The sequence below is a fragment of the Neolamprologus brichardi genome, chromosome 6 (assembly GCF_056152115.1).
Source record: "Neolamprologus brichardi isolate AB-2024 chromosome 6, ASM5615211v1, whole genome shotgun sequence".
Taxonomy (NCBI): Eukaryota; Metazoa; Chordata; class Actinopteri; order Cichliformes; family Cichlidae; genus Neolamprologus; species Neolamprologus brichardi.
Genome location: NC_142109.1, coordinates 8,847,771 through 8,918,637, shown reverse-complemented (window position 1 = coordinate 8,918,637; position 70,867 = coordinate 8,847,771). Strand labels below are relative to the sequence as shown.

Below are 70,867 nucleotides of genomic sequence, written 5' to 3'. Positions count from 1 at the left end.
GCGCTTTATCTGAGAAGAGAAAGAGAAAAACCTTGCTAGACTTGTGCAGTTCAAATTGGATTTGTGGGAATAAGCTGAGGGAAGTACAACCAAAAGGATAATTTAAACAGAGAATTTCAGAGCTTACAGAACATCTTATTTCCATTGACTAACCCCAATAATATTGAGGTTGATCCGAGAACAAAACGCTATTCCATACCGACAGTGTGCATATCACTTTGATTTAGCCTAATTTAAAGACAAAAGAATAGCAAATAGCACAATAGCATCTAACATGTCAGCGGCGGGCGGACGTTCTTACCTGTTGTGACGATAAAAAGCAACAGACAGGCGTGGAGCTGCATTTCCAATGGTGAGACATTTCAGTGTAGGACACCCTTTTAATCCAAAACACATGCAGTTTTTTTTACACTGACAACATGTACATGTTACGAGGAGGACGAGCAAACTGCGCAAATGATTAATGAGCTCCAGTCTTTCCTGTGGACTGCCCCTGAGAGGGAGAGAGAGAGAGAGAAGGCAGAGAGGCGTCAGAAACTTTCCTCCTCCATCATTTCCTTGTAACGGAAACCGCTGCGCTGTCAGGGGCACAGCGCAGCACACTCACCTAAATTAGACACACGTGTGTGTGAGAGGCAGCCTGTCCTGTACCGCAGAATGGACAGAGGCTTGCGGATGGGAAGGTTTTACGCCGCCTCCAGGCTTTTCCACACGACATTTCAGAGAGGAAGGAATCCAGTGCGTAAAGTCTACACAGGAAAATGACCGCAGGCGGCATGGAGACATGAGAGGGAGCAGTTCATTAGAGCTTTTATACTTACGCCCCACTAGGAGTGCTCGAAAGACTAAAAATGAATGCTATGAACACGTAAACAGGTTTTACGTCTATAGGTTCAAAAAAGTTTAGGAAATGCGGAACAAATGAAAATATACCGGGAAAGCGGATGACACCATTTCTCAAACATGTGGGAGAAAATGAACTTTGGAGGTGACTTTGTAATTAGAACGTGTAAGATCTGTAATTAAACACATTAGCTTCCTCCCCTATTTTATAACCCCATGACACCCACCGTGGACTGACTTGTTAAGAAACGGTTGCTTTCTACAAGATAGTGACCCGAAACACAGCACCACATTATACAGGAGAAATTTCCACACATTTAAAAACAAACAATCAAAAACAACAACAATCACACAGGACACAGTTTTGTTTTATTCATATAATGCCAACAACAATAATCATGTCAAAGCACTTTAAAGTGTAAGGTAAAGAAATACAGTTTTATAGAGAGAATCCCAGTAAGCACGTGATATCACTGGAGAGAAATAATAATAATAAAAAAACCAGAAACATCTCGTTTAAATCAGTCAGACCATCTGAATGAAAGTCTGCAGGCTGTGACTGCTTCCAGTAAAGGATTGGCCAGCTTATTATCCCAGCACGGTACCTGATCACAGGCAGTGTGTAGGTATTCATAGCCTGGATCTTGTTCTTACCATTCAACTGACTCCTCAGGACTTGCCTGACCCTCTGCAGGTACTTGGTGGTTGCAGCTTTTCTAGCGGCCTCTTCATGGTTCCCATTTGCCTGTGGGATCCCCAGGTACTTGTAACTGTGCTCTATGTCTGAAATGTTGCCTTCAGGTTGTTCGATCCCCTCAGTTCTGACTACCTTCCCTCACTTGGTTACCCGACTACACTTCTCCAGTCCGAACAACATTCCAGTGTCATTGCTGTATATCCTGGTGGTGTGGATCAGTGAATTGATGTCTCGTTCATTCTTGGCATAGCGCTTGATGTCATCCATGTACAGGAGGTGGCTATGTCTACCATTCTGTAGTTGGTAGCCATAGCCAGTCTTATTGATGATCTCACTGAGGGGGTTAAGGCCTAGAACAGCAGTGGGGACAGAGCATCTCCTTGGTAGATCCTGCACTTGATGGTGACTTGTGCTATGGGCTTGAAGTTAGCCTCTAATGTTGTCTGCCACATCCCCACTGAGTTTCTGATACACAAAAGATCCAAAAAGAAGTTTACCTTTAATGCTCTGCACTACGAATGCATTTAATAGTGGTAACACATCACCTAGAAGTCAGAAGTTTAAAATTGATGCACAGTCTATGGTTTTGATAAGATAGTCGCTTGTTAACACTCCCTACACAGCTTCTAATTATTGCAAAGTAAAATGGAAACCCCTGTTTGATGGTGCATGGAACAAACTGATCCCAACTAAAATGATGTGATGCAGGCTTTGCAGCTTTGTTTACTGCAGTGGTGTGTGCCATTAAACAAAACTGCAGGGTTGACTGGGTTAGACTTTGTATGTGTGCTTGATGATGGAAAAGGAAAGTACAACATGTGGAGTCTTCTTGACAACCCGTGCGTAGGATCATGCGGACTCCAGAGTCAGTAAAAACAGGACCGCTCATGTTTCCCACTTTGAGAGCAAAGGAGGCATCTTCAAAAGCCTTCTGCACCTGAGTTAAAGCAGAAAACACACACTAAGCCATTATCCAAATAAAACTCATACATCATCAGCACATGTGACATGCATTCACAGAAAGTGAAATCAAAAATATTTAATTAATTCCATTTTTTAGAAAGCTTGTTAGTGCTTAGTTATAGCTTGGCTGTATGTGCATATTTTCTGCTGCTCTCTTGCCACAAGAGGTCGCCACAAGACAGCACTGATTTGCAGAAGTGTGTATGATGTGTAATGAAAGAGCCTCTGATGCTTTTGTTGTGAGGGTAGCTCATACACATGCTGTCATTGTGTCTCGTGAGTGTTTATTTTTCATTCAAGAGATCAGCATCAGTTTGATTTTGTGACGACAAACTTCATGTGAAGTTCGCAACATTGTTCAAGAGATTTGAACACACCAGTTTAGGGAGACATGGGTGCATAGAGTCGGGTCGGGTGCACAGGAGAGGTGAATAGGAGAGTGTCAGGGGAGATGTGCAACAGAACGAGAGAAAACATTTTTACAAGATGGTAAATTGGGACACTGGAAAGTTAATTACAATGACCATTGTGGCCTCTGGCAGCGGACTCTGTGCTTGTCCTGCTAGACCTCAGTGCAGCAATCGATGCTGTTGACCATAATATTTTATTACAGTCATTATTATTTATTAAATGGAGAGTTATCTTTACACACTGAGTTTAATTATGGAGTTCCACAGGGTTCTGTGCTATGACCAGTTCTATTTACCTCATACATGCTTCCTTTATCATTAGAAAGGATAGAAAATATGGACCAAATATGGTTGTTTCATGGTTGCCTGCTCTATCACGCTGTGTTTTTTGAACACCATGACACAAATGCGAGATCAAATTTTTTTTATGTGAGTACACAATCCCATTGCATAACATCAGCATTTTTTATATACACTATCAGTTAAATATTTGAACATACCTTCTCATTTAATAGTTTTTCTTTTTTTCATGACTATTTACATTGTAGATTCTCACCAAAGCTTCAGAACTATGAATGAACACATTGGAATTGAATGTAAACAAAAAATATATATTTTAGAATCTTCAAAATACACACACTTTGCTTTGATCACTGCTTTGCACACTGTTGGCATTCTCTTTTTTGGAGAGAGGTAGTCAGTCTGTAGATGAGGTAGGCACCAGAAATGGTTTTTCAACAAGTTCCCACTCCATCAGTCCTTCTTGGTCAAACAGCCCTTACACAGTCTGGAGCTGTATTTAGGTGGTGAAAAATAAATGATGGTTCAACTAAACGTAAACCGAATGAGATGGTATGTCACTGCAGGATGCTATGGTACCCATGCTGGTTCAGTGTGCTACTGTTCAACTCCCCAACAGTGTCACCAGGAAAGCACCCCCACACAGTCACACCTCCTCCATGCTTCACGGTGGGAACCATGCATGTAGAGTTCACCTTTTCTTTGTCATACAAAGAGAAGGGGTGGAACCAAAGATATCTCAGATTTGGACTCATAAGAACAAAGCACAGTTTTCCAGTGGTCTAATGTCCATTCCTTGTATTTCTTGACCCAAACAAATCTCTTCTACTTGTTGTTTTTCCTTAGTAGTAGTTTCTTAGCAACTATTTGACCATAACACCTGATTTGTGTTATCGCGAGTCTCCTCTAAACAGTGGATGTAGAGATGTGTCTGTTACTGGAACCCTGTGTGGCATTTATCTGGGCTCTAATCTGATGTCTTGCTACCATTCAATCTCTGAGACTCGCATGAATTTATCCTGTCCAGCAGAGGTGACTCTTGGTCTTCCTTTCCTTGGGTAGTCCTTATGTGATCCAGTTTTGTCATAGCACTTGATGGGTTTTGCGACTGCACTTGGGGACACATTGAAAATTTTTAGAATTTTCCAGATTAACTGACCTTTAGTTCTTCAAGAAATGATGGACTGTCACTTTTATTCACTTAGCTGATTGGTTCTTGACATAATATTAAGTCTAACATTTGTCAAATAGGGCCGTCAGCTGTGTACCGCCAGGCACACCTGTGAAAGTGAAAACCAGTTCAGGTGGCTACATCATAATGCTCATTGACAAAAGACCAAGGGTTTGCAGCGCTGTCAACAAAGCAAAGTGTGGCTACTTTGAGGAATCTAAAATATAAGACATATGTAGAGTTATTTATCTTTTTTCTCTTTGCTACATAATCCCCCATATCTTGCTTCATATATTTGATGTTTTCAGTATAATGTAGAAAGCAGTAAAAATAAAGAAAAAGAATTCAATTCAAGTCTAAAAAGAAAAATGTTTTTACTTACCTGAGAGAGCAGAGTCAGGTGGAAAGCTAAGCAGTCTCAAAAACACTGGTGCCAAACTGAAAACCTTGTGTGCTTTGAATAAAGCACTCAAAAAATAAAATTGGGTGGTTGTTACATTTATAACTTGTAATTTAAACAAAACAACTGTTTATATGGTGAACATCATTATATTGTGTAGGATCTGCATGAAGTTCAGCCACTTTAATATGAGATGATATAATCTAGAAAGAGTGGTTAGTAGCCTGGACTTGCAAAATTCACAAACCACATAAGATTTCAAACCACAGGAAAATCACTCGTGTTATAAAATGCAAAAAAGGAAAGAAAAAGTATTGCTACTTATATTGGTTTGACATATCAAGGACAAAAATATAAATAAAAATCTGTATCAAGCCTTGTAATCAGTTATTATGTTAACCAGACTAGACTTTGTTTAATGACTCCAAAAAATATCTCTTTAAATTAATTTTAAAAAATCATGGAAAGGATTTCCATGTTAATAAATGGCTTTCTAGGATTAAATATTTTTGTTGGACTAAAATAATTTGAATGGGTTGGATCAACTCAATTAAATAAAGTTGGACTTAACTGCAAAAAAAAAGGGTTATTCATCATTAAATAATTAAGTTGGTCCAACTCAAGTACATTAAGTTGGAATAGCAGAATTGTGTAATGCTAGAATAAAGCAATGTAATCATGTCGGAATTCTATAAACTCTACAAAAGAAACCTATGGGCTCAAATTGTGGTCATAAATATTTTGTACTTGTAAATCAGGATTTGTATGTGTAAAAAGAAATTGTGTGTGTGTAAAAAAGATTTGTATGTGTAAAAAGAATTTGTGTGTCTTTAAAAAAGATTTGTGTGTGGACTTAGCCAAAAAATACATGTGAAACTCTGCACTCAAGCTTCAAGTTACAAGTACGAATTTTGACCCTATTTTTATTCCTTTCATCTGATTGGGCACCCTGGTGTGCCCATCAAAACAAACTCCAACACTGTATAGATTTTCAGCAGGGATAAAGATTTGGCTCCCACGTACCACGAGCCATTAATAATTGACATAAGAAATTGTCTCATGGGCCAAATATAATTGTATAAAACACCCTTGGTATAGAACCTGTTTCTACCCAATAAACCATTACACAGACCTACTGTATGCTTCACATATATGTTTTTTAAGTTTATCTGTTCGCAATTACCTGGAGGGTCAGAAGCTATTTATTCTTCCTTCAAACTTGTTCCACTCTGTCTTCATCGCTGTGTTTTGGACAATGGTTGCTCACCTCATCATGTGAATGTTCTCTAACCCTAACCCCTAAGAAAAAGGCACTTGGGGCACACATCAAGAAAGGGGCAGGTGCTCAAGCCCCTTTCGCCCCCTCTTCACGTGCCTGGCCTCGAGCAGCCTCGGCCTAATGCAGTGTAACAAGGGAGGAGCAGCTAATGCAGCCCCAACTGTAAGCCTAATCTTAAAAACTGGGAGGTGGTTCCCCAGAAACAAACCTGAAAGCTGAAAGTTATGAAAAAACTACACTGCATTGTTTGCAGTGGTTTACAGAACATCTGATGTGGCGTGCACATTTAAACATAGGATCCAGAATGCTATTCCAAAAGGTTTGATATGACAATGTTGATTTAGTAAATTTAACAGATAGAGGGTATGTTGATGGATTAATGGATGGATAGATTGATTGATGGATGATTTTTTCCCCTATACATTCAAATTAAAGTTAATAATACGGGTATCTGGTGTAACACAACGTTTGGCTGAGAAAATATCTGTTTAATAACTTAAAAGTTATAAATAAATAATAAAGATCAATCAAGTGGACCAGCATGGGAAAGCTACAATGATCCCCTTGGGCACTTGGGAAATGTATTTAGTTTTAGTTTGTGGCAATGATTTTAAATTGCTTTTTGCTTTTTTAAGAGTAATGAAAATTTAAAACATTATCCAAGCCTTTGCTTGATTTGCAAATCAATTAAGCTATGTTACTCAGTAAAAAAAACAACAACAAAAAACTAGTAGGTTTATAGTGTAATATTTTACAATTTGGGGAGAAGACACAAACTCCTCAGGGGGTGCATCAGGAAAAGAATCTGGTGGAAACATTTGCCAAATCAAACATCTGCCACACGCTGTATTAACCCCTTGTGAGTAAGGGAGCAGCCACAAGAAGCTACTAAGTGTGAAAACCTATTCTGAGTATGTTGGGTAGATAGCTTGGACTGGGAGGACTGTAAGGTGCTAGTTCCGATTTGCCGCTACCACTCCCCGGAGTGTCGGCCAGAACACTGCTCAAGGCCCGGATGAATGTTCGGAAGGGAGACAATGAAGACACCGAGGATAGTGCAGACTCTTGTATTGACATCACACAGTTGAAGGTAACAGGGATTGTCAGAGGAGCAGGTTTTGCATACAGGCTTAGGTGTGTGGGTATGTGTGTGGTGTGTGTGTGTGTGTGTGTGTGGTCTCTGAAAGGAACAGAAAGAAAATACTACATTACTAAAGTGTTCACATCAATAACTCCAGAGTACATCAACATAAACACAGGTGGGAAATAAACTAACATCCCCTTTAATACCATAGGCCATATATTACCCACGACTCAAGTATAGACCCACTGAGAGTACACAGTTATACCCAACTACACGGAGTTAGCTTAGCTATCTTAGCTTAGCTATCTGCAGGCCAAACACAACTTGTGTTTGGCCTACCTACACTTAGACATGAAGTATAATATTCTTTATTTGTTTAACAAATATTACAATGTAAAATTTTTTGTTGTGTTAGGACATTTATTTATTTTTTAAAATTTAGCATTACTGTGCTTTTTTATTTTTTTGAAAAGGTAAACAAAATGGTTACATGTATTTGACAAATTGAAATAAAGTATAATCTGCAAAAAAATCAATTGATTATAGAAGAAAGAATGCAGCCCCAAAATGCATTTCTCATTATGGAGATGGTGTATATTGGTGACACCAGTCTCCTGTGAGATGTGAGTCGCAGGTCAGAATGGTCTTGAACTCATAGCTGCCACTGTTAGCTGAACAGGAAAATATACGTGTCCCCTGAGTTGGACGCCGGGAACATGATCCCAGGAGATCATCATGGAACAGATCCTTGTCCCATAATTCAACATACACATTACTGTGTGTGTCCACCTTTATGAGAAAATATCATTAAAAATAGGATTTAATTGAAGTCAGTACATCAAACCTGCAGTATTAAAATTCCTTCAATATGGTCCTTGACTTTATATGTTGTCAGGTTTCACTGACCTGTCCAAGATTAAAATAAGCATTCCACTGGGGATAATCTGATTCGATCATGCCAGTCTGATGATGGATGGAACTGTACCAGAGTTTAGCATAGCTGTGAGTAGGAGAAAGACACAAAGATGAGTAATATTGCAGATTTCTAAATCTCTAAATTCTAGAGATTTAGAAATCTTTAGAAATCTCTAAATCCTAATCCCTAACCATGCTCGTCTCACCTGTCAGTTGGGCCAAGATGATCTCCTTTCAGATTCCAGGCCCGGATGATTTCCACAGTTAGCTTCCCCCTCCAGGCTTGTCGAGGACAACAGTTGAAATCTAGATTAGGATTGCCCCGCCAACAATTTCGTTGGCTGTGTGATTGACTCACATCACTGTCTGTTATGTACTGCTCTATGGCAGCCTTCATCCCTGACTTCTTTGTGCCTTTCGGTATCAGCTGATACATTGGGCGAATGAAGTAGGAAGCAACATCTGGATGATCCTTCAGGCTGTTCAGCCAGTTTTTAAAACCCAGGGAGTCATCATATGCAAGTGAAAACTCTCCCAACCACCCATTACCTCCTACCACATCCGCAAAGTGTTGGTGGAGACCAGAGTTGTACTTAGTGGCAACATCCCGGTTTTCCAGGATGTTTTTGCAAGAACCTTGGACAGCAGATGGATTCAACTTTCCCAAGCCAATGGAGATACCCATCGACAGGCAGGAGTGTAACTAGAAGGCAGGAGAAGACATAAGATGCAGGATTTCCATTAAATAGGAACATATGCCATGAGAAGCACTTGTGATGTTAGACCTACATGTCATGGAACTAAATGTGTTACTCAAGGGTTATTGAAAATGTCCTAAAAATATCCTAGGGTGTAGAGCCAATTTAAAATATAATAAGAAACCTTTGTTTAAACAAAGAAAGGTATTCATGTCTCATTGTTCTGGTTCTCTCTGTATTACCGAAGGTTCTTTACCTTACAATAAACACAGTTCCTTGAGACAACTTTTGCTGTGCTATATAAATCAAACTGAACTGAGCTTCAGTCACTGGACCTTTGTGCAGTATTGGCCAGTTGTGGCTTTCCTCCCAGAGGGTACACAGTGTGGTCAATTTCCCTGTGCCTGGTATGGTAACTTATTTTTCTTTGTCTTTGTCTTTTTGTATTTTCTGTTTGGTAATGCACTTTATTGATATTTGTTAATATGCAGATTAAACAAATTACTTATACATACATTCAGTGTTGAAAATTGTAAAAGGTTTTGGCAATGCTAACCATCACATGATTTCTTGTAAATGATGTGTACAGATACAGATACTGATCCATACCCTTCATATTATTCCAAAAGAAGTAAAGCATAAGCAATTTGTAATTCATTAAGTCTTTAAAAGGTCATCAGGTGTTTCTCTCTCTCTCTCTCTCTCTCTTTTTACCTGATCCTGATGCCTGTTTCGGCTAGGAGGAGGCAAGAGTGAAATCACCATTCACCTGATTTACACTATTCATGCCCACTGGCAGTTGAGAAATTTGAAAACCAAACTTGGAAAAAAAGAGAAAGGAGAGATAACAATGAAGAAAATGTCAAATGTAAGTAAATTCAGCAATTTTCAAACAGCAGTCGGTTGGATGTGGGTTCCAAAGTCTTTGCCACAAGGTGGAACTAGTCAGGCAAGTTCTTGTCACAGACAGTGGGGAGCTGACTGTGTGTAGAGAGAACACTGGATCCAAATGCAGACTAAAACGGAGCGTGAAATGTGACTTGGACAAAAAGTGAGCCGTTTCTTGTGGCTGATAAGAACAGTACACAAACAAAACAAAGGCGAGTGGGGCGAAAACTAAACTAGAACCTAAACTGGAGAAATTAAACTATGATTACTATGACAAAAACATGAATCAGAACAGATGCATGCAGGAAAATATGAATATAAACATGAATCATGAACTACCTGAAACTTGACATGACATAAAAGAAAGAACACAGAACAACCTGAAAAAGACTGAAGGAAACATACAGACTAAATACACACTGGAGGTGATCAGGGAAAGTGGAAACACATGGGGAAACAGCTGACACAAAGGAACATAACGACATCACAGGGGAAGAGTAAAACTAAGCACATTGAACAAAGAAACACGAGACTTTCAGAATAAAAAAAAGGAAACATAGCGAGACGTACACATGACAACCCAGGCTTTACAACATGAAACACGTGGACAAGAAATACAAAACAACTAGCACAGAAGGCCTGGGTAAAACAGACTAAACTAGAATTCACAGCCAATTAATAATAATCCCAACCTCCACATTATCTTCAAAATATAACAAAAGAGATGAAAACCAAATGAAACTGCTGGGTCACAGAACCAGCTGCTGACAGTTCTCATGCAGAAGTGGCTAAAATACACTACATTTCCAAAAGTATTCACTAATCCATCCAAATCATTGAATTCAGGTGTTCCAATAACTTCCGTGATCATAGGTGTATAAAATCAAGCACCTAGGAATGCTACAAACATTTGTGAAAGACATGAAAGTTTGGTGGAGGGAGGATTATGGTGTGGGGTTGTTTTTCAGAAGTTGGGCTCGGCCCCTTAGTCCCAGTGAAAGGAACTCTTGATGCTTCAGTACACTAAGGTATTTTGGACATTCTCCCAACTTTGTGGGAACAGTTTGGGAATGGTCCCTTGCTGTTTCAAAATAACTGAGTACCAGTGCAGACAGCAAGATCCATAAAGACATGGATGAGTGAGTTTGGTGTGGAGGAACTTGACAGGCTCACACAGAGTCCTGACCTCAACCTGACAGAACCTTTGCAATGAATTAAAGCATAGAGTTCTCATCTAATACCAGTGTCTGACCTCACAAATGTGCTTCTTGAAGAATGATCAAAAATTCCCATGAACACACTCCTAAAACTTATGGAAAGCCTTACCTGGAGAGTTCAAGCTATTATAGCTGACATCATAATGAACCCTATGGATTAAGTATGGGGTGTTACTCAGGTTGATATGCATGTAAAGGCAGACAAGCAAACACTTTTGGCAAAATAAGTGTTAAAAGCTGTCGTGTTTATGGTTGTTGTTGATGTTGAAAATGGCAGTGACAGAAGCTAAAGGTTTTTCAGGACAGCAGAGAGAGCTCCTGATGGACTGTGAGCCAATTATAGAGATAAGGTACAATGGTTTCTTTCACTTTGGTCAGTAGAACAACTGAGAGAATATCTTTTGGAAGGGAATAAGCTCCTTGCATTCATATACAAATGTAATAAGAATGATGTCACTATTCAGTTGTTGCCAAAAAACCAAACAAAACACAACTATTTAGCATCCCTTATGTTCTTATTCATATGGAGCAGAAATATGCAGTCTGGTGACTGTGTGCAGGCAAATGTTTTTCATGTACCTCATTTGAGGAGAATCCGTTTAGTCTGGACAAACAGGTTCGTACAGCTGTGACTCGTCTAAGACGGCCACCAAGACGAACCTGTAATGTAGCACAAAGTTTTAATAAAAAAGTGTTTTTACTCCTGTTTTTACTCCTGAAATAATCTAATTAGCAGTGTTTCTGTGTTTTAACCTTGCGAATGTAATGTGTGCCGTAGGTATCTATGACCTCGTTGTACTGATCTCTGGTGGAGGAGTTATAGCGACTTGGCAAACTGGCCACATCCCTGCTGAACTCAGAGCTAAGAGTCGGTCTGCTTGATACCCGGTAACTAGACAGAAAGAAACTGATTAGTAAATTATTAAAAACTGAAATTATATATTGTTAATCTAAACTTGTGGTATATGTGGTAATGCCAGGATTTTCACAGCTAACCGATAATGAGTACAGGTGACCGTGTGTGTGCTGAAGGAGTAGTGGTCCTCTTTGGTCTTTTTTGTAGCAAATGCATATGCCATGGAGTGTGTTCCTCCAATCCCCACGCTGGTAGATATGGCCTTTATATTTAGTCCAGCCTGATAAATCGAAATGTAATTTCATTACCATTTTTTGTTTTTTATAATAGTCAATGTAATTTAAAAGTAATAGATAAAAGTATTAGATATAATAAATACTGTCTTATTATTCATTCACTCAATTAGTTTTTTTCTGTGGATCAAAAATATTAAATCGGAAATATTAAATTAAATAATGAGACAAGGAATTCATATTTGTATCACCTTTACACAGCTCAGAGAGCCAAAATCTAATCAAATCAGCCCTTTTGATGAGAACTCGCACACTAAGGTTTTTATGTTATTGCAAACTGTTTGATTCAGTGCACAATTTCACTTGTAAAAGAAAAAACAAAGTAACGAATCAGCATGCAATGTTGCTTACAAATTTTGCATTTCTATTAGTTTTAATAACAAGTAATTACAATAACAGTATTTTCTAGTTTCAAACAGTAATTTTGAAACAAACGGTAAGTGCAAGATGTTTCCTACCTTCCAGTCGTGGATGTCCTGATCAGTATAAGAGTGAAGTAGTGAACTGTGGACACAATTTGAAGAAGAAGAATTACTTTTTATTTACTTGTTTCATTTCTTTAAACATTTTTACAGTCAAGCACGGAGGGGAACCATTATGTTTTGGTGCTGTTTTGTTGCTAAATGGTGACTTCACCAAATTTAGGGGCCAATGTATTTTATTTACCATAAAATCTCAGTCGAGAACCCTTTTCTGTCAGCCACAACACTTAATGCTTGTCATGGATGGGTCTTCCAACATGCAAAAGAAGCATTAAGGTGATGGCCAAGCCAATCTCCAGACCTCAGTCCTGTAGAAAATGTGGAGGGAGCTGAATCTTGGAGTTGCCAAATGACAGCCAAGAAACCTAAAGGATTTAGAGAGTTTCTGTAGTGTGCCCCAGCAAATAAATATAAATTCAGTGTATGTAGTGAGATGCTGTTTCTATTCGATCAGACTGTTGTTGCCAGTATCCCCTATTTTACTGCCCTCCCCTTTTTACACTGTGATGGGAATGCAGTATGGTGAGCAAGAATAGTATGTGGCTGCACATATTACTGAAGGAGGCTGGCTTATTAATGGGCAGGACTGTGGATTCACTGGGAATCTGTCCAGTAGAACAGAACACATTAGAAGTTATTTTGTTTCTACTGCTATGAGATTTCAAAATGTTGATGTCAACACAAGAACAAGAATTCACCCATCTTTATTGTTTTATTCTACAGTGGAGGACATATCATTTGATCCTTTTTTGAATATTAAAGTTTACTCACAAAGAAGTTAATAGTCTTTCATTTTGTTGGTGTTTCCTTTTAATGGAGAGAGACAAAGTGCCAACCAGGCATCTAAGAAAAATATGTGTCTGTCATGGCTAACTGGTATTGTGACAGGCTAGGTGAAGTAATGAGATGAAAATGATCTCTGTGATGAAGTCCTTTCAGCAATGAATATACTACACTATACTGTACCTAACAGTGGTGTGTGCACTGCTGGAGATATCGGTTTTGCATTGGCTGATTGCACGCCAGTCGACAACAGAGGCCGGCAGCTGAAGATAAAAAAAACATAAAAAAAACATGATTAAGATGTGCACATAACCTGTCTACTATAGTTTGATGGTAATCACTGTTTATTTATTTACTTTTTGTAGAGTTTTGTTTTGATTGCGGTTGGTGCAGAGAGTACAGGTACCATCTGGTTTGCGGTAAGTAGCTACATCAATCAAGTAGGCTCCTTTTCGGCGCAGGGTGATGACATCAAATCCCTCCCCAATCAGGTTGTGGCCTGGTACAAATGGAGCAGACTCACACTTGCTGTTGTTTACAGCCTTGCAGGAAAGAACCGGGGAGTTCCATGAGAGAAAGAGAAGGAGGCTCAGGTAAAGAGGAGGTGGGGTTGGACTGGAGCGCATGGCTGAAGTCAAAGACAAAACAGACAAAATGTAGTAGATAAGGATATAATTGAGTTTCAGTCAATCAGTTTAACTGTAGGCCAAAAAGTGTTACATAGCAAAAGTAACAAGAGCTGCAAAGTTTTGCAAACAGGTTTTGTCTGGGTATCACAACAGCGGTTATCAATTCTCTTTATTTTACCTGTCACTGATCTGACTGAGTCTTGCATACCTCAGTCAAAAGGAACAAAAAAATATTGGTACCACTTTCTATTACAGCTCGGTAATAATGTGGTATTGGTGAGGTCCTTTGTCAGTGACCAAGCACTCTGTGCTTACTCTGCTAGACCTCAGTGCAGTGTTGAACACTGTTGAGCTTAATATTTTATTACAGTGACTGAATTACAAAAATATTCAACTACAATATTCAAATACTACCAAAGTAGTTCTTCTACATCAACAGAGGTTATAGCTAACAGCTAAGAAATATTACACGGAACTTTATGCAGCTGACCAGAAACTGGAGACGATAATGTGGAAAAAAAATCTTGCCTATGAAGCAAAACCCATTACTAATAGTTTAGCAATATATAGGCGACAATATGACAACCAGATTTTACCAAAATGGTCAAATCTGTGCATTAGAACTTTTGTATACTGACTTATGGTAGTAGCCCACAATAATAAGGTAATATTGGTTTATACTTACATTAGGATACTATTAACATATTATAATGCCGGCCGGCATTCTTTTTTGTTTGAAGCTAGCAATGTAAATATTATGTTTAATGTTGTGGCTAATTGTCTAAATATGTGTGTGTGGTTATTCTGTGCAATAACCAGCAAACAGGGCTAAAAATTGCACAAACTTTTATTTGTGTAATGAAACAAAAATTATATACAGTGGGGCAAAAAAGTATTTAGTCAGCCACCGATTGTGCAAGTTCCCCCACTTAAAATGATGACAGAGGTCAGTAATTTGCACCAGAGGTACACTTCGACTGTGAGAGACAGAATGTGAAAAAAAAATCCATGAATTCACATGGTAGGATTTGTAAAGAATTTATTCGTAAATCAGGGTGGAAAATAAGTATTTGGTCACCTCAAACAAGGAAAATCCCTGGCTCTCACAGACCTGTAACATCTTCTGTAAGAAGCTTTTCTGTCCCCCACTCGTTACCTGTATGAATGGCACCTGTTTGACCTCATCATCTGTATAAAAGACACCTGTCCACAGCCTCAACCAGTCAGACTCCAAACTCCGCCATGGCCAAGACCAAAGAGCTTTCGAAGGACACCAGGAAAAGAATTGTAGACCTGCACCAGACTGGGAAGAGTGAATCTACAATAGGCAAGCAGCTTGGTGTGAAAAAATCAACTGTGGGAGCAATCATCAGAAAATGGAAGACATACAAGACCACTGATTATCTCCCTCGAACTGGTGCTCCACGCAAGATCTCATCCCGTGGGGTCAAAATGATCATGAGAACGGTGAGCAAAGATCCCAGAACCACACGGGGGGACCTGGTGAATTACCTGCAGAGAGCTGGGACCAAAGTAACAAAGGTCACCATCAGTAACACACTACAACGGCAGGGAATCAAATCCCGCAGTGCCAGACGTGTTCCGCTGCTGAAGCCAGTGCATGTCCAGGCCCGTCTGAAGTTTGCCAGAGAGCACATGGATGATACAGCAGAGGATTGGGAGAATGTCATGTGGTCAGATGAAACCAAAGTAGAACTTTTTGCTATAAACTCAACTCGTCGTGTTTGGAGGAAGAAGAATACTGAGTTGCATCCCAAGAACACCATACCTACTGTGAAGCATGGGGGTGGAAACATCATGCTATGGGGCTGTTTTTCTGCCAAGGGGACAGGACGACTGATCCGTGTTAAGGACAGAATGAATGGGGCCAAGTATCGTGAGATTTTGAGCCAAAACCTCCTTCCATCAGTGAGAACTTTGAAGATGAAACGAGGCTGGGTCTTCCAACATGACAATGATCCAAAACACACTGCCCGGGCAACAAAGGAGTGGCTCCGTAAGAAGCATTTGAAAGTCCTGGAGTGGCCTAGCCAGTCTCCAGACCTCAACCCCATAGAAAATCTGTGGCGGGAGTTGAAAGTCCGTGTTGCTCGGCGACAGCCCCAAAACATCACTGCTCTTGAGAAGATCTGCATGGAGGAATGGGCCAAAATACCAGCTACTGTGTGTGCAAACCTGGTAAAGACCTATAGTAAACGTTTGACCTCTGTTATTGCCAACAAAGGTTATGTTACAAAGTATTGAGTTGTATTTTTGTTATTGACCAAATACTTATTTTCCACCCTGATTTACGAATAAATTCTTTACAAATCCTACCGTGTGAATTCATGGATTTTTTTTTCACATTCTGTCTCTCACAGTTGAAGTGTACCTCTGGTGCAAATTACTGACCTCTGTCATCATTTTAAGTGGGGGAACTTGCACAATCGGTGGCTGACTAAATACTTTTTTGCCCCACTGTATTGCAGTATCATAGGTTTTGGCTCTGGGACATCACATGTGGTGACTAATTTTCAATATTATATCTGTCTCCATTCATTTTAATGAATAAAATTGTAACTTTTTATCCTCAAATTTGATAAATGCTCATTGTTGTTCATTTCTTACTGGGGTAAATTGACATGGTAATTTACGCTATGAACCTAACCTGATCTGGAGCAGGTTAGGCTCCAGGTTAAAGACAGACTAGAAACAGGTCATACCTACTGACCACTCAATTCTTCAGAAATAAACATTCTTAAAGATTTACTAGACCACTGCATGGAGAGTAGGAGTAGGACAAAAAAAAAGATAATCACAACCAAACCATTTTTTTCAATGGTATTAATATGTATGTATGTATGGTGTTATATATTTCAGTGGTACACTTATAATGGTAAGTTCCACTCACTTAAATTCAACAACTCACAGACACCTAAGTCAGCAGCCTCATACACAAAGAAGCCATCACACATGCGTGAGTGTCTGTTTTGCAGACATTGCAGCAGTCTCACGCTCTTACAAGTAACTTATAGATCAGTTCTTGAATCAAATACCTTTTGACGGTCTGGAGGGCAGAGCCCAAAAGAAGAGGCCTGGTCTGTTTCACAGTAGTGATGGACATGTTCAGTTTACTGTGTTAAACTGAGTTTAACATATGAATTGCTTCTTTGTGTGAGTGGCTGCTGCTGTGTTCCTCAATAAATCAGAAGTCAGAATTTCTAGAATACCCTCTCAACTCAGATTTCCCACACTGAAAGTCAGAGCAGCACCAGCATTACTAAAATTGTTAACTTTTAATCTGTACCGCCACCAGAGATGGGCAGTAACGCGTTACTGTAATCTGATTACTTTTTTCAAGTAACGAGTAAAGTAAGGGATTCCTATTGCAAAAAAGGTAATTAGATTACCGTTACTTTCCCGTAGGAAAGCTGCGTTACTGCGTTACTAAAACCGTGATCTTTTTGCGAGAATGTCTCATGACAGTGACGTAAGCAAGTGCGACGTTCGTGACAACAGCTGTGCGCAGATCAACAATGGATCATATATCGAGTGCGGGAGAGAGTATGAGCGTGCAGCGTTTAAAGCGTGGAAGTACTGACCTTACTTTGAGTTTGATTCCATAAAAAGTGACAAAAACATTAGCGTCCATTGTGCGTGGGAAGAAAACTTCTTTTTACAGCGAACCCCTAAACAAGCACCGAGTGCACAACGACGTAATGGGAAATTTACAGAGAAACTCGCGGATTCTTCAACTGACCGATGTGGCACACCTGCACCAGGGCAAATCTCCGCCTACCCCACTCCTGCTTTACAGGTGAAAATAGAGCAACAGGATCGCTAGTCTTTGATTTTATTTATTTTCTGTTGTGTTTTACTTGCATCTATTTGAAAGACTGAGTGTAAACACAAAAAATATTTTATTTTATGTGCTGGAATGTGCAGAAAATAGGTTTAAATGTTAAACTAATTTCTTCAAGTCAGAGAATGTTGCATATAATTAAATTTTTGCTTGATGCATAAAGTTAAAAGATTAAAACTGATAAAACAAGTTTTAAAAAGAGACTTTTCCATTTGATTACATTTTGTATGATGGATTATGCAGAAAAAGTAGAATTGGTAAAGTAACGGGATTACTTTTTTGGGGAAGTAATCAGTAATTAGCTACTGATTACTTTTTTCAAGTAACTTGACCAACACTGAACGCCACTGTTGTGCAGTTTTGACTTACTAAATAAGACATATGCAGAGGACCATATCCATGAATGCAGTTTTAAAGTGCAAAAAAAAGGATACCTGAATGGTTCTGCCAAGAATCAAAACAAATGTTGTTTTTCTACAGTTCTATGTCCGCAGGTTGTTGGTTTTGCAAAACTGAAATTGTTCTGTTCAGTAGGGATGGGTGGATCAATCCAAATATCAATAGTATCGATTTAATGCTGGTACTGACATTGAATTGTTACTAGTGTGATCGGCTCAATGCGTTAGTTTGTTTTTCTTATATAAGTTCAGTATGTTGCTACTGATCATCAAAAAGGAGACATGTCTGTGCAAACTGCTTCCCTCTCATGCAGGCACACTCTTGTCCGCTCCCTCCTCCCTGCTCAGTTGTGTTTAGTTGTCCTACAGTCATATGACTCAGATGCACTAAGCAAAACCATGCAAGCTGCAGTAAGTGAGAAATTGGAACAATATATGGAGCTGCTTTACAGCTGTAAATCGAAACACTGCAAACAACGATGCCTGCTAGAAGGAAGTTTTCTACTTTGGCAATCCTATGAACTTATATAAAGATATGAAAGACCATGAACAACACAACTTTGTCCTAGAAAAGCAGCAAAAGAAATGAAGAGAGGATGAAGGAATGTGGGTGGGTGGGGGGTACAGTTGGTTAAGGGGCAGTGCTGGGGGGAGGCTGGTTAACGGAGCTGTGGTTATTTGGCTAATCTTGCTTGCCTCCCCTGTCATTTAAAACATTAGAATGTCAGGACCAAGATGATGTGTGTGTGTGTGTGTGTGTGTGTGTGTGTGTGTGGAGAGTGAAGTGAAGTGATGGCTGAAATTTGAAGGAATATTAAAATGGATTTGCTACAAACTGAACACCTCTGTGTTGTGTTGGGTGAACCAGCGACATAAAGCCTGCTACAGTAATGTTTCAGCCATGACTGATGCTGGATCTACAGTAAAAAGGATTAAATTGTTATTCGTTATCATAGCTGTTACTTTAGCAGTCCAATGCCTGCTAAAGTAATATGATTACTTATAGACTGTATTCAGATAATATATTCAGCCCGGCTATTTGTGTTGAAAACATTATTTTATTGGAAATGAAATAATATACCTTTAACATGAACTATGATAAATGTTAATGTGAATATGCGCACCTTTTTGTGTTGACTGTTAGGTTATTTTATCATGGAACACATTTAAACAACATAAACTGACCCAAAGTGCTTTAAAGCCAGACACATTTACTGTCCAGGTCTCCAATAAAACCCAAGAACAACAAAGTGTTTCAAAATACATGAAAAAGCTGAAAGGTGTGTCTTGTTGTGTTCACGGATTATTGCGGAAAGTAAAAATCACAGTGATTCAGTGTTCATTAAAATTCAGAATTTAGCAAATTGATGAACTCTCTCTACACTCTGCCTTTATAAGTTAAACGTATCGGCAGTACTGGCAATACTTGTATTTACTTGGTATTGGGTAGATTGTAGTATCGCAGAACAATACGAGAGTTTCGGTTTTAAATCGGTTGGATCTTCACTTCGTTTTTTTAAAGTGCGCCACTCTGCAAGGAGAATGTGTTGTGCAGCTTGTTAAGCCGTACCATACTCAAACCACCAAATGAGCTGCAAACTGCGTGTCGAATTACCACGGGAATGTGCATGTATTCATTGTTTTTCTTTCTTTCTACTGGGATTGCAGAACAGCACTAAGAACACCTGTCCAACCAATAAAATATATTTCAATCTGATCTGCGACAAATTAAAGCGTTTTGCGTTATTAGACTTTGGCACAGTCCATTTAAACATTTAAGTAGAGTAGGCTTAAATGTTTAAATGCCAGTTTAAAGTTACAGAGCTCTAATGTGCAGACATCGCCTTAAGGGAAAAAGCAGCACTGAGCACGCACTCAGTGACAATAATAAGAATTAACTGCATTAAAATGTTTATTTTTGTGCCCTAAATCACCAGATTAACAGTTTGACGCAGAATTCATCTTTTGTCCTTTTTACAGCGTTATATTTTACTAAATATTTATTATTTATTTATTATTTTCTTAAATTTTAATCACCATCACTCACAGAAATTGTTTACTGTGGGGCGAAAAATACTTATGATCTGTGAAACAGCCATTTCAGATTGGTCAGATACTGCCAACAACACCATTTCATGTGAACGCGCAGGAGACACTCTGGGTTAATTTGGCGAACTGATAACCAGCTTCGTGTAACTGCTCATCCCAATTTCCAATGTCAGGGAAAGTCAATCCAGGTAATGGAAAACTATCCTGTATGTTGAACTGGCATTATAGTATCGGGTTCAGTGAAACCTTACAGCGTGAAACAAAATTATGTACCGTCTCTGCTCCAGGGACAAAAGAGATTTCAAACAGCTGCAACAAACTTACCACAACTACACAACCCGTCTTTAGATATGTGCGCAGGTGTGCAGAGCTATATGCTGAGAGCATGCACAAGAACCTTGCAAGTCTATTGTGTTGTGGAAGAACGTGGCCCCAAAACAGACTAAAAAATCAGTAAAATAGTGAAACAGAGTAAAATAAGCAAAAAAACGAACCTTTATTTCGGAGAGCAGATAATCCAAAGGACAGCCGGTAACAAAAGTCAATTTAAACCGCAAAAAAATAAACAAAAAATTCACAAGGTACAACAAGTGCGGACAAACGCCACAGAGAACTGAGCAGAGACAGAGGCTACAGCCAAAATACACACATGGCAATCGGGAAAAGACCAGGCAACGCCAGGGGACACAGATGAAACCAATAAGGTAAGACAAGACAGTGGAAGGAAAACGAAATATAGCGCACATGAGACAAGATGCTATCAAAATAAAACGGGGAGTTACAAAACATGGATACACAGAAACGTAGACTTCAGGCCCTATTCCAGCATGCATGTTATCATTACATTTGCACCTAAGAGAGTCAAATGAGCTGTTCAGCTTGAGTTAAGCACGTTCGTTATCAAACGAGCTCTAGCACCAGCATTTCAACATCGCAAAGGAAAATAAAGAACATAGACTTAATTTTAATGCAGCAGATCAGGAACTATAGGAACAGCTGTCAGTGCTGACCATGATATTTAACTTAAAAAACAGGAGGGGAGAAATGACTCATTTTAATCTGCTCGGTCCACTGGAAACTGGAATTTTATTTTTGTATTTGGCTTTTAAATGTAATTATTCAGCTTTAACACACACACACACACACACACACACACACACACACACACACACACACACTGTATCATCATCTGTATTCTGTATTTATAAAACGAAACAGACTTACAAAATGCTACTGAACCACCTAAACACTTCTATTCGTTCTGTCACCGTGACAGAGTAATCCATGTGACTAATTTCTTCCTTCTTAAAAACTATTTTCTTTCTTTCTTTCTTTCTTTCTTTCTTTCTTTCTTTCTTTCTTTCTTTCTTTCTTTCTACATAAACAGCATGATCAGTGACATATGTGAGACTTGCTCATATTTCTCGGTCCACGTGGTTAAAATGCAGACTCTGCTCTGTAACGAAAAAAATTCTGGCAAACTGAAATGCCAATGGAATGCTCCACAGTTTAATGTTTTGTCTCCATATAACCTTTTAATATAAAATCTCAGCTGTATAAGTTATCTTTTGCAGGAAATGTTCTGACTGTATTCTGTAAATATAGCGGCACAGGTGTGGCTCTGTTAGGTGTAGTTCTAATAGGTATTAGGCCAAAGCAGTACCTCTGACAATAATTGTATCCCAGTCCCCTAAAGCGCGCTCACGAGGAACCGCAACTTTGTTGTGTTCTGCAAAGGAACGCGCGACTCCTCCGCCAAAGCAGATAGTTTCTTTTCATTCGTCGGTGTGCTGCTCATTACTGATCTATATTCGTGGCATAAACCTAGAATGTTGGAAAAACCCCGCTATTGTATCGTTTTGAAAGTAAAGTGAATACATTTTAATATCAATTTAAAGCAAAATCAGTAAAACATCTTTTATTTATGTAGTTCAAGTCACTAATGCAAATGATTGTCTGCTAGATAAATAATTCCGATCTTCCTTTAATAAAATTGAAATTGGTAAACAAAATGATGACACTAAAGAGAAAAATACGTTTTAGTTATATAACTGTTTTGTTACGTAACTGTTTTGCGCACCTTCGTTATCTTCTGGAGGTTTGTGGTTGGATTTAGAGTGTACCAAAATCCATCTCCTCTTTGGAACCACTCTCTGTCGTACTCCAGTCTTACACATTTTATCAGTCTGTGACAGCCAAAAAGTATGTCCCCCTCTTCTATGATCCCAGTCCTTCCATAGCCAAGTGTTTTATTTTGCAAAGATTTCAAGGGACTTCTTGGTAACTTTATAAGCTTTAACAACACCATATGTTTAACTGATTCGAGCTGAAGTCTTTAACATGCTCTTCTTTCCTAGTAAAAAGTGACAACAAGTGAGGTTTATCAGAGCATCTGTTTAAAAGAGAAAAAACACACACACATACAGTACACATCCTACTGGGCTTGTTACTTCACTCAGACAACTGCATAGTTCATTTCAACAATAATTATAAGGGTAACATTTCTGTTGTTAAAACATCAAATGGTGGCAAATGAGTTACCTGTCTCCGTGATCCAAACAAAGACTACAATCTGGCCTAAACGGCTTCCTTCAATTCCCATAGTGGCCACCTGAGGGCAGACAATCCCCACAGACAAACAGGTGAAACTGTTCAACTCAACAGTACTTTAAAGCATATTTATATGCTTTCACATACATTTACATGGCACAAAAAGTTTTTGGCCTGTATGGATAGTTTCTGCCTTTAAAACATCTATGCCATGGCTTATTTGTTTTTTCTTCTTTACAACTAATCTATCTGAAGACTGGAGACTGTCTGACACAAGAAGCTTGAGCCAATTAGAGCATGCCACATCTAATTTCTGCTAATAATCCCACTGCTGATGATGCCTTTTGGAACATTTGATACAAACAAAAAACATTACCTGAAAAAAAAATAACCTGGTGTGAGGCTGGGACGTGGCCCCAGGGTAGACCCGGGACTGGAGACGTTACAGATCTGCTTGGGAATGTCTCAGTGATCAGCTAGAGGAGTGGCTGAGAGGTAGGAGGCAGGAATTTCTCTTCTTAGGCTGCTGAAGCCCAGCTCCAGATGAGCAGTAAAAAAAGAATAGATAAATGGTGTATCTGTATTCTGCATAGCTTTATTAGTATAAATGCTTAAGGCAGACATTAATTTTTTTAAAGACAGATATAGAATCACCAATCTTCTGGTTAGTAGGTGACCTGCTCTACCACCTGAGCTACAGCCACCCAAAATAGCAATTATACATTTATCTATAGTGTCACGGCGGGGTGCGCCGATTGTGTTGATTTCACAACTCAGATGCAGATGCGGAGAGTAGAGTTGTGTTTGAACGAAAAGCGAGCTTTATTTAGCTGGTCACCTATATTTCTACATGCTGAGCACCACTGATGCTTGCACTTGATTGCCAAAATGGCAATCATGAATATTTTGTCCAATACTAAGATCACGATTATTTACCACAGTTATTCACTGATTTTATTGACAAAGATGTTTTTATTACAGAAATGTAAATTATTAATTAATTATTTGCATTAAAATAAAAGAAACCCTCATTAATCACCTAAATACAGTGCATCTCTAAGAAAAAGAAAAGTCTGCTGATAAAAAATACTAATACATAAAACAAAATTAAGTCATTAGGGCATGGCTTTTACCTTTACATTGTGCTATTAATTCATCTTTATAAATCAATATTTGCAGAAAAATAAGATAAAGTCTTTCCCTCCATTCATTGTAGCAGATGGCTATGAATAAAACTAGCAAAGTACTCAGAGGAGATGCCTCTCTACTCCGCCCTGGTGTTTTCCACACAGGGCAGGCTGCGCCGCTCAGAAAAATAGTGCAAGGGAATAACAACAATTTATCTGAAGTCTACATCACTCATTGTGCTTTGTGAACACACATCTGGAATGTGATTGGTTGCTGATTTCAGAGTTTGTGTGTCTTTGTTAGCTGGATGGATATGGATGTGCTGCATAAACCTTCTTCAATTTATGTCTAAGTTGATGCTGGACAATTCAAATGAGCAGCCATGGCATTTTGTCTCAAGATTGATGACCTCTTCCAGTGCATACTTTGTTTTCTTGTTAACTTTCATTCAGTGTTCAATGTTGTGTTTTACACCGCAAAATTTGTCAAATACATCTTCACGAAGCTTAACCCAATCTCTGCATTTCACTATATTATAAAATTGTTCAATCTGTATGATGTAGATTTTCCAGATTTCACTGGGAAGAACACTCATAGTTAATAAGAGCATTAGTGTGAAAGCATATGTGTAATAATAAAGTAATAGTGAAGCAAAAAACAGAAGTTGTGCAAATTAGGCAGAACAAAAAAAGTAATAGAATTTTGCTTGATTTATAAATTTACTAATGTACTGAGTGTTATATAACAAACTTTTCCAATATCAATGGGCTTAATTTCGGAAATAAATTCAGGCGGAAGAATTTCTCCCCATCAGGGAGCATGGTGCCATACCCAGAGTGATGAATTAAAATGGAAGAGGTGTAGGCTTGGCATACATCATTCTGGTGGTGTAGACATGCATGCAGAGCCAGTCACTATGGGGTTTGTAGCAGTGTGTGCTTTGGTAGGTTGAGGGCAGTCTATCTAGAAGCACTTTCTGTGGACAATGCTGGCGCCGGACTCATCGTACTCCTGCTTGCTGATCCACATGTCCTGGAAGGTGGACAGAGAAGCCAGGATGGAGCCTCCAATCCATACAGAGTACTTCCTCTCTGGGGGAGCAATAATCTGCAAGGGCAGAGATGAAGAGGGTTCAGCATTGAAGACTTTTAGGAAGTGCACTTACATTCTGCCAGACATACAAATTCAGCACAGTGTTAATTACCTTGTTCGTGTGAAAGTGAAGCACCTTTAAAAAAAAGAGTGAGTACGAAAGAGTATATAAGAAGCAATAACTTTACCTTGATTTTTAGGTTTTTGGGAGCCAGTGAAGTGATCTCCTTCTGCATGCGGTCAGCAATGCCAGGGTACATGGTGGTACCTCCAGACAGCACAGTGTTGGCGTACAGGTCCTTACGGATGTCCACGTCACACTTCATGATGCTGTTAAAGGTAGTTTCATGGATACCACAAGACTCCATACCTGTGGAGAGTTGGAAAGTTAGGGGTTAAGGTTAGCCTTGCTAAGGACTACTTTTTACAAATCACAGAAATCTGTCTTAAAGCTGATGCTGCTTACCAAGGAATGTGGGCTGGAAGAGAGCCTCTGAGCAACGGAACCTCTCATTCCCAATAGTGATGACCTGTCCATCAGGCAGCTCATACTTCTTATCCAATGACAAAGAGCAGGCAGCTCTTTCAATCTCTCTCTCAAAGTCCAGTGCAACATAGCACAGATTCTCCTTAATGTCACGCACAATCTCACGCTCAGCTGTGAGACAAGAACCCCCCCAACTTTTTATTGTGATTTTTAAATTTTTTCCTAGTTTTACACATCTTCTCTTGACTGTGTCCATGTGCTCACCTGTAGTGGTAAAGTTGTGGCCCCTCTCAGTGAGGATTTTACCAAAGTAGTCTGTGAGGTCCCTGCCAGCCAGGTCCAATCTGAGGATGGCATGGGGCAGAGCGTAGCCTTCATAGATGGGCACAGTGTGGGAGACACCGTCACCGGAGTCCATGACAATACCAGTGGTACGACCAGAGGCGTACAGGGACAGCACTGCCTGGATGGCCACATACATGGCAGGAGTGTTGAAGGTCTCAAACATGGCCTACAGGAGAAAAGAGGTCATCAGTGAAACTAAAAGCCAAAGTACTCTGAAATAAGCTCATATTGGTCCTTCTGTCTCAAACCAAACAATTATTGTCCTCAACTATCTCCAATTTGCATATATTGTATGGTGGAAAATGTTAACGTTTATATGTAAGGGTAAGAAAGGCATTACTGACAAAAACAAGACACTCCCCCAAATCTTTTATTTACAATGTTTGGTTAAAATGTTCTGATTGTTCAAATATGTTATTTTCTTTATTTGTTGTAAAATAATGTGTAACCCAGTCTCTAATGAGACATAGTGCTGGAAGGGTAGTTATTCCTCCGTTACACCACAAGAGGCAGTATCTCCTGAAATAAGCAGCTCTAGCAGGCGTAAATATGTCAGGCCACTCACCATAATGCAGTGTGCCCAACAAGAGCTGTGTGAGACTATGTGCAAACGTGTAACCATGAACCATGTCTATATATGTACAGAAGATAAAGGCGGACTCACGAAGCTACACTGGTTTCAATTCCTTTTAATCCAAGTGTGCAACATATAATAATTCATAATAATTGTTCTGAAATTTTAGCTTCACATATCTAATATTTTTTTTTTCTGTTCATGTTTTTCTGTTCATGTTAAATTTGCTGCTTTTTTCTAGCTTCTAGTTTCAGTTTTCTGTACCTTCTCTGTGTTTCACGTCTGGTTAGTTTTTGTCTCTGTGCTTCATGTTTCCTCTGTTTCCAGGTCTGTCATGTTTCCACATCTTACTGTCTAGTCTGCGTCTTTGTGAATTGTCTAATGTTTCCTCTTTTACTTTGACAGTCTGTGTCCTTTGTTAATGTTTTGCATCCCTTTGGTCTCGTTATGTCTGATTAGGCTCAGCTGTGTTCCCTCCTGTTTCCTATTTCCCCCGTTTCTGCCTCTTGTATTTAAGCTCTTTGTTTTCCTTGTTCTGTGTCATGTTGTACATTTTCACTGCTGTGTTTCTCTCATGTTTCTGATTTAGTTTAAGTTCCTGGGACGTTTCGCTAGTTCATGTTTCTTAGTTTCTTGAGTCCAGTTTGGTCCTAGTTTTCATGTTCAAGGTTTTGGTTTTGGTTTCTAGTTGAAGTTTCTTTTTTCCAGTTTCTTGTTTAGTTTTGTATTTAATGCTTAATGTGTGTGTTTAATGTTTCCCAGCAATAAAGGCTGTCATTTTGAGTTTATTCCTCCGTCTGAGTGTCCTGCGTTTGGGTCCTACATCCTGCCTGCCACACAGCACCAACCATGACAGTTTGCAGCAACGGAGGTTGATCAAGCCTTGAAAGCTGGTGCTACTAATTCTTACAGGTGTTCCAACTTTTCCGGATTACCAAAACAAAACAAAACAAAAAAACGGTGTTGGAACACACTATCAATCAATCAATCAATCTTTATTGGCAGACTTCATGTCCATAAAAACAAGACAGAGACACCCCCCCCCCCCCCCCCCCCAACACAAGGTATAAACCATTAAATATATATAAGTATATAAAGCATTTGTAAAAATATAAAACCATAATATACATAAAACACAATTACTTAAAATAAATCAATAAATACACAAACACTTTAACCAGTGCTTTCTCAGACTGGATGAGTAACGGGAACCACTCACTGTCGGATCTGTAAGTGCTAAAATTATACTGTTACTCGAACCATCCAGTCGTTCTCTAAAATTGAACATTAACTTTCTTAAAAGTGCTTTAAAAGTCCAAACACCCACAGCTACAAACATCTGGCTGGCACTACCCCTTCTAGGTATCCTGCAAAGGATTCTCATCGCATCATTATATGCAACATGCAGCTTCAGCATGCTACATTGTTTGTAGGATGACCACAAGGGGGCAGTATATAGCGGTGTGCAATACGCTTTAAACGAAGCCACTTTAACTGGAAGTGAACAAAAGCTGAATTTGCGTGCAATAGTATTTGCCTGCACATAGAGCTTGCATCGTTGTCTGTACATGTCATCATCATCATTCATTTGCTCAGTAATAAAGTGACCGAGGTATTTCACCTTTTTATAAACTTCAAGAGTTTTGTGTGCCAGTTTAAACAAAGGGAAATTTAGCTGTTTATCCTGCTTGGTTCTACATATCAAAACAGCACTTTTAGCAGCATTGTACTCAATGTCATATTGCACACCATATTCAGTACAGACATTAAGAAGATCCTGTAATCCAGCACTGCTTGGACTAAAAACAACCAGGTCATCTGCATACATAAGATGATTTATCAATGTTTTACCTAACATACACCCAGTGTTACAGGCTCTCAGCTGTATGGACAAATCATCAACATATAAATTAAATAAAATTGGAGACAAAATCCCACCCTGTCTGACACCATTGCTGACACCAAAGGGGGCAGAAATACTGCTTCCCCATTTAACCTGCATGTTCTGATGAGCGTACCAGTAAGAGAGAATCCTCACGATGTATTGAGGAACTCCCCGTCTCTTCAGTTTATCAAAAAGTTTTCTGTGGTTCACTCGATCAAAAGCCTTAGAGGCATCAATGAAACACATGAGGACAGATGAATTTTTAGCCCTATACAAACTGACTATTTCCTTGAGTGCATATATGCACATGTCAGTGCCGTGCTTTGGTTTGAAGCCAAACTGATCATCCAGAGAAGAGATGAACACACTAACTCTGTCAAACAAGATTCTTTCTAACACCTTAGATAAAATACTGGCTAGTGCAATTGGCCTGTAATTATCCAAACAGCTCACTTTTGCAGCTTTGTCCTTCATAACTGGTACCAGTAAAATACACAGCATTGAGTCTGGTAATATGCCATGAATCATAAACCCAGTGAAACAGAGTGCTAAAAGAGGAGCTAGCCTTAAACTAGCATGTTTTAAATGTTCTGCAGTGATGTGATCCAAACCAGAAGCTTTATTATCAGACAACCTATGAATGGCTTCATATACTTCATGTGTCCTTACACTTATTGTGTCATTACTCATGTCAAGATTGTCCTCATATGGATCACTTTTTATACAGTTAAACAACGCACTGTAATGCTGTCTCCATAATGCTGCAATGTTATCTGCCCCAGAAACACCTTCAACAGTTGATGGTAGAGATGGTTTACAGTTATTAAGAGCTTTCACCTCTTTCCAAAAATCTGCCATATTATTACTATTATTATTATTACACTATGGTACCATACCCTCGTTAGCATCAGCTGAACAGTACTGTACTTCAGAACGTAGTGTGTTGCTACAAAAATGATGAGAAAAGACAATTAACAATGGAATAAAGACCATCAACACACTTAAAAATGCAGGTCTTTCCTACAGAGAAATTGAAAAGAAAGTAAAAAGCTGTGTCTCAATTCAAGGGCTGCATCCTTCAGAGACCCTATTTAAAGGCCGATTACGTCACAGCGATGAAGGCTGTCCCAATTCGAAGACTGCTCTAAATGAGAAATGTGTCCTTCATCTCCCCAAATCTAAAGGATGGGTCAGGTGTATCCTTCATGGCCCAGAATTCAAAGTGCAGCCCAGTCAATTCCAGTTTCCAACAATGGTGACAGCTGCTTAGTTGTAATATTACTCTTATTACTCTTTTCAATAAAAAAAATTACTATATATAATGTTTTTATGATATTAAAAAACACTTTTCAAACATGGCAATGTCAGAGGAGCGCAGCTAAAGAGTTTGAAATATTACTCTTTCTGGGTCACAAAATTTTAACATATTTTCAGGTGAGAATGTATGTGTGGCAACTTCAAATATCGGCTCAGTTTATCAGGACATCACATATTTATAAAAGTGCTATGATGATTTCGGAGATGTCTGTTACCCACCAGCTCGATAGCTGACCAGGTGATCAAGGCTCACTAGAGCCAGCAAGAACACTGGACTCCTGGAACATCGTTTTCAGATCCTGCGCTGTCTATCGCTACTCAGATTATACATGATACATAAGTCACTTAGATAACTTGTTATTGTTTGGGTTTTTTTTCTCAGTGTTTTATTTGTTCCTGAGTAAATTGGTTTGGCTGAGATTAAAGTTATAGTTTTCACACAGCTGAATAAATGTTAAACAGAAAACTGATTACACAAAAGTGTGAGACGGCAGAGAATTTACTCCAATGTCCTGTTATATTTTAGATAACAAGGAAACTCCACCGGGACAGCAGATCTGAAGGCTAGACCGTCCCATTTCACAGCCTCGCATTTCCAGCCTTCTAGGTTTTTGGAGAACCCGGCCACGTAGACCGCAAAGTCTTCACCATCAAAAGGCACTCAGAAACTTTGGCAATTTCTGATAGGAAGAGGTCTGGGAGACTCAAAGCCGAAACTGAGTGAGAGGATACGAGTTCACAGCTTGCATGATAGGCAGCTCACAGGACAACAGCTTCAATCACAGCTCAATGGTCGTCATAGTAAGCAAGTCTCAGTTTCAACTTTGAAGAGAAGACTGAGCTGCAGGTTTGATAGGACGAATTGCAGCAAGAAAGCCACTGCTAAGACATCAGAATAAGACAAAAGAGGCTTGCCTGGGCCATGAAACACCACCATTGGACTACTGAAGACTGGAAGAAGGTATTATTGACTGAATCAAAATTTGAAATCTTTGGTTCATCACACAATATCTTTGTACACCGTTGAGTAGGTGAAAGGATGATTCCACAGTGTGTGGCATGAACTGTCAAACATGGAGGAGGAAGTAGGATGTTCTGGGGTCGTTTAGCTGGATCCAGGGTTGATGACTTGTATAGAGTAAGAGCCAGCCTAACCAAAATGATTACCACAGCATTCTGTAGCACTATGCAATACCCTCTGCTATGTACCTAGTTGGTCATGGGTTCATCCTACAATAAGCATAAGTAAGCTACAGTAAGCTTAAGTCCAAGCTATGCCAGAACTCCCTCAGGAAAAAAGAACAAGATGCTAAGCTTGAAAACATGGTCTCCAGCACAGTCTCCAGACTTAAACCCTCTTGAGCTGGTTTGGGATAAACTGGACTGAAGAGTGAAAGCAAAGCCACCTACAAGTGCCACACATTTATCGGTACTTTTGCAAAAGATATGGGAAGAACTTTCTGAACAGTATTTGATTCTATTGTAGAAAGAATGCCACATGTTCAGCTGTTATATCTGCTAAAGGTGGCTACTTTGATAAGTAAAAAGTTAAGAATACATTTTGGTCTATAAATTGATTCCATGATTTATTTTTTAACTGCAATTGCTTATTTGTAGCTTTCATTTCAGAGTGCAATGAGACATTAAACTACATAATTTTCAATAAAAAGCTGGAAAAATTGGCGTGTTCTTTTGATGGGTAGTGCATCTTGAAAAGTAGTTGATATATGAAGATAAATTTTCACAACAATCATATAAATAAATCTAATTTTTGTACCATAAAATCATAAAATTCATCATAGGAGATGGTTGAATAGAAAATGTGGTCTGAGATGAAATGTACCATATGTGTTTAGTCATACAGAAACAACAGCATGAATACTGTAATAGAATGACTCTTTTGCTATACTGACTGTATAAGTCTGAGTGCAGTAATTTGCACTGCTATTAACAGTTGCTTCACGCAGACACCAGTGTAGTTAAACATTTGTTTTCTACTTCAGCTAAAGTCTGATGGGTCTAATTTATAAACAGCAGCACCCATGCTGCAGCTCATCATTCCTGATGCATCACAGTGCAAAGATAGAAACCCAAAGCATCTGCAAAGGCAAAAACAAATTAGTTTAAGGTAGGTTGAAGGAGTAGGAGGAAACTGGTGTCAGCCCTCATTACCTGTGCCATCCTTTCCCTGTTTATCTTGGGGTTCAGGGGGGCCTCTGTGAGGAGGACTGGGTGCTCCTCAGGGGCAACTCTCAGCTCATTGTAAAACATGTGATGCCAGAGCATCTCCATGTCATCCCAGTTGGTAACAATACCGTGCTCAATGGGGTACTTGAGAGTCAGGATTCCTCTTTTGTTCTGTGCCTCGTCACCCACAAAGCTGTCTTTGTGGCTTATACCAATCATTACACCCTGGGCAACAAAGAAAAAACAATTGTTACAAAATTTACAGGGTATTTGAGGTTTATAAAGTACTCTTGAGGAATATGTCTGGGGCGTCCAACAATGGAGGGGAACACAGCATTTGGAGCATCATTTCCTGCAAAGCCAACTTTGCACATACCGGACCCATTATCTATGACAACGGCAACAATTTCGTCTTCCATTTTCTGAACGAAAAAAAAGGTAATAGAGGATTTTTAGACTTGATGTTAAGCAGTAATCTGGGTTACATCTAGCAGATAGCCTGGATAAAAAGTCTTGTTGTTATAGAGAACGAATGCTGGATGTCGCAGTGGCGCAGTGTTCAGTCCAAATCTAGAACTGAGAAACCAAGGCCATGGCCATACAAGGCAAAAGTGAATTCAGCTGAGAGACTGCTCTAGACTGGCCTTGAAGCCATCCAGTGTGTCCTTAAACCTCAAATGACACCGACAGCTGACCACTCCCTTAGTGAATGAACTTTCATCCGTGTTAAATCAGGTACAAATTTATATGAACAACAATCTAATTTTGTTCATTTTTAGCAGATGGACCTTAAATGACAATTTTCTTCATAGGTCCAACGGCAGCAAAAATGTTAATTTTACTTGTTCCTTCTGCAAAATTAGTTGGACCTGCAGTCATCAGCCAGCACTGCAGGCCTTGCCAAAGCAGATGCTAACTGTAAGGAAGAAAACTTTTCCACACATACTGATTTGTTAGACTACAAAACTGAAAACATCGATGACCATAGTTATTACATACCATCAAAAATCCACTCACCAGCTACTTTGTTAGGTATAAGTGTTTAAGTGTTTGTTAACACTAGAACCCCTCGCACAAAGGTAACATGATCCTCTGAGTAACAGAGGCCATACCAGATAGGCTTGAACAGAATTTGGATTGAAGGTGATAATTTAAGTAAAAAATAAAAACACTAAAGAGTTTACTTTCCAGAAATTGTCCTGATCTCCACCAAAATTTGGCAGGTCTACTAAATATGAATGACCTAAACCTTGGTTCAAGATAAGTTACATTTTCAGTTCTACAGTATGTTGTCTTAAAATTATTGTATAGTTTCTTGTCAAAATCTGGAAATACTGATACGACTCATCCGATTTTAATTTATACTATAATCAAAGTTATTTACAGTTAAAGTTACCTATAACTGTAAGTGTAATAGAGGGTAGGGGAGAATAGGTGCTGAGTGCCAGGTAGTTGATTAGTTGATTGTGTTCATCTGGATGTTCATCTGACAGCATATATATATATATATATATATATATATATATATATATATATATATATATATATATATATATGGATACACCATAATAAAATGGGAATAGTTGGTGATATTAAAGTCCTGTTTGTGGCACATTAGTATATGTGAGGGGGCAAACTCCTCAAGATGGGTGGTGACCATGGTGGCCATTTAGAAGACCACCCATCTCCAATGCTACAGTTAGCAAACTGCTTGCTAAATTTCGTGAAACTGGTTCAGTGTTGGATTTGCCAAAATGTGGATGCAAGAAAACTGTCACTAATGAAGAAACATCAGTGGCTGTCCTAGCTTCATTTTTTTCTTTTTTTTCTTTTTTATTATTATTTAATAAGGAACGTAAGATAAAACAACCTATGAGAACACAAATAAAACCGAAATAAACAAGTAATCGAAAATAAACAAACGGGTGTACCATCTAGTCATATATACATATATACACACATACATACACATATATATACATACACATACACATGCATATACATATACATACATATACATTCACACATATACATATCTACATGCATACATATATGCCTATACATACCTGCATACATACAGACATACACATATATACACATAGCAGTTCAAAAATATAGCATACAGAATTACAGAGATTCAAACAAAATCGGGTCTACTTAACGAAATATAATATTTCCATTTATCCCAAATCTCAATGAATATGTCATATTGAAATCTGTTAAAGAAGGTAATTCTTTCCATTTTAAACAACCCATAAACAGTGTCATGCCAGTCATTTAGTGATGGAATTTTCACACTTAGCCATTTCTTAGTAATAGTCTTTCGGGCAGCCAGACTCAAAATACCATACAACTGTCAGGGTCCCTGTGCCTACCCGGTCAGCTCAGTATGGCTACATATGTTTTTATATTCTTTTTTGTTCCTGCTCTCTCCCTTCCCCTCTTTCCCTCCTCTCTCTGCCTGGGCGGAGCTCACCTGTGGGCTCCTGCCCTTGGCCCACACACCTGGTCGCAATCACGCACCTGTGGCTCATCACGAGTGTTCCAGCTCCTTTATAAGATGGCAGCTCTGTGTTTCTCGTCGCTGGACCGTTGCTGACCCTCGTCAGTGTAACCCCAGCTCAGTTACTTCTAGAGTGTTTTCACAGCAATTTGCCTTATAATCCCTTCGTGTCTCTGTGTACAGATTCCCTGGACCAACCCCTGTGTTACCTGAGTGATTGGAGTGTGAAGAGGAGCGTGAGGAGTGGACGGAGTGTGTGTGTGTGACTTTCGCCGTCTTTCCTGATCGTGTGTGGACCTCTGGAGCCCGGCTTTCCCCTCACTTTTGTAAATAATCACCTGGTGTATCATAATAAAGACTCTTGTGCTTTCAAGACCTAGAGCCTGCGCACGAGTCCGTTCAGTCCCGTTGTGACAATAACAGCTTGGACATTTTATCTACATTCACTGAATATAAATATCCAGACAGAAGTTCATCCCAATTGCGTGGCTGTCCTAGCTTCATTCAGCAAGAGCCCACAGCGCCCACACAGCCCACAGCGTAGCACTCGCCGCATGTCACTGGAGAGTGGCATTAGTCGAACATCCCTTTGGCGGATATTAGCTACTCACAAATGGCACCCTTACAAACTCCAGCTACTGCAGCATCTCAACCAGGATGACCCAGGTCGGCGCACAGAATTTGCAGAATGGGCAAAACAAAAATTGGAACAGGACCCTCAGTTCACGCAGAAGATTTTGTTCAGTGATGAGGAAAACTTTTATGTGAATGGTAAAGTTAACAAACAAAACCACCGCTATTGGTCTGACACTAACCCACATTGGATGGATCCCTCCAAGACTGTTGGAACAACAAAAGTGATGGTTTGGTGTGGTATATGGGGTACAACGATAGTGGGTCCATTCTTCATCAATGGAAACCTCAAGGCCACTGGATATTTGAAATTGCTACATGATGCTGTGTTTCCCTCTTTATGCACTGAAGCTGGCACATTTCCTGAGTTTTTCCAGCAAGATGGTGCACCACCACATTATGGGTGCCAGGTCCGAGCATTTCTAGATGAACAGTTTCCTGGAAAGTGGATTGGTCGTCGTGGGCCAGTTGAATGGCCCCCAAGGTCTCCCGATCTGACCCTTAGACTTTTATCTTTGGGGTCATCTGAAGGCAATTGTCTATGGTGTGAAGATACGAGATGCGCAGCACCTGAAACTACGGATACTGGATGCCTGTGCTGGCATTTCTCCTGCGGTGTTGCTATCAGTGTGTAAAGAGTGGGAGAAGAGGGTTGCATTGACAATCCAACACAATGGGCAGCACATTGAACACATTTTATAAGTGGTCAGAAACTTGTAAATAACTCATGAAAGAATAAAGTTACGTTGAAACCAAGCACACCATTGTTTTTCTTGTGACATTATCAATAAGTTTGATGTGTCACATGGCCCTCTTCCTATTGAAAAAAAAAAAGTTGTATCCAAGATGGCCGACTTCTAAATGGCCACCATGGTCACCACCCATCTTGAGGAGTTTGCCCTCTCACATATACTAATGTGCCACAAACAGGACTTTAATATCACCAACCATTCCCATTTTATTACGGTGTATCCATTTAAATGGCCCACCCTGTATACAATATACTCACATTTTCAATTGAATCTGCAACTGAAGCAGTTGGTTGTGTTAGTTTTTAGTTTTTAGTTTTTGTTTTTTTGTTTTTTTAAATTTTGTGCCTCTCTGTGAATCGCTACCTTATCGTGGTGGAGGGGTTTGTCTGTCCCAGGGATCCCAGGGGCTATGTTGTCTAGGGGCTTTTGCCCCCTGGTAGGGTCTCCCATGGAAAATTGGTCCTGGGTGAGGGACCAGACAAAGAGTGATTCAGAAGTCCCTTATGAAGAGAACATCGAGGGAACAGTTTACCCTGCCCGGGATAGGGTTACCGGTGCCACGCCCTGGAGCCAGGCCCGGGGAGGGTGCCCGAGGGCGAGCGTCTGGTGGCCGGGCCTTAATCCATGGGGTCCGGCCGGGCACAGCCCGAAGAGGAGACATGGGCCCATCCTCCTGCAGGCCCACCACCCACAGGAGGCGCCATAGGGGTCGGGTGCATTGTGTGCCGGGTGGCAGCCAGGAGCGGAGGCCCTGGCGGACTGATCCCCGGCTGCCACGACTGGCAATAGGGACATGGAATGTCCCCTCGCTGGTGGGGAAGGAGCCTGAGTTAGTGCGTGAGGTTGAGAGGTACCGGCTAGATATAGTCGGGCTCACCTCTACGCACGGCTTGAGCTCTGGAACCAGTCTCCTGGAGGGGCTGGACTCTGTCTCAGTCTGGAGTTGCCCCTGGTGAGAGGCGGCGGGCTGGGGTGGGTATTCTAATATCCCCTCGGCTTGTTCGCCGGTACGTTGGGGTTTTTCCCGGTGGATGAGAGGGTTTGTTCCCTGCGCCTTAGGGTCGGGGAACGGGTCCTGACTGTCATCTGCGCTTATGCGCCGAGTGGCAGTTCAGAGTACCCAGCCTTCTTAGAGTCCCTGGGGGGGTGAGGGGTGGGGGGGTGCTGGAAGGTGCTCCACCTGGAGACTCTGTTGTCCTGCTGGGAGACTTCAATGCTCACCTGTGTAACAACAGCGAGACCTGGAGGGGCGTGATTGGGAGGAACGGCCTAACTGATCTGAACCCAAGCGGTGTTTTGTTATTGGACTTCTGTGCAAATCACAGTTTGGCCATAACGAACAACTTGTTCGAACATAAGAGTGCACGTGGCACCAGGACGCTCTAGGCTGTAGGTCGATGATCGATTTTGTAATCGTATCCCCAGACCTGCGACCATATGTTCTGGACACTCGGGTAAAGAGAGGGGCTGAGCTGTCAACTGATCACCACCTGGTGGTGAGTTGGATCAGGTGGCGGGGGAGGACGCTGGACAGACCCGGTGCACCTAAATGCGTAGTGAGGGTGTGCTGGGAACGTCTAGCAGAGGCCCCAGTCCGCGAGATCTTCAACGCACACCTCCAGCAGAGCTTCAACAGCATTCCGAGGGAGACTGGGGACATTGAGTCCGAATGGACCATGTTCAGCGTCTCCATTGCCAAAGCTGCTGCATTGAGCTGCGGCCTCAAGGTGGTTGGTGCCCTCCGTGGTGGTAATCCCCGAACCAAATGGTGGACACCAGAGGTGAAGGGAGCCACCAGGCTGAAGAAGGAGTCCTATCGGGCTTGGTTAGCCTGTGGGACTCCGGAGGCAGCCGGCAGGTATCGACAGGCCAAGCGGAATGCGGCTCGGGCAGTGGCTGAAGCAAAAACTTGGGTGTGGGAGGAGTTCGGAGAGGCCATGGAAAAAGACTTTCGGACTGCCTCGAAGAGATTCTGGCAAACCGTCAGGCGTCTCAGGAGGGGAAAGCGGTGCTCTACCTGCACTGTGTATAGTGCTGGCGGAGCGCTGCTGACGTCGACTGAGAAAATTGTCAGGCGGTGGAAGGAATACTTCGAGGACCTCCTTAATCCCACTGACACGTCTTAATACGTCATAATAATGGATTGGATTTATATAACGCTTTTCAAGGCACCCAAAGCACTTTACAATGCCACTATTCATTCACTCTCACATTCACACACTGGTGGAGGCAGCTACGGTTGTAGCTACAGCTGCCCTGGGGCAGACTGACAGAAGCGAGGCTGCCATATCGCGCCATCGGCCCCTCTGGCCAACACCAGCAGGCGGTAGGGTAGTGTCAAGTGTCTTGCCCAAGGACACAACGACCAGGACAGAGAGCACGGGGATCGAACCGGCGACCTTCTGGTTACAGATACGCTTCCCAACCCCCTGAGCCACGGTCGCCTGTGTTTTGTGGACTTGGAGAAGGCATTCGACCGTGTCCCTCGGGGTGTCCTGTGGGAGGTGTTGCGGGAGTATGGGGTGTCTGGCCCATTGCTACGGGCCATTCGATCCCTATACAACCGTTGCAAGAGCTTGGTTCGCATTGCCGGCAATAAGTCGGACTCGTTCCCGGTGGGTGATGAGCTCCGCCAGGGCTGCCCTTTGTCACCGGTTCTGTTCATAATTTTTATGGACAGGATTTCTAGGCGCAGCCAAGTGGCGGAGGGCTTTCACTTTGGTGCCCTCAGAATCTCATGTCTGCTTTTTGTGGATGATGTGGTTCTGTTGGCTTCATTGGGTGGGGGCCTCCAGCTCGCACTGGAACGGTTTGCAGCCGAGTGTGAAGCAGCGGGAATGAGGATCAGCACCTCCAAATCTGAGGCCATGGTTCTCAGCCGGAAAAGGGTGGAATGCCCACTCCGGGTCGGGGATGAGTTCCTGCCCCAAGTGGAGGAGTTCAAGTATCTCGGGGTCTTGTTCGTGAGTGATGGGAGAAGGGAGCTGGAGATCGACAGACGGATTGGGGCTGCAGCTGCAGTAATGCGGACGCTGCACCGGTCCGTCGTGGTGAAGAGGGTCGATCTACGTCCCTACCCTCACCTATGGCCACGAGCTGTGGGTAGTGTCCGAAAGAACGAGATCGTGGATACAAGCGGCAGAAATGAGCTTCCTCCGAAGGGTGGCTGGCCTCTCCCTTAGAGATAGGGTGAGAAGTTCGGCCATCCGGGAGGGGCTCAGAGTAGAGCCGCTGCTGCTCCACATCGAAAGGAGCCAGCTGAGGTGGTTCGGGCATCTGACAAGGATGCCTCCTGGGCGCCTCCTAGGTGAGGTGTTCCGGGCATGTCCCACCGGGAGGAGGCCCCGGGGCAGACCCAGGACACGCTGGAGAGATTATATCTCTCGGCTGGCCTGGGAACGCCTTGGTGTTCCCCCGGATAAGCTGGAGGAGGTGGCTGGGGAGAGGGAGGTGTGGGCCTCTCAGCTTAGGCTGCTGCCCCCGCGACCCGGCCTCGGATAAAGCAGATGAAGATGGATGGAATTTTGTGTTGTATGTTGTATGTTGTATGTTAATTTTTTTAAGCTCTGCTAACATCCTCGGGTTTACAGTGTGAGTATGGAGGTGTTTTCATTATATTCTTTTGCTTCTTTTTCTAAAAGAATATAAAAAAAATATTTCATCACTTGTCAGCTATTAGGAAATCGTTTTTGCTAATCTAGTAGATATTTATTTAACTATTAAAACAATAATTTTTTACAATTCTTAAATCAAAGTCATGTCTATGTAGAGTACAGACAGGCATCACAAATGGTATGTTTTAATGGGATTTATTTGCTTAGTCAAAAGTTTCTGTTTCTGTCTTTCTAAAAAAGTCATCACATACCACTGTGTTGATGTCAAAGGAGAATAGCTGGACTGCCCTGATGTGACAGGAAGGCAACATTAACTAAAATAATCACTTTTTAGAACCAAAGAATGCAGAAGAGCATTTCTGAACATGCAAGACTTAAAACTTTGAAGCAGGTGGGCTACAGCAGCAGAAGAACATGCCAGGTGCCACTCCTATCAGCTAAAAAAGTCTCCAAAACTGCAAAATAAGATTGGAAAAAGATTGCCTGATCTGATGAGTCTCAATTTCTGGTGTGACATTTCACTGGTAGTGGTGTGTTTGCATGAAAGTACAGATGCACCCTTGCTTGTTTCAGTGGTTCAGGCTGGTAGTGGTATAATGGTCCTGGGGATATTTTCTTGGTACACTGGGTATCAGCCGAGCATCATTTAAACACCAAAGTCTGTTTGAGAGTTTTTGTTAAACCGTGTCCCTTTATAGCCACTACACTCATCTTCTTATGGCTGCTTCCAGCAGGATCCCTCACCATGTCACGAAGCTCAAAACATCTCAAACTGTTACTGGTACTCAAATGACCTTCACAGTTCCAGATCTGAATCCAAGACAGCACCTTTGAGATGTTCTGGAACAGGAGACTTGCATCATGATGACCTGTTGCTTCACAGTAAGAAGGTCCTGGGCCTTTCTCTGTGGAGACTGAAAGTTCTCCTTGTGCAAGCGTGGGTTCTCTGCGGGTACTCTGGCCTCCTCCCACAGTCCAATAACAGATGAGGCTTCATCATTAGGTTATTCTTAATTGGCTGTAGATGTGAATGTGATGTGGATGTCTGTCTGTCTTTCTTTGCCAACCCTGTGAGAGACAGCTGACCTCTCTAGGATGTATCCTGCCTCCGGTAAAGTCTGGAGCTTGAATCATGTAGGAAGAATTAAGGCAGCTCTGAAGGCAAGAGGTGGTCTACACATAGCTACCAACACATTTCTACCAAAACTGTCAATGTATAACAAGTATGATTTAAGTTTTTATTATAACTAAAATGAGGACTTATAGAAAACCTGATCTTTTAACTTAAATAGTGAAAAAAAAAACACTTCCTGGTGTTTAAAATACAAAGCTTATAATGTCAAATGAAAACATTTTATACATGAGAAAAACTTCCATTGGCATTTAGCACTTGTCTTACCTGTGTGAGGGAGCGTATTCAGTGTAGGAGGACTGGCAGTAAGCACTATACACTCCAGTGGGATTTATTATCTGAATTTGACTGCAAATGAAGGCCAATAAATTGGAGGATTTTATCAGAGGTCCGGCTGCAGCCCCTCTCCATAAGAGCAGAACTTTTCACATGAGTTACTCTGATTGGCTCAGACACATCCACTGGGTATGGCATATACAGTCACTGGTTCTGCACTTTGGCATGACGGGGGGAGAAGTTCCAATAAACTAACCTATGTTATGTCAGTGTTAACTATCTGGAGTCGGGCAGTGTTCAATAAATCCTATTTTTATCATCTATCCATATTATCGCAGTGTGCACAACTTTGATAGGCATTATAAGTATTGTGAATGGGGCCAATAAATCCTGATTATGTCCATTATTCATATAACATACTCATATAACACACCTTTGCATATTTGTGCACTGGAAACCTAACAGAATAATTAATTTATATAATTTAATTAATGGGATAAATGTGATTTCACCAGTGCATTTACCTGTTGCTTATTTGCAGATACCAGGACACTGTGTCTTGGGGCCACATGCACTGGGGGCACAGACCACATGGCACTCTGTGCCAGAGATGCATGTGGTCCGGGCTAATGTTTACAGCATGATTGTAATGAGACTATAAATTTCTTATCTCCCATCACCTCTCTTCACCTAACCTATGGTGCATGTGATTTTCAAGGACTCATTAATCTTGTAGGCCTGAATGAGATATGATTAACAGTTGTGCAATTTCCCATACATACCTATGTTTGGTATCAAAATAAAGCTATTACCCCTGTTTATTACACATGAACACATGAACATTGTAGTGGAAAACTTGTATTTCAACCTTTTGTATACTAATGGTATATGATTGTAGCCTTCTTGTAAACTGATTGTGTGTACAATGACAAACAAATTACTGTAAGCTGCAAGGTCATGAGGCATTTTATGTCTTTGTTATCAAGCAGGTGCCTATAAGACTGTGATAATAAAGTTCCCTAGAGCTGATGAGACAAAGTTTATATGCACACAATAAGTATAAAAAAGCTATTTTCTTTCTGTATTAATACTGGTGTTACGACTGTCCGTGCTATATTGGTCCATTTATAAAAGAAAGTAGGGACACGCAGGGCCAAAAAATTGTTACTAACCAAGTGTCTCAGTGTCTAAGTGTCAAAAGCAAGATAGAAACCAGATTAACCTCCTGTCACAGCAGTCACAGCACAGCAGCTTACAACATCTCAGACTGCAGGATGGATAGATGCCCCTTAAATCAAAAACTGGTTAGTTCTGCAAGATCATTTTATGAAAATACTAAGATGTCATGGTCCTGGGTCTGTGACCCAGTTTTTATGTGTTTGGACTTTTGATTCTGTTTATTTAATATTGTCAAGTTAAGATTCTGTTCCAAGTTCTGGTTATTATGATTGAGATCCCTCTGTTTAATATTTGTTTTCTCAGGTCTTCTTAGTTTTGTTATCAAGCCTCTATGCCCCATACTCTTGTCTCTGCAGTCTCAGTGTCAAGGTTGAATGTCTTTTTCTGAGTTTCTGAGGCAGAGAATGTAGAGGGAGAAATAATGAAAGGTGTTTTCAGTGTGGGGCCACAGTACATTGGTTTAATGATTGATCTGAAAAGCCAGGAACTGAAACTGTTTGACTCGGGGCAGAGGGTGAGAAGGGGAAGGTGTCATAGCCCAAAGTATTTTCATATTAACCATTCACCCAGACAGTAGACGAAAAGGGGGGATACATGATATCCGTTTTGTCCCTGGAGGATGGGAAATGACCACGTCCAGTGGCATATTTCTCTGTCTAACTGAACTCAGTACCTGGAGGCGTTAGTTTGTTGGTGTGCAGTAGGTGTAGCGAAAAGAACAGTTCTAACTTTGTCTGACTTTGTAGGCTACTCAGATTTAATCCTTTTGGTCCATGTTCCTGCCACAATGGCTTCTCCAACACACATACATAGTCAGCAGAGGCTGGAAATTATCAAGTAAAAATACGTTTTAACTTTACTGGCAAAAATATTTATTTCATTTAATAATTTACAGCACTACACTAAGGCGCTAAAATGGCCCCAAAAAATCAGGAATAGCGTTTTGTTCAAAAGCTGTGTTCCCAGTACTTTAGCATCAAGGTAGGGACTGGTGCACAGTGGCTCTGTTAATGGTCACAGTTAGGTTACATCAAGTGCAGAGCAGCAGAGATTAATTGTTAATTTAAACTGATGAGACACTTAGATTCATTCACTAAATTGAACATTTATACTATAATAATATGAAGACCTTTTGGCTCTCGGAGGAGGTGGACGCACTTTTTCTCCTCTCCTCTCCCTTATCTTCCCTGCTTAGTTCTTATGTCCTTGTCTAGTCTCGTGGTTTTTTTTGTATTACTTTCCCTGGGACAGTCTCTCACAGTCTGTGTCTAAAACCTAAAGAGAATTATGGATTTGATCAACTGGTCTCTGAATGCTATTGACACCCTTTTCTCAACGAGAAGTCTGGGCTCGGGAGAGCCCGAGTGCCCTGGATGGACTTTCACTGCCGGATACACGATGGACAGGTGGCAGACATGGAGGGTCGTGTGCCTGGCGGGACTGTTGATTGAGGACGCTGAAGATATCTATCTATTTGGAACCATGATAACAGGGTTCTTGCTGATCGGAGCTGGCTTGGCCCTGGCCTATTGGAGAATTAAGAAAGTGGAACTGGCTGTTCAAAGCTCCCCAAGGCTGCCCGCTGGGATTGAAACGATGGGACAAGGCGCGACTTCTCAGAAAGGGCTCACTGAGTGCAGCATGGTTAAGAGCTTGGAGGCGCTTACGGCTGCAGTGAATACTCAGAATAACACCTCTGAGCGTATATTAGGTTACATCAAGGAGAGGCCTGCTCAGAATAACACCTTTGAGCGAAAGTTGGATTACATCGTAGAACAGCTCACTGCAGTCGTGAGTTCTCAGAAATGGCTCTCAGAGCAAAAGACAACACCATGGAACGGAAGTTTGATACCATCATGGAGAAAACTCTCGATTGAGAGACCAGTGTCGGAGTGTTAAAGAATAGCTTTGAAATTCTCACAAGTTGTTGCAAAAGAAAAATTACCATCATAATCCAGCTACCCCTTCGGCGCCAGCTGTGGGCTCAAGGCTGGAGCCGAACAAAAACTCCCTGATAACGACTGTGTTGAGTCTGTTCCTTCCCATTCCCTACAAGGCCACCTGGGTTGGCTGGAAGACTGTTTACTTAGCCTGGCAGGGCGAAGGACACTGTCTCAGCTGAACTATGGACATGCACACACATACATATATTGATACTGATAAGCACTCACCCACGCATCACCCTCCCTACCCCGGATCCAACGCCACCTCCAACGCTTACCTCCCCTCTGATGTGGACATCGGGTCAGCTGGAGGCGCAGTCGAAGATTGCAGCGGTCCCAGATCAGATGTACACACTGGAACACTTTCTCATGTTGCTTGTCTGTGTTTATTGTGCTATGGTGTGTTGATATCTGTGCATTCCTGTATTATCCTTTTGTGTTACACATTTTGATGTTTTTTTCCTCGCTACCTAGCCTGAACTGTCTCCCCAATGTGATGTTTGTGTATTGTATGTACGGTCGGCAAGGTCTGTCATCTCGGTTGTGGGCAAAAGACCTGCAACTGACAAATAAAGGCTCAAATAAATCTCATCATCATCTCATCTCATCATAAGCAGTATACTGTCAGTGTAGGGAACGAAAATCAGGGAAAACATTTTGTGAAATATTGTGTTGCATCTCGTTGAATTCAGTTGTGTAAATCCATAAAGAGGAGTAAACCTATTCGCAGCAGCAGCTGATCACAGCTCGAACACTAAGGAAATCTGCTGGAGCACTCAGTGAAAAGTATTGTGAGTTGTGATTCTTTTCAATAAAGCCAATAAAACTGATTTTAGGGTTCCCACACCTGTTGAATACCCCTTTAACCCCGGACTCATCCGATTTTTCTGTTTAGCTGTGGAGGCAAAGTAAAAAGAAAAGTTTTCATTCCCATGTACTAATATTATTGGTATTTTTATATTAATAGCTATACTAACGGCTATCTCTTCACAAAAAGAGCTTCTTCTAACAGCTGCTTTTTACTTTCTTATTCTGAGTTCATTTTAGAGCCTGGACTTTATCACTTAAACTTGTGTAAAGAAGTTCAAGAAGTTTGTTAGCTATTAGTAGCTTCAGTCTTTTTTCACCTAGCAGCTTATATATATATATATAGCTGCCTGTATTTTTGCCTCCTTTGACAGTTGGACACATTTCTCTTGTTTTGCTTCTTTTCTTTATTTTTCTGTTTCAGTTAGAGTTGACTGTGCATTCATCTTTTCGGACAAATGCTCAGTCAACTCAGTTCATCAAGTGCTGCAGCCTCCCTGGCTACCAGTCCAAGTATACCACCGACGGTCGTGCTGTGAGAAAACAGCGCAGTTGGCAATGACCAAGAAGTAAAATATCTATAGATATAAAAATCAATAATAAACACATTCAATAAGTAAAGCAAGTGAGACCAAAAACAAAAAAGCTAACAAAAAAACTAAACTAAACAAAAATATTACGAAACTGATAATCTTTTCTGTCAATTTTGCAAAAGCATTTTAACCCTGGAGAACCCATGGGGTCAAATTTGACCCCATGGGTTCTTCAGCGTTAATACAAAAATCTTGGCAGATACATCTTCATGAAGCTGAAATTGCTGCATGTCAATGTTTTAGAAGAAGAAGCCATAATATTTCATGTTGGATTTATAGATTTACTAATTTACTGATAATTATCAACACATTTCCAGTATTTTTTGGAAACATTTCTTCTTTTTGAAATACATTCAAGTGAAAAAGAGTTTGTTACAGAAAAACTAAGTACAAATTCACAGTGCCTGGGATGCTCTATGCTTCCTGCAGGGTTTCTCCCCATCAGAAAGCACGGTGCCATAGCCAAAGTGATGGAAAAATGGAAAAGGTGTCGGCTAGGCATGCACCAATTTGGTGCTATGGGCATGTATGCAGAGCCAGTCATTTGTTTTTCTTGCAGTGTGTGTTTTGGTGGTGGTGGCGGTGGTGGGGTGTGGTGGGGGCAGTCTGTCTAGAAGCACTTTCTGTGGACGATGCTGGGGCCGGACTCATCGTACTCCTGCTTGCTGATCCACATCTGCTGGAAGGTGGACAGAGAAGCCAGGATGGAGCCTCCAATCCATACAGAGTACTTCCTCTCTGGGGGAGCAATAATCTGCGAGGGCAGAGAAGTAGAGTTGTCAGCAATGAAAACACTCCACATTTAAAAATCACAGACTGAGGATTGAGCAACAAGAATTTTACCTTGATCTTCATGGTGCTGGGTGCCAGGGAAGTGATCTCCTTCTGCATGCGGTCAGCAATGCCAGGATACATGGTGGTACCTCCAGACAGCACAGTGTTGGCGTACAGGTCCTTACGGATGTCAACGTCACACTTCATGATGCTGTTATAGGTAGTTTCATGGATACCACAGGCCTCCATACCTGTGGAGAGTTGGAACGTTAGTGATCACTCAGCTACAACTGCTTAACAATTCACAGAAATCTGCCTTAAAGCTGATGCTGCTTACCAAGGAATGTGGGCTGGAAGAGAGCCTCTGGGCAACGGAACCTCTCGTTCCCAATAGTGATGACCTGTCCATCAGGCAGCTCATAGCTCTTCTCCAGGGATGAAGAGCAGGCAGCAGTTCCCATCTCCTGCTCAAAGTCCAGTGCAACGTAGCACAGCTTTTCCTTAATATCACGCACAATCTCACGCTCAGCTGTGAGACAAGAAAACGCATTACATTTAGGCTTTTCTGGGGTTTTTTCCTGGTGTAAACCATCTTACCATTTTCTCACCTGTGGTGGTGAAGCTGTGGCCTCTCTCAGTCAGGATTTTCATGAGGTAGTCTGTGAGGTCCCTACCAGCCAGGTCCAACCTGACAATGGCATGGGGCAGAGCGTAGCCTTCATAGATGGGCACAGTGTGGGAGACACCATCACCGGAGTCCATGACAATACCAGTGGTACGACCAGAGGCGTACAGGGACAGCACTGCCTGGATGGCCACATACATGGCAGGAGTGTTGAAGGTCTCAAACATGATCTGCAAGGAGAGCAGGAGAAAAGAGATGATCAGTGAACCCAAGAGTTAGAGTAATCTGAAATAAGTTTGCATGTGTTAGTTCAATTGTACAGAAAGAACAGCACACTGGGTTGAATTTTAATAGTAAAACTACTTCATAGAAAAGCAATTTATTACAAAACTTCTTTGTTACACTGTTGCGGCACACAAGTTAAAGTGCCGCAACCTGCTCTATTATTCATTTTTTTTCATGCAGACACCTGGAGAAAAAACCTGGAGGGTTGAAGGAGGATGAGGAAAGACAGATTGAGCAGGGGAAGAAACACGCGAGTGGCAACACAGTTTTCCTGTTGTTGGGCACTGCAGCTCAACAGGAAGTTCGTCAAGGTGTCACCTCTTGTTACCTGCGTCATCTTTTCCCTGTTTGACTTAGGATTCAGGGGGGCCTCTGTGAGCAGGACTGGATGCTCCTCAGGGGCAACTCTCAGCTCATTGTAGAAGGTGTGATGCCAGATCTTCTCCATGTCATCCCAGTTGTTGACAATTCCGTGCTCAATGGGGTACTTGAGGGTCAGGATTCCTCTTTTGCTCTGTGCCTCATCACCAACATAGCTGTCCTTCTGGCCCATACCAACCATTACACCCTAGGAATGCAAAGAGGAGTGCGATTATGAAAAGGTCAGCAGTTACAAAAAGGTTACAAGGTATGTGAGGTTTATTAAGGAATATGTACCTGATGCCTGGGGCGTCCAACAATGGAGGGGAACACAGCACGTGGAGCATCATCTCCTGCAAAGCCAGCTTTGCACATACCAGATCCGTTGTCAACAACGAGGGCGGCAATTTCGTCTTCCATTTTCTGTATGAAGGGAATGAAAAGGGAGGAAAGGATTTTTAGATCAGCTGTTAAGCTGTAGTGTTTTCCATGTGGTATGTTTTATCATCTGACATCGCTGGCACAGGGCTCAGTTGAAACCCAGTGCTGAGAAACAAAGGCAGTTTCCCACTCAGTCTGCCCATTGCTATACAAGGCTGTTAAGAATACTTTAGAAATTGCTGATCTAATGATATTTTCCACACAATCATCTCTAGGATTTACAGTAAGTGATCTGAAAAAGAGAAAATATAATGTGAGCTGCAGTTCTTTGGGTGAAAATGCCTTGTTAATGCCTAATGTTTGAGGCTCATAGCCAAAATCCTTCAAGTTGACATGATGGCAACAAAGACAAAGACCACAATAGCTGCAACTCCTATTAGTTGGACAACAGAAGATCGGAAAGCCAGTGGCCGCTGTGATGAGTCTCAATTTTGTGCTGTGGCATTTAATGTAGCATAAACAACACAATTCTTAGGGAAAAAGTTGGACTGGCAAGGGGATAGGTACGTTTTAGAACCGAAGAAGCCTCTTGGATCAAAGGTAGAATGTCTTCTAGAAACTTGAAGAAGTCTGGACGCTTTCTTTCCAACTCCTTAGTCAATACATTTCTACAAACTACAGATGGCATCCTCTTGGAATGACTGAAACCAGCCCATTGAAGTCATTATGCAAATGTACTGTTTATAAGATTGGGGAAACCTGCAGTCAGCTGAGACTGAAGAAATCACTTGGATGAGTGACGAAACGTTTCTCCCACAAAACGCTACATCCAGATGAACAGAATCAACTTTTGGAGATTCACTTACCTGGATGATTGAGCACGCATCAAGACGTCATAACAAGAACATTATACGGCATAACAAGTGGTTTCTAATGATCGGTTCAACTTGCATAAGGACTTGCAGAAATTTAAGTAATGGGATTAAAAGATACTACTTGTTTGAAATGTGAAGTTTACAATTTGAGAGTATTTAAAATATAAGTAAAATACATTCAGTGGGATCTGCAGTTGTCTTACCTGTGTGAGGAAAGGTTTTCAGTGTAGGAGAACTCTGACTCAGGGCTGCACTCCCATAGGATTTAGTACCTGAACTTGACTGCAATAAAGGACAGTAAATTGCAGGATTTTATCAGGGTCCATTCTGCAGTCTCTCTCCATAAAAGGAGAACTTTGTGCACAGCTCCCGCTGATTGGTTCAGTTTCATCCACTGGGTGTGGTGCATGCAGAAAATGGTTCTGGGCTCTGACATAACGGGGTGGACAAGTTCCACTAAACTAACCTATGCACAGTCAGTGTTATCAAGCTGAGGATAGTTCAATGTTCAATAAGCCTTTTTCTTTATCTGTCAAAATTATTGCAATAGTGCTGATACACGAGGCCAGTATGAGTATGAAACCAGCTGAAATATTTGCTTTTTTGTATTTGATATTCATCCACTAGGAAGCACATTTAATAAATCTATTCAGTCTACAGTAGAATTGCTTGAACTGGTCCATGCATCCCAATCACAACATGTGTAAAATACCCATGTATGTTTGTACACTGGAAAATTAACAAAATAATTAATTTAGCTAATTTATTTCATGACACACAGGAATATTGTAGAAGTGGATTTCACTACTGCATTTTACCAGTTATTTGCACATATTTGGTAGTGATTTCAGTATATGGGGTTGGGCATTTACAAGGGATTGGGAGATTATAATCTTAGGGTCATCGACAGCACAGTTAACACCCTATCTGACTCATTTGCTCAGGCATACCAATGTCCCTCACACATCACCAATGTTCCCTGTAATTTTTCACGTGTCTGAGCAAACTCCCTGAGCGATCCCTTGGACCACTGTGAGCGACATCAGACGTGTGCACTGTGGTCACGCCAGCATCGAATCCATCCAAGTTACATGGTTAATTAAAATAATCAAATTACAGCATTTATGTTAGACTACTTTTAATTAACTGCTTTAGCCCACTTACAATGAAAATGTAAAAAAAATCTAGCCATTGACCTGTGTAGTATGTTAACACTATTGGAAGTAAAAAAAACAAAAACAACTTGAACTCCAATAATGAAAACACAACTTTCTTTAAAAAAAAAGAAAAAAAGAAAAAAAGCTCAGACTTGTATTATGAGTCTGTGGTCTGTCCTGTAACTCTCTGTCTGCAAAATATAGTATATAATGACCAATGCTGGGCAATTAATTATATAGTTACTTCTTTAAAAAAGTAACTCAGTTTGGCAAACAGTTTTTTGACAAACTGAGTGGAGATCACAAGTTTTTTTGCAGCTATTTTTTTTAAATGCAGCCAAGGCGTTTTTTAAATAAACATTTCAAACTATTTACAGAACAATCAGCTGTTCTGCATCAAATTTGATGCCATACAAATTATTTGTGCCACTCCAAAAAACAATTTCTGTCCACTATGAGATAAAGAAGAACAACAGCCTGATACCTGCAGGCCTGACAACAGGAGATGTATCACTCCTGTAACACCTGTAACATTCAGCAGTCGCCTCATTGTTCTTACACACACAACAAAACTATTGACTACACTACACACTAACTACACAAGATTTGCGCTAAACGTCGAAAATCTCTCACATCTCAAAACACCGCCGTCACTCCTAAAAAACTTCCCCCCGTTTTTTAACAACTAGATGCCTCGTTGCCATATCATTTTTTGATTGGTCGACATGGTAGTTTTTTACACGAATAGGAAAGAGAGAGGGGGGTGGAGTTTGTTTTTGCTCACAGGTGTGCGCTTTCGAGCCTTTTTTCGTATAAAACGCCGTTTTTACCGTTTCTTCCCGCAGTAAATATAAACAACGATAGTATTCAGGAAGAAAACCTGAAAACTTATCACAACTCTGGTTTTACGTGGCCTATCAACACAATTTATAAACTGGTATAAAGTCCACACTTTTTCCGTTAATTGTTCCGTCTGTCCTGCTCACATCTCCAATGGTTGTACACGTTGTCATTAACGTGGCTTGACTCCAATCAGCCACGCCGCTTTGCTTGCTAAAACACCGGTGTCGGCATATAAGGACGCTGTCATAGGCTGTCAACGACATTGATTAGCTGCGTATACGAATGTGACTCGCATTATTGGCTGGACTATGGGATAAGGTGGCATCGTTCTAACCCCATACAGGAGCAGCCAGTCACTTACTGACTAACACTGCAAAACAGAATTGTTAAAGTATTAATTTTAATTTCAATTCAGGTTAGGTTTTTTTTGTGCGCAACACAGATTTTCTGTGCGCAGAGACCGTGCCAGCAGTGCGCAATTGCGCACGTGCGCAGCTTAGGGGGAACATTGCACATCACACATGCATAAATACACGAGTGACAGCGTGACAGTGATAGATTTGATCTGGCGGAGATGGGTTAATGTTTACAGTATAACTCAGGAAACTGTAAATCTCTTATCTCCCCTCACCTCATCTCACCGAACCTATGGTGCATGAGACTCTCAAGGACTGATTAAACTTGTAGACCTGAAGAGATACGATAAGCAGTTGCGCAGTTTTCAGAACTTGCCTATACATGGTTAGGTCACAAATATTTGGACAAGGACAACTTTTTTCTAACTTTGGTTCTGTAAATTACCACAATGAATTTTAAATGAAACAACTCAGATCCAATTTAAGTACAGACTTTCAGCTTTAATTTCATATATGAAACAAAGAGACTGCATAAAAATGTGAGGAACTGAAGCCTTTTTTAGCACAATCTCTTCATTTCAGGGGCTCAGAAGTAATTGGACAAATTAAATAACTGAAATTAAAATCTTCATTTCTAATACTTGGTTGAAAACCCTTTGCTGACAATGATAACCTGAAGTCTTGAACTCACGGACATCACTAGATGCTGGGTTTCCTGTTTTTTAATGCTCTGCAAGGCCTTTACTGTAGCGGCTTTCAGTTGCCGTTTGTTTGTGGGCTTTTCTGTCTGAAATTTAGTCTTCAACAAGTGAAATGCATGCTCAACTGGATTAAAACAGTGGTTCCTAAAGTAGGGGGCGTGCCCCTTGGTGCAGAGCCTAGCATAATGGACATAATGGACAGGTTTGGACAGTATATTTTCTTGTAAAACAAAGGGGGGCCTAGCAAAAAAAAAAGTTTGGGAACTACTGAATTAAGATCAGTTGACTGACTTGGCAATTCAAAAATATTGCACTTCTTGGCTTTAATAAACTCCTAGGTAGTTTTGGCTGTATGCATTGGGTCATTATCCATCTGTATTATGAAATGCATTTAAAAAATCAATTTGACTTTAACTAGCAGCAGTATGTCTCGAAACACCTTAGAATACATTTAGGTGCTTCTGTCCTGTGTAACATCATCAATAAACACTAGTGTCCCAGTGCCAGTGGCAGCTTTGCACATCCAAGGCATCACACTGCCTCTGCCTTTTTTTTTTTTTACAGATGATATGGAGTGCTTTGGATCATGAGCTGTTCCATGTCTTCTCCATACTTTTTTCTTGCCATCATTCTGGTGAAGGTTGATCTTGGTATCATTTGTCCAAACAATGTTTTTCCAGAAGTGTGCTGGCTTTTTTACATTTTTTTTTTCTTTTTAGCAAAGTCCAATCTAGCCTTTATATTTGTAGCATTTCATGTTCCTTTTAAGCCTTAAGAGTATAAAGGAAATGTACACCATTAAGTCCTGCTCTCAAAATCTGACATAGATGTAACACTGTCTGCGAAACTGGATTTAAGTGCTTAAAATTAAAATTTTAAAAACATATTTAGCACCATCTTTTGTCAGTACAGAACTGGATGTTATCTGGTTGGTTGGCTGGTTGGCTGCGGCAAATAGACTTACATTAATTTTAGCTAACTGGTGACAGAATCAATAACTCAGAGGAAAGTGCAGTGCAATTTGCTGAGATGTCCAATAAAAATTACATAGTTTGCCTTCCGATAAAAAAAATAACATCTAATCTTTACGTAGATGCCAGTTGTCATCGTGAGACACTAAGTGATCTCCAAGATGTTCTCTGAGACCTTACAAAAACCCTTGGATGCTATAACTCTTTCAGTAGTTATAATATCATATAGTGATATATCTCACAGAGGTGTGGGCACCGCTGTAAATATAAGTCTTGCATCGGCTGAATCCACGCCAGTCCACTAGAGACACAGGCAGCTAAAAATGAAGTACACATAAAGTATGTGCTACAGTTTAAGTTGCTGCTAACTAAACTTTTTCTTTAGATTTTGCAGCTTGTTGCCTTGAGGAGCATCGGAGCAGAGAATACAGGTGTTTGGGGTTAGGTAGGTCTTCACATCAATCATGTAGGCTCCCTTTTGACAAAATCAAACCCTTCCCCACAGGTTGTGTCCTGGTACAGAGGGAACAGACGAACCCTGGCTGTAGTTACCAATCTGACCAGAGAGAACAGGGAAGTGGTATGACAAAAAGAGGATGAGGCTCAGGTAGAGAGGAGATGAAGAGGGGAGCATTGCTGAACTCAATGTAATTGACACCCCTTTCTCAACGAGAAGTTTGGGCTTGGGTGAGCCTGAGTGCTGAAGATATCTACCTATTCGGAACCATGGTAACAGGGTTCTGGCTGATCGGAGCTGGCTTGGCCCTGACTTATCGAAGAATTAAGAAACCGGAACCGGCTGTTCAAACCCCCACAAGGCTGCCCGCTGGGATTGGAATGATGTGAGAGGCGTGAGTTTCTCAAAATGGGCTCATTGAGTCAGCACGGATAAGATCTTGGAGAGGCTACGGCTGCTGTGAATACTCAGAATAAGATCTCTGACTGCAGACTGGATACATCTCGGAAGGGCTAACCCGGAATAACATCTCTGGGTGCAAAATTGGATGACATCTCGGGGAGGCACACTGCCGTGAGTTCTCAGAAATTGGCTCCTTGAGCACAAGAAATGACAACATCACAGAACGCAAGTATGGCGAAACTCGCGGCTCTCCAACGGGAGATTGAGAGACCAGTGTTGGACTGAAGAACTGCTTTGAAATTCATATGAGCTGTTCGCACTAAAGTAAAAAATAACATCACTTATGCGGATACCCCTTTGGCGCCAGCTGCAAGGCCGGAGCTGAACAAAACACCCTGATAACGACTAAGTTTAGTCTTTTCCTTCCCATTCCATGCAAGGCCACCTGGGTTGGCTGGAAGACTGTTTACTTAGCCTGGCAGGGCGAAGGACACTGTCTCAGCTGAACTATGGACACGCACACACATACATATACTGATACTGATAAACACTCACTGACGCACCACCCTCCCTACCCCGGATCCAACGCCACCTCCAACGCTTACCTCCCCTCTGATGTGGACATCGGGTCAGTTGGAGGCGCAGTCGAAAGATTGCAGCGGTCCCAGATCAGATGTACACACTGGAACTCTTTCCCATGTTGCTTGTCTGTGTTTATTGTGCTATGGTGTGTTGATATCTGTGCATTCCTGTATTATTCTTCTGTGTTACACATTTCGATGTTTTTTTCCTCGCTACCTAGCCTGACCTGTCTCCCCAATGCGATGTTTGTGTATTGTATGTACGGTCGGCAAGGTCTGTCATCTCGGTTGTGGGCAAAAGACCTGCAACTGACAAATAAAGGCTATCTCATCATCTCTCATCTCATCTCAAAGAAACTGAAATATTTTAGACAAAAAAAAGAGTAGATAAGGATACAGTTACAGTAAGGTCTATATTTGGACATTGATGCAAGTTTTTTTTAACCTATTTACTAAAACATATTCCAATTATAATTATATATTGGACATGGTTTTTAATGACCATTTCATAATGCAGATGGATAATAACCTAAAATAACCTAAAACAGAGAGCCAACCCAGAAAGCTGCCTGGCAGAGCATTAAGAGGGAGGGAATCCAGCATATTGTGATCTCCATGAGTTCAAGACTTCAGGCTGTCATTGCCAACAAAGTATTAGAAATGAAGATTTATTTTCAGTTATTTAATTTGTCCTATTACTTTTGAGCCCCTAAAATGAAAGATTTGGGCGCAAGCAGGATGATGTGGCTGGACACTGGTTGGGCTCTCCTGATGCAGGAATGGGTGCTGGCACCTGCTGTACACCAGCTGCTCTCACCCCAGGGATTGGTACGGGTGTGGAGTTCGACTGTGTCCTGGCTGGGCTCACCCCAGAAACCGGCATGGGTGCCGGAAAAAATTGGGCGCCAGCCACTCCCATCTGAGGAGTAGGTATGTGTGCAAGAGCAAGCTGGGTCACAGTTGCCCTCTCTCTCGGGACAGGCACAGGCAAAGGCTGGGCGTCTGCTGTCCCCACCCAAAGAACAGATAAGGGTCCAGGGACCGGTGAAGACTTAGCTGGCTTGGGGATAGGAACAGGCACCAGCAGAATCCCAGCCATTATTTAGAAACAAACACAACAGCTGGCCTGGAAATGCTAGATGTAACACCTGGAGAGGTCTGGAAAATTTTATTCTTAGAAAATTCGGGAATCTTTAAGCCATTAACCCCTGTGGAATCAATAATACTGTCTGCAGTCTTGACAGTCCCAGTAGGCACGGGAGTAACAGTCACCAACCTCAAGTCCTTTGTGACAGAATTCACTGAAATGGCAGAGTCCGTTCTACTCACTGCAGAGTCCAAGGTTGCCAACCCGATGTCAGCTAACTCCGATGAAGCCACAGGAATGAGCCGGGATGTGGTGCGACAATGACAACGGGGCCTCCATCTTCCCTGCAAAGGAGGGGCAGAAGATGCCATGATGGATGACGAAGGGGAATTCGTCAGCTGTCAGGACCACCAGTGTGTCTGCATCTGGCCTTGTGCTGGCCCATGTGTGGGCCACCTCTGGCAAATTTGGATTCTTATTTACAAGAATCCAAATAAAGCATTCTGAATATATCTTGCTTTATTTATAAAATTGTCATGATTTATTAGAGCTCTTTTAATTAAAATGCCAAGGCTCCTTTTTTGTCTTTGTGCAGACCTGCCAAAATGTATTTCAAATCCATGTTATTCAGACCATTAGATGGTTTTTCAGTTCACCAGTTCCCATTTTAAATGAGAAATAACCCAGCAGAGGTTTCTGGATCTCAGTTATATTTGCATCCACAGGTTTAAACACCATTAATCCTAAATAGTTGAACTCTGTACTCAACCAGTTTTTGACAGAGCGGTAAACTCCTTTATGCATGTTTGGAAACAAGATTGTACTGGCCACAGTAGATGTGGGATATCCACAGCTTATCTGAGACTACTGGCAGATAATAAGAATTATATATCTAGAGGTACCTCTTATAATAGAGGTGTCCCCTTTAAGGACCCAAAGAACATGTTTTTGACAGGCTTTATTTGAATCAGAAGTAAAGTGACACAACAAGGATTTGATCATTTTTACACAACTGAAATTAGACTCACATATTAGTAGAAATACACAGCAGCTGATTCAGTGTGTGTGTAATTATTTATAATTAAAAACTACTGAAAACCAAAAAAAGTATGATTTTTCTATCATTTAAAAATATTAATATATGAATACAGCCCTGAACTTTAGCTTATATAAAGGCTAAAAACTGAATACAGTTATCTCTTAGTGGTAGCAAAATAAATCCATAAACTGATGAGTCACATGAATTTTTACATTAATTAACTCAAAATACATTTGTTATTTTGCAGATGGTTGGTAACTATTACACCGGTCTCCAGCCAGATGAGAGTCACATGTCAGAGTGTACCGGACCTCAAAACCTCCTCTTTTAGCTGGACAGGTAATTGTGTGTGTCCCCTGCTGAAGATACTTGAGACATGATCCCAGACGGTCATCAGACGTTACGTCCTTGTCCCAAACTTCAACCTTCAAACCAGAGTGTGTGTCCACCTTCATAAGAAAATTAATCAAACAAGAGTTTTAATTTTCATCCTTCCAATTTTTATTTTAGGTTTGTGAATCATAAACAGTAATAAGGACAATTGGACAAATTCATAAATATTTTTTAAAATCATATTTTACATTTCAATTCAGATTGGAAACTTTAAAATGATTTAAAGTTAATCTGTGATAGAGACACACTGGTGAATTCCTGGGGGGCACTCACATATCACTTTTTTCTCTTAAATCTGTCTCCTTGACAGATTTAATCAGTTTATTGATGACTTTTATAGGCCCATCCCCAGAATTATTTTTGTTTGGCTGTAAAACCACCTAGAAACAAGTACCTATATAGTTATGGTTAGCTGAAGAATGGCTCTGTGAATAGCAGAATACTTGATTGTTTTCCCAAAATCTATTGAAATCTGGGCACTTCCCAAATAAAATGATACATCATGAAAAACGCCTTATCAGCAAGATCAACTTATTGCAGCAGAAGACATTTAAGGCAGGATCCACATGGTGCCTTTTAACAAAATGAGCGGGTTGTAAGTATTGCAGAAGTGTTGTGCTCATTTACCTTCAGCATTTTAGTATTATAGTAAAAACTGTAGCAAATGTGTTCAAAACCACTACATAGCTGATATTACTTTTATTGCTTGCCAAGTCATTGTGTATACTGTATCACGGAATTTGTTGTTACAGCAGTTTTACAGGTTTTACAGCCACTAAAACTTGAAACCATAAGTTTGGTAGTAGAGTTTGGTTATTTGGGTTAATGTAAGGTAATCCTTTTGCTGTCAGTTTAGGTACAAAAGTATCAAACCTTTTTTGGCAATTATGGCTTTGATTGGGACAAACCACAACAATCTTTTTTTTAGGTTTGAAAAGTAAATCAACTCTGCTGACTGTGAGCCCAAAAGACTTATGATTATCTATAGTAAGGTTTTACTGACCTTGCCCAGATCATAATTCACGTTCCACTGGGGGTTGTTTGACCGAATCCAATGAGTCTGCCGATAGATGGAGCCAAACCACATTTTTACATAGCTGTATGTAGAAGCAAAGAAAGAAGAGCAACAGAAGAATTATTAAGTCTATTTGATATACCACCTCCAAATTTGAATCCCTGGCCAGAGTCTATTCACCCCTCAGTCTTGCCAGTTGGATCTCCTTTCAGGTCCCAGGCTCGCAAAATGGTAACCTTTAGCATCCCCCTCCAGGCTTGCAGAGGACAGCAGTTGGAAGCCAGATTAGGAATGTTTGAACCACAGTTTGGCTCACTGGGTGATTTTTTCACAGCATTGTCCTCTAAGTACTCCTCAATGGCAGCTTTCATCCCTGTCTTTTGTGTATAATTTGTCATCAGCTCGTAGATTGGCCGAAGGGAGTAGGAAACAACATCTGGGTGATCCTTCAGTGTCTTCAGCCAAGTTAGATAGCCAAGGGAGTTATTATGTGTGAGTGCAAACTCTCCCAACCAACCATTGCCTCCTACCACCTCTGTGTAGTGTTGGTGGAGTCCAGAGCCGTATGTAACAGAAAGACCCTGGTTTTGAAGGACCTTGTTGCAAGAGTCTCTGTTACCAGATAGTTGGAACTTTCCCAAGCCAACAGAGAAACCCAGCGATAAACAGGAGTGGACCTGCAGGACAAGAAGGGACAGAAAATGTCAACAAATATCTGTACTTTCTACTCCGTACATTTTCAAAACAGATATATTGTTTGATATATGTCAGGAGAGTTATTATTTTACATCAATGCAAGCTTTCAAACATCAAACAGACTTGAGCCTGAACTGTAACACATGAAATTCAATCCTGTATTAATCACCATGTTCCAAAAAAAGAGATGAAAGAGGCAAAACCATGTGCCATCGTCAGGAGTTAGAGTGGTTTTTAATTTTAGTTTTGGTTTGTTTGTTTTTTGTTTGTTTTTTGGCACAACACTCAGAGATGGAGAAAGATAAAAAAGGCAGGACAGGAGAGGAAGAAGAAAAGTTAGATTTAGAGGTAAGGACTGCTAAGTGACGCTTGACAAACTGGAAATTTAAAGTTACGTGTCCTTACAAGTTGTCATGTTTGTAAGTCTGATATTGGGTCTGTACATTTGAAAATATGTTTTTCATATTGTGAAGTGTGCTGCAAACAAACGGAGGTAGATTAATGGTATTATTTAAAGACTGCATGAAAACACTCTGCAGTTTAGTGCAGGATAAACAGGTTAGTTTGCTGTACTGTGATGGGTTTAAAGCAGGGCTGTCCAGGCCGCCTCAAGGGCCGGTGTCCTGCAGGTTTTAGATCTCACCCTGGGTCAGCACACACGAATCAAATGATTAGTTCATTGCCAGGCCTCTTCAGAATTTCAAGACATGTTGAGGAGGTAATTTAGCCTTTTAAATCAGCTGTGTTGGATCAAGGACTCATCTAAAACCTGCAGGACACCAGCCCTTGAGGCCTGGAGTTGAACACACCTGGTTAAAAGTAAAGACCAGTGTGTGACTGGTGCACAGTGGATATGGTGCTCATGGTTACATTGAGTATATAAATAGTGTACTGTCATAGTAGAGGATGGAAATCAGCCAAGACAACTCGTGAAATATCCGCTGACATTTTGAATTCAATTGTGTACATTCACAAAGAGTAATAAATCTCAGAACCGCAAGTCAACTGATCACAGCCTGTACACTAAAAAAATCTGCTGGATCCTACAATAAAAATTGTGATTCTTTTCCCTATGCTGAGCCACGACATCTTATTTTAGGGTTCCCCCACCCGCTGAATCTGACTGTGCTCATTTTCCTGTTTAGAGGCAAAGTCACCCTCTGCAATGTAGAAAACAGAAAATAGAGCTATGTTTTTATTTTCCTTCTTTTTGTCTGCTCATGTTCTTAACAGATTCAAGCTGAGAATATTTATTACAATTAAAATTTGACTAAAGCAAAGTTTGTATTCTAAAGTACTTATTATTTTTATTGTTATATTATTACACTGTTTAGTTAGTTCTGCACAAAAAATAGCTGGTGCCTTGAGGCAACTATTGTTGTGATTTTGCATTGTATAAATAATGAACTTTATGTATGTACCTGATCTGAGGACAGTCCGTTTAGTGAGGACAGACAGGTTCGTGCAGCTGTGACTCGCCTCAGTCGACCACCAAGGTGAACCTGCAATGTGGTGCAAAGTTGTTGTTATAAAAAAAATATTTTTAAATTATTTTTAAATAAGGTAATTCACCTTGTGTGTGTTTTAACCTGGCGGATGTAGTGTGTGCCATAGGTGTGTATGAGCTGACTGTATTGAGCTCTGGTGAAGCTGTTGTAGAAACCTGGTAGCTTAGCTACAGCCGAACTGAACTCAGAGCTGAGAGGTGGTCTGTCTGATACTCGGTAACTGGACACAAAGAGACAGATTAGTAAATGATCTCAACAGAAGCTTTTCAAACCACGATTACAGAATAACCTGAATTTATGTGAGTATTCTGAGTTATTCACAGCCTACCTGTAATGGTTGCAGGTGACCCTGTGTGTGCTGAAGGTGTGGCGGTCTGCTTTGGTCCTTTCTGAAGCAAAATTATAGGCAGTGGATTGCGTTCCTCCCACATCCAGGCTAGCAGCCACAAACTTCTCTAAATTTAGGCCAACCTGTTATAATAAATGAGACAAATGATTAATGTGTAGTCAAATACGGGACTTTACAGAAGTGTTTCATTTTATTCACATTTTAGCTCGCCAGTACTGAGACATTTTGTGATGTATTTGTCCAGATCCTAATTTATGTTCAAACATGGCCTCATGTTTGAACATAATATAAATTTATTGTGTAATTTATTATGTAATTTTCCTACTTGGGTCAAATAAATATTGTCTTGAGATGTTGAAGTGTATGAGAGTAAATGTGTACTTCGTTGATTTCTTTTCAGAACATTGGTTCTGAATTTGATGCCAAAAGGTACATTTCCTTTTTGGTCACAAGGTAGCAGTCTTGTGAAGGCGTGATTACTGCACCAAGATGCAGGTAAAATATATCATTAGTATAGTAAAAATGTGCCCTACCTTCCAGTCAACACTGTCCTGGGAGGTGTAAGTGTCAACCAAAGAGCTGTGAATACAATTCAAAGTAAACGATCACTGTAAAATTTGAAAGTTAGTATTTACAGATGAACACCTGTTATTGTAATTAGACTTTCAGCTATGAATAATATGATGAGGAGAGTTTAGGCCAGAGAAGGTGTTTAGCAATCAAAATGCTTACTATTAAATTAGTGTGACTTTTCATTTCATCATTGCCAAAGACTGAATGAGTTTAATTAGATGGAAATCTTTAGATAAAGAGTCAACGGCTGAGCCACAAGATGCTCAGTTGTCACAACTGTTTTTCATGGTAACAGATGCGTTCCCAGTTTAGCCTGAGTATAAACAACATAATTTAACTGTGCACATTTGTCTTTGGAAAGCATGCACTAATTTTAAACAATGATAAAAATGTAACAAAACTATACCTAACAGAGCTGTGGGCACTGCTGTAAATGTCGGCACTGCATCGGCTGAATGCACGCCAGTCCACTGCAGAGACTGGCAGCTGAAAATGAAGACAGATCATGAACATGTACACATAAAGTGTGTGCTACTGATCAAATGGCTCTTTGTTGTTGCATCTTTATTTACTTTTTGCAGCATGTTGCCTTGAAGCGGATTGGAGCAGAGAGTACATGTTTCACTTGGGGTGAGGTAGGTATTCACATCAATCACGTAGGCTCCCTTTCGTCGCAGAGTGACCACATCAAATCCCTCCCCCACCAGGTTGTGACCTGGTATAAAAGGAGCAGCCTTACACTGGACGTAGTTTCCAGTCTGACAGGAAAGAACAGCGGAGTTGCAGGACAGAAAGAGAAGGAGGCTCAGGTAGAGAGGAGGTGGGGTTGAATAAGAACGCATGGCTGCAGTGAAAAAGACTGATATTTTGGAGAGAGAGAGAGAGAGAGAGAGAGAGATAAAGACATAAGTGATCATTTCAACAGCAGGTGATTCTCAGTAAAGTAAAGAACACCAAATGTTTGCAAACATGCAGCCTGTTTTTCCCACTTAAATTTCTGTGACTGGATGAACAGAATCAACTCTCTGGGATTCCTTACGTGTATTTAAAAACATTCATTAAGATAGTCTGCTTTTTTTTTTAAAAAAAAATCTGGATACCTCTTTCAGTTTTTCCATGGCAGAGATTTCTGAAATTTGTTTTAATCATCACTGCTCAAAAATGTAATTTTACTTTATATTAAAATGTTTTGCTCACACACAATTTTATGTGCAGTTTCTCTTTTGTAATATGGTTTCAGTATCATATACTGTAGTATCTTGTGTGAGAAGCTGTAGTCAATAAAGTATTGTTAGTTGATTCAAGTCAACATTTTTCATATTGACTTGACTCACATGTAAAATGATCTTGACTTAAAAGAAGATAAGAAAAAAATCACTAAATTGAAATGCAAGCACACATACATAAACAAATAAAAGGAGAGGCTGTCTTTAAACACTGTATCTCTGTCTGTCTTATTAAAATAAAGTTAACAATAACTTTGTGTACCATTAAAAATGTTTCTACCTTTTCCAAATGCTGTTGAAGTTGCTGTTCCTCTGTCAGTGATGCAATTCAGACAAAAGCAGGACAATGAGCCAACAAGACTTGTTCAAAAACAGAAGCACAGCTTTTAAAGAACAAGACGAGTACACGTGCTACAAATCAACAAAGATAAGGATCGTTAAATAAACCAACAATGGCTTTTTGGACCCTGGATTAAGGAAGTGTCCTTGGAATAACTTCCTTGTCAATGCTGAGAAGCTGTTTGAGATTATGTGCCCTCTTAACAATAGATGTAACTGTATATGTGTAAGAGAAAGAGGGCTGTCAGCCCCCAAACCACAAATTTCCAACAACAGAGATGCCACACATGCACATTTGGTTCAAATATCAAAAATGATTTGGGCCATGTATATTTTTATCTTCATTGCCAAATCTATTTATTCAAAAAATAATTAAATAACTAACGCAATTAACAATATAATTAAATAATAAACAGACTGGCGACCTGTGCCCCAACTGTACAACTATGGCACCTCGGATACGCTCCATCCCTCAGCCCTGCGACCCTGATGAGGATAAGCAGAAGAGAATGGATGAATGGATGCCAAATTTAATAATAAATGTTTAGGTAACAGAAGCGTTATCAGTGTTGTACTGCTGGTTCTGCAGCCACTAGATATAAAGTCTGTTTTCATTCTGGGTAAATGTGTCACGTTTATTATCGCGGCTCTGATTGTTTTCCCTGTTTCACTCCTTTCTTCAGTTGTTTTTCATACACCCACAGGTGCCCTTGGACTTTAATTGCTCCTAGTGTCACTCACGTGTTTGGCATTACCTGAATCAACTTTGTGTGTAAACATACCTGAAATCTTTTACTAGTTGTTTTCAGCAGTGAAATGAATACATTACCTATAAATCAACTTCCTTTTGCACATTTGTATTTTTCATTTGTAAACTTGTTATGTTATTCACTATAAAACATGTTCCATCACCACCTAGGCTTACAATTTCAATTAATATCCAGACCTTTAAGTAGTCGGGCTATTCATTTTCAAACTGTAAAAACATTACACACAGACAAAGTCTCACGAAGAGACTCTCAAAAGAGACCTAGTGTTGTGTTTGAAGTAGTATACCTTGCCTGTAGAGGTAAACACAAAGATCATTAAGCATACATGTTATTAAAGTATTTTCCCCCCTTTCAGCTGCTCAATAATGCAAATATATAATAAGCCAGTCTAATGGTAGCAACGGAGTGCATTTAGGCACGTAGACATGATCATCCTGCTGAAGTTTAAGTAACTTTTAATATGGCATGTTGATGTCAGACGGTGTAATTTAGAAATTGTTTCCCATAAAATCATCTCTAGGGGTTACAGAGAGTGAGTAAAAAACAGAAAATATCCAGTTTTCTCAGTGAAAATGCCTGAGTGTGTAGTTTCATACCATGGATTCATACCATGGATAATCCTCTATTTTAAGGTACAGTATGGCCAAGATTTATTTATTTTTACAGAATTAAATTTCATCTCTGTAATATTCTGAATATTTATAATTGAGCTATTTGTATATAGTAGAGCTATTTCCCAATTTTGTGAACTTTGTAATATATTGTATTATTTAATTTAATTCAGTATATTACTGTTCTTATTGTCTTGGAGCAACTGTAACCACCTAATTTCTTCAGAGATTAATAAAGTATTCTGAATCTGATGATTCTGATGATGAGACAGCTTTGAGCTGATAGGAAGGTGACAATAACTCGCATAACCACTCATTAAAACCAGGGTACTGTCAGGGTTCCTGGGCCGTTGACCCGGTATTTTCAGTTCATGTTCATTGTTCATTCTCTGCATGTTCTACTTCCTGTTTTACTCTGTGCATTATGTTCTAGTTCTCTTCCCATTTATCATTAGTTCATTATGTTCAGCTGTTCACTCACCTGTCTCTAATCACTCATCATTCAGCCTGTATATTTATGTTCCCCAGTTCCACCAGTCCAGTGTCGTGTCATTGATGTTGATGTTGCCATTATTGTCGTTCCCGTCTGTATTCAGTTATTCAGCCAGTTAGTTTGTCAGTCTTGCCGTTCCTGCTTTGTTCATTCACCCACTCCAATAAATCCTCGTCATTCTGCACCGTGAGTCCAGCGTTTGGGTCATTTCTTCCTCGCCTCCACACACCACAACCCCTGACAGGTACACAGAAGAGCATCTCTGAGCAAACAACATGCTGAACTTGTGGATGAGCACACCAGTCATGCACTACTGCCAGCTAACCCTCTATGCCAAATGTGTACTACTGAATACCTGAGTATCGTTGCTGACCATGTCTATCTGTTTTTAATCCCAGTGTACCCATCTTATGAAGGCTGCCTCCACGATAAAGTGTTGTCTCACAAAATTAAATTCATCTCAAGCTGGTTTTTTGCACATGATAATGATTTAGCTTTACTCAAATGGTCTCCACAGTCACCAGATCTCAATCCACCAGGGCCTGATGGGATGTGGTGGAACAGGAGATTCACCTCATTGATGTGCAGCTGACAAATCTGCAGCAACTTTGTGATGCTGTCATGTCAATATGAACCAAAAACCTCTGAGGAACATTTCCAGCTGTTTCCCATTTCCCTATTTAACCAATAAGAGCCAAGACCCATTTTTACTGTCAGGAAAACTGGGAGAGTCAATTTTGAAACTTCAACAGAACCTTTCCTCAATGTGTACAGGGGCGTGGGTTCTTATGGGTAAATCTATGCCATGAATGATTAAGGTAGTTCTGGGATCCAGGCTATTATTAGCAAACTGTACCTAATAAAGTGAGTATAAACAATGGAAATGAGTGTCTTCGTTAAATCCAATCCAACCTAACAAAAATAAAAGCATGGGCTGCTTCCACGAAACATGAAGCATTACAATCGCTAACAGCTGTATGTGCTAAAAGTACATTTTAGCATGATAATCTAATCTGATACCTGCTAAATATTAACTTATTACTACTGCCTTTGCAATTATCATGCTAACTCACTTTACCTTTCTTTACTTTGCATGATTTATTCCAGACATGTCTCACAAATCTAGCTGCATCACATGACTATTCTGGGCTTCAGACCAGATTTTTTAACAATATCACAATTTGTTGGGTTATTGGAGCAGCTCATGGTCTCCTTTTCTTCATTTTGGATTAATTTAGTCTTGTTATGTCTTGAACTGTGATTGTCAGTAAGTGAATTATAGGCTCACATTGAATTAACATGATCACTCACCTGTTGTTCAACCTAAACGCAGTGGCCTTAAAGGTACCTTGAATTGAGAGCAGCTACAAAGCTTGCTACCATAGAGAGTATAAAAGATTGACATAGCTATTGTGATGTCACATCCTGGTTTCTGAGGACTCATAGTTGCAAAATAGACAAATGTAATGAGGAACTGTGTGCCTGACTGTAAACCAGACATTCTGCGACTGATTGCAATTTGTTGGCCAGTGAGTGTGTAGTTTCATTCCATGGGTAATCCTCTATTTTAAGGTACTGTATGGCCAAGAGTTACAAAGTAGACTTACTTTCTTTTTATTATTATTATTATTAAATGTGACAAAAACATGAGTGACTGAGCAGATAAACTCAACAGAAAAGTATTTACAGAGGTTAAGAGAAATAGAAACCCATTTTCTCATACACTTCTACAGGACCACTGCAACAACTGCTATCACCGTCTACTGGCCTTCAGATAGAATGTAGGTTCAATGTATTGGCTTCATTTTTTTAACAAGGAAATTGTGTCCATGTTTTATATTTACATTACATTACATTACAGTGCAGGGTGTGTGCATGTTATTGCAAGTAATTCTTTATTACTTTGAACTGTGTATTAAAGCAAGCATGGGGTTGATCTTCCTCAGTAAAGGGAAGCACGTATATATGATGTTTGTAGGGCTCTACTGTAGTTTCATGGTTATTTTGCTTCATTTTGTTCTTTTAAATATTGTCCTTATAATGTTCAGTCATGGGACCCCCTTTTAAACATGGAGGTAGGAATGATTACAGGACAACATCAACAGTTTGCAGTAATAATAATATGATTTACACGTTTCACTCAACATTAATGTTTCCTACCTTCCAGTCGATGCTGTTCTGGTTGGTGTATGCTGCGACCAGTGAGCTGTAGAGAAATTATTTTGTTTAATTTCCCAAAATATTGCAGTAGGAAATAAATGCATTTTCAATTATTAAATATTCAACACTATTCAGTTTAATAAATGAATTCATGTAGGAGGTGTGAGTGTTATTATGCCTATAAGTGAAGCATATATGAAACATGTCAGGGCACATTGAGTTTTTAAGTCTTAGAATACCTGATGGAGGTGTATTCACTGTCCTCGAAATGAAAACTGCAGCTGCTGAACGCATGCCAGTCCAAAGCAGAGACTGGTAGCTGAAAATATCACCAGTGTTAGCATGTTAATGGTACGTTGATGTTTATGTATTAGTTTTCTCCTGATTTTAGTTACTTTCTGCAGTTTGTACCTTGATGAGGATTGGGGCAGAGTTTACAGGTGTCACTTGAATTGAGGTAGGTCTTCACATCAATCACATAAGCTCCTTTTTGCTTAAGTGTAACAACATCGAAGCCCTCCCCTGCCAGGTTGTAGCCAGGCACAAAGGGGGCAGACATACACTGGTTCCAGTCTGACAGGAGAGAACAGGGGAGTGGCACAACAGAAAGAGGAGGAGAAGGCTCAGGTAGAGAGTGGTGGGAGTTGAAAAGGAGAGCATGGCTGGAGTCAAAGAGAGAGAGAAAAGGAAACCAGTCAGTTTAATTTAAGCTGTAATGTAGTGTGTAAAAGAAAAACTGCAAAAAATATTTTATTTTTTGCTCTTTTATTATTATTTTTTTTTTGCATTTGAATGATTCATCTCTCTTAAGTAGATATGACCAGAATATGTAGATTGTTTTGTCAATATAACACCATGGTATCATAATATTTAGGGTGGCTTCTAATGATTACTGTCCTAATCAATTAATATGCTACTTGTTTTTTCTTTGGGTTTTTTTTTTGGGAAAAATCACAAATAAAAATACTCAGACTAATGCATTCCATGTTGAAAGGGACCATCTGTCCTTTGAGTGGCTTGTTTTATCAGATCAACAGCTCAAAAGCAATGTCTGTGATATTGCTTTACCTGTGCTAACAAATCACAGTGATACAATCTCAGCTGTTTGGGATTGGTCGGTTTGCACCAATATTTAATGTGTTTCTGCCAGCTATATTTTTATATTTCACACAAAATCTGTAATTTAAATAAATGCATTTAATTAATTCTTTCAGTCTAATGTGGCAAAAAAAAATCAGTGGGAGGTTTCACAAGTTCACTATAAATGATGCAACATTAATTTAAACTCTTCATTGATTTGGTTTAAAAGATGTATTAAATATAAAAAAAACCCATCTGTCGCGGTTCTGGGTCAGTTTTGACCCAGTATTTTGAGTTTCTTATGTTTTGGTTTATTTTGCATGTTGGAGTGTTTTGGGGTTGTCTGATGTTTTGATTATTTGAGATATATTATATTACTGTGATTCTGGTTTAGGGTTTTTGTTCGCAGGTTTTGTGTTCTCATGTTTTGTGTGTGTTTAGTTCTGTGTTCTGTCTGCGTCCTCGTGTAGTGATCTCTTGTTTCCTGTTTTATTGTGAAGGTCTGCGTCTCATGTGAGTGTGTTTAGTTTTACCTCTGTCTCGTCTTGTTGATTACTCCCAGCTGTGTCCCCACCTGTGTTTAATCTGCCTGTGTTTCTCTGTGTGTATTTAAGTCGCGTCTTCTGTCATTGTAGTTGCTGGTCCGTCTGTGTATCCACCATGTTCCTTTTGTGTGGTCTCCCTGCTGTCACCATCATATACCGTCGTCTAGCTTCCTTCATGTTCAGTTTCGTGTTTTGGTTCATGTTCAAGTAGTTAGTTGTTCCCAGTGTAGTTTAGTTCTTTCTCCGTTTGCCCATTTTTATTTTTGGTGTTCAATAAACCACCTTCACACCTGCACTACTGCCTGCAATTGGATCCTCCTTTATTATTTCCACACGGCTCATCTCACTCGCCGTGACACCATCAGATTACCTGTTCAGACCTCAGCAGTGAATGTGTCAAGATATGGAGATGATGACGGTATCATCTGAGGATGTGGCATCACTGTTCAGGCAACAGCACTTTTATACTGTATCCAAGGTCATGTGACCTACACTCAGTAGTTACTTTTTTGGTTTGTTTTTTAAAATAAAGCATGGATGCGGAGAAATTGCATGTAATGAAGACAAAATATTTGTGATATTGGAGTTCTGAAAAATCATGCTTTATAACATTAAAACAAGAATTATCTGCATCTGCAAACTGACAGTAAAGAAAAAACAAGAACGCTATTGTCACAGAGCTGGAACGCCTCCCTCCTATGAGAAAACAAGTCATTTAAAATTCACCTGAAGCAATAGATCAGCTAAACTCCTGACATTCAAGTGACACGCAGCAAATGTAACAGTCGAACAGGTTAAACACCATTGCTGTGTTGACCTTCTGGCACCTCTATCTCTTTTTTTAACTTTCCATATCATGATAGCTACAAAACTATGTAACTATCTAATAGGGGTGCAACAATACTCTTATCGATATTGAACCGTTCGATACAGTGCTTTCGGTTCGGTACGCATATGTATCGAACAATACAAAATTTTTAATTTATTTTATCAACTTTTCTTCTGACGATGCTGTCTGTGTTGAGAGCTCAGTGGATCTGCATTCGACTACTCCGCCTAGGCTGCACTGTCAAGCGCAGATCCACTGAACGCAGTGTGTTTGTGGGGGTGAGCTATGGCGTTATTTTTGTGCCATAGCTAAATTTGAGTGAACAAAATTCATTGCTGCGTGCAAAAAATGTATTTCAGTGTTTGCTATTATCCACACACACACACACAATAGCAGCCCCTCTCACTCAGTTTTTGCATTTGCGCTTGCTCGCAATGTGTTTCTGCCTGTGCGCGCTCAACTCTTTCTGTACACTGCTATATTTGTGCCACAAAACCAGCCAATCACAGACTTGGATGCAAAAAAACTGATTGGCTGTTTTGGTCTCCAATCAGCTCGAAATGACGAAATGCAATATCCCAGAATCCATTTCGTCCAAAACTCAAATGAGGCACACTGAGATCTTCTTTTAAAGCATTTAACGTTGTCCTTGTTAAGCTGGTGCTTGAGGTTGCATTAATGGCACTTCTATTAATGTATTCGTCCATCACATTATTAAAGTCTCCACCTAACAAGATCTGGCCCTTCATGTTCCCGGGCATCATTCATAAAATTAGGTTCATCCCTGTTTGTGGCGTAAATATTGCACAGAACTTGAGCTGAGCCTGCAGAGCTAACACTCTCCCATATTCATCCTGGCTTTCCTGCAATAATACAAAGTTTAGTCTTTTATGAGTAAGCATCTAACACCACAACTCTTGCTTGGAGTTTTACTAACTCCTCAGCAGAGATGGGCAGTAATGCGTTACTGTAATCCGATTACTTTTTCCAAGTAACGAGTAAAGTAAGGGATTACTATTGCAAAAACGGTAATTAGATTACCGTTACTTTCCCGTAGGAACGCTGCGTTACTGCGTTACTAAAACCGTGATTTTTTTGCAAGAATGTCTCATGACAGTGACATAAGCAAGTACAACGTTGGTGACAACAGCTGTGTGCAGATCAACAACGGACAATATATCGAGTGCGGGAGAGAATGTGAGTGTGCAGCGTTTAAAGCGTGGAAGTACTGACCTTACTTTGAGTTTGATTCCATAAAAAGTAGAGTTGGATGTCTCGAGACCACTTTTACGTGGTCTTGGTCTCGTCTTGGTCTCGACGGACTTTTGTCTTGGTCTCCGTCTTGGTCTCACTGTTTCGGTCTTGCGCTCTCAAATCGACATAGTGTTCGGGAGATTTGGAGTCAACCATCAGCGGAGCGGGGGGTGTGTTACTGGGCTTAAGCCCGGGTCATTTTTTCAGAAGCATGGGGTTTTTTGGAGTGTAATTTGTTTGTTAGATGCCTGACTGACAACTGTATAAAACAAAAACAACACACGAAGCACAGAGCGCACCGTCGTAAATTCCCCCTGATTTTGGTATGATCCGAGTTTTGGCACTAGGCGACTGAGCACAGCACCCATGTGAGCGAGGGGGGAGAAGCTGCTGCCTGCGAGTTTGCTGCAGAGGAGAGCTTAAGTTTGACCAGGTACCAACGGAAATCATTCGTACTGAACTAATAATGTAAATATGACGGTGTATCACAAAAGATTGATATCAAACTGATCACTTGGTTGCGTTACTTACTCTTCGAGTGAATCAACAAATGGATAAATAAAAAGCCGAACGACAATGCTGATTTTTTTAGAGAGTCTTAGCTTACATCTCATATTTTCAGTTGTTACCCTCCACGGCTAAACAAACTCTCTAAATCGGTTTCAATTGTGTACTGATGAACACAACAATGGACATAAGGAGCTTCTTTCAAAGAAAAAACTCAGGTAGATGTTATTTTATATATTATGCTTTGTATGTTGTTCAGTATATCTATGCAAAACAAGAGGAATTTCAATACACAGCAGTATATTCACAGTTGAAACCAGATATTTACATACACTTTAGAGAGAAAACATAAAACCTTTTTTTTACTGTTAAACATCAATTTAGAGTAAACTTTTGTTTTAGATAAATAAA

At 40.4% G+C, this 70,867-nt stretch overlaps 5 protein-coding genes and 1 pseudogene across 8 annotated transcripts in view; 1 reads left to right on the top strand and 5 right to left on the bottom strand.

The window, feature by feature from the left end:
* The window catches only part of vap (vascular associated protein), an 11,151-nt gene extending 10,267 nt beyond the window's left edge, over window positions 1-884 (bottom strand). For both annotated transcript variants that reach the window (XM_006796177.2, XM_006796178.2), the window contains exons 1-3: window positions 608-884; window positions 302-493; window positions 1-9 (exon numbers count right to left, since the gene is read on the bottom strand). The exon at window positions 1-9 is cut by the window's left edge and continues 375 nt beyond it. In XM_006796177.2, the coding sequence (XP_006796240.2) occupies window positions 1-9; window positions 302-344 (52 nt within the window). In that variant the 5' untranslated portion in view covers window positions 345-493; window positions 608-884. The remainder of the gene's footprint in view (window positions 10-301; window positions 494-607) is intronic.
* A 6,842-nt stretch (window positions 885-7,726) lies between these two features.
* On the bottom strand, window positions 7,727-13,914 carry LOC102799890 (perforin-1-like). Its single transcript, XM_087842500.1, has 9 exons — window positions 13,636-13,914; window positions 13,463-13,542; window positions 12,473-12,518; window positions 11,862-12,001; window positions 11,619-11,757; window positions 11,445-11,525; window positions 8,269-8,765; window positions 8,054-8,147; window positions 7,727-7,936 (listed from the first exon to the last, which is right to left on the bottom strand). The coding sequence occupies exons 1-9, from the start codon at window positions 13,903-13,905 to the stop codon at window positions 7,727-7,729; spliced, it is 1,557 nt and encodes a 518-aa protein (XP_087698626.1). The 5' UTR covers window positions 13,906-13,914.
* A 10,944-nt stretch (window positions 13,915-24,858) lies between these two features.
* LOC102783233 (actin, cytoplasmic 2-like) lies at window positions 24,859-32,201 on the bottom strand. Of its 2 annotated transcripts, none has more exons than XM_087841615.1 (6): window positions 32,078-32,201; window positions 31,768-32,006; window positions 25,739-25,985; window positions 25,454-25,645; window positions 25,176-25,357; window positions 24,859-25,002 (listed from the first exon to the last, which is right to left on the bottom strand). In XM_087841615.1, exons 1-6 carry the CDS (start codon window positions 32,199-32,201, stop codon window positions 24,859-24,861), a joined length of 1,128 nt encoding a protein of 375 aa, XP_087697741.1. The 2 variants fall into 2 exon arrangements, with proteins under 2 accessions (XP_087697741.1, XP_087697742.1); XM_087841616.1 differs by having other exon boundaries at window positions 31,768-32,010; window positions 32,085-32,201.
* Window positions 32,202-43,071: 10,870 nt separating this feature from the next.
* On the top strand, window positions 43,072-45,194 carry LOC148102481 (uncharacterized; annotated as a pseudogene).
* A 545-nt stretch (window positions 45,195-45,739) lies between these two features.
* Window positions 45,740-48,793, bottom strand: LOC102800185 (actin, cytoplasmic 1-like). 2 transcript variants are annotated; one of them, XM_035910035.2, is made up of 7 exons: window positions 48,718-48,793; window positions 47,556-47,681; window positions 47,227-47,466; window positions 46,597-46,843; window positions 46,326-46,517; window positions 46,058-46,239; window positions 45,740-45,968 (listed from the first exon to the last, which is right to left on the bottom strand). In XM_035910035.2, the coding sequence occupies exons 2-7, from the start codon at window positions 47,676-47,678 to the stop codon at window positions 45,825-45,827; spliced, it is 1,128 nt and encodes a 375-aa protein (XP_035765928.1). In that variant the 5' UTR covers window positions 47,679-47,681; window positions 48,718-48,793; the 3' UTR covers window positions 45,740-45,824. The 2 variants fall into 2 exon arrangements, with proteins under 2 accessions (XP_035765928.1, XP_087697740.1); XM_087841614.1 differs by lacking the exon at window positions 48,718-48,793 and having other exon boundaries at window positions 47,556-47,686.
* Window positions 48,794-56,344: 7,551 nt separating this feature from the next.
* Window positions 56,345-66,901, bottom strand: LOC102775741 (perforin-1-like). The gene is made up of 10 exons (XM_087841613.1): window positions 66,803-66,901; window positions 61,215-61,400; window positions 61,049-61,128; window positions 60,603-60,648; window positions 60,049-60,191; window positions 59,802-59,940; window positions 59,634-59,714; window positions 57,697-58,193; window positions 57,505-57,598; window positions 56,345-56,557 (listed from the first exon to the last, which is right to left on the bottom strand). Exons 1-10 carry the CDS (start codon window positions 66,899-66,901, stop codon window positions 56,345-56,347), a joined length of 1,578 nt encoding a protein of 525 aa, XP_087697739.1.
* Between the last annotated feature and the right edge of the window lie 3,966 nt (window positions 66,902-70,867).

Excerpts from the sequence above, each read along its gene's own strand:
- LOC102799890 (XM_087842500.1), bottom strand. The coding sequence starts at position 13,905 with ATGCGCTCCAGTCCAACCCCACCTCCTCTTTACCTGAGCCTCCTTCTC. Across the intron at positions 12,519-13,462 it reads AGTGCACACACCACTGTTAG|TTCACTACTTCACTCTTATA; the intron begins GTACAGTATAGT and ends TTGTGTCCACAG. Across the intron at positions 12,002-12,472 it reads AGGACATCCACGACTGGAAG|GCTGGACTAAATATAAAGGC; the intron begins GTAGGAAACATC and ends TCGATTTATCAG.
- LOC102783233 (XM_087841615.1), bottom strand. The coding sequence starts at position 32,201 with ATGGAAGACGAAATTGTTGCCGTTGTCATAGATAATGGGTCCGGTATG. Across the intron at positions 32,007-32,077 it reads TGGACGCCCCAGACATATTC|GTGTAATGATTGGTATAAGC; the intron begins CTCAAGAGTACT and ends TTGTTGCCCAGG. Across the intron at positions 25,646-25,738 it reads CCACAACTTTACCACTACAG|CTGAGCGTGAGATTGTGCGT; the intron begins GTGAGCACATGG and ends CTTGTCTCACAG.
- LOC102800185 (XM_035910035.2), bottom strand. The coding sequence starts at position 47,678 with ATGGAAGACGAAATTGCCGCCCTCGTTGTTGACAACGGATCTGGTATG. Across the intron at positions 46,518-46,596 it reads CCACAGCTTCACCACCACAG|CTGAGCGTGAGATTGTGCGT; the intron begins GTGAGAAAATGG and ends CTTGTCTCACAG. Across the intron at positions 45,969-46,057 it reads CCAGCACCATGAAGATCAAG|ATTATTGCTCCCCCAGAGAG; the intron begins GTAAAATTCTTG and ends CTGCCCTCGCAG.
- LOC102775741 (XM_087841613.1), bottom strand. The coding sequence starts at position 66,901 with ATGCTCTCCTTTTCAACTCCCACCACTCTCTACCTGAGCCTTCTCCTC. Across the intron at positions 58,194-59,633 it reads ACGGACTGTCCTCAGATCAG|GTCCACTCCTGTTTATCGCT; the intron begins GTACATACATAA and ends CTTGTCCTGCAG. Across the intron at positions 57,599-57,696 it reads CCAACTGGCAAGACTGAGGG|CTATGTAAAAATGTGGTTTG; the intron begins GTGAATAGACTC and ends TTCTACATACAG.